We start from the raw sequence: 72089 nt of genomic DNA, 5'->3' as shown, positions 1-72089 counted from the left end.
TGTGCAATAACATACAATTAGTAAGTCAAAATGAATCATTTTATTTAATTTAGCATCGCTAGGATTTTGGAGATACAAATAGTATCAATGTCATTTGTAGATGCAATAAATAATTGGCATCATATTTCTAACATGAAAGATAAGTCTTTTACAAGAATCGATGTGTGATATGTTTATGATAGAATATCACTAGTTACAAGACAAATCGTGTGATTGAATTCTAATGGATGTATGACTCAGAACAAGTTTGCCCATAACATGGACAAAGGGGTAAGGTTCTAATATGTCTATAGACCAAGCAAGTATGATTGCCAATCTCACTAAGGGAAAATGAACATAGCTATAAAGAGGGATGGTAATGTTTAAGTTACATTATGAGAACGAGGAAGAAAATTTTCCGAGTCACATGCATCAATTGTACTATATGAAATGTGCCAGAAAGTCAAGCATAAGATGATTTCAAAGGTTTCAAATTATGGAGAACTGCCACAAGACATTTTTTCTGCGCATGGAAATGGAACAATATCGCGTTATGATGGACAATATCATTCTATGCCTGGGGGGATCTATAAACATGACTTCATGTCGTGTAGTTATTCTAACATGACAAACTTTTTACCTTCTAAATGTGAGTTCCAATAGGATCACAGAAATGTAAAGTGAATTTCAGTCCATTAGTTTGTGTTTTGTTTGTCTTTCCCTCTCTCAATTTAGTATTGTTCATATTCTCCCCATGTTTGTACATTTGGAACGTTATCCTCTGTGAATATTTAACACCACATGTAATAATTATCTCATAGTTTGATTTTGTTCATAACAAAAACTTGACTTTTATCATGAGTGAAAGTGCACCGAGGGTAAGTCGAATGGATTCCAAGGACAAGCATATGCACCATATATTCTCTCGAATTCCACACATTCAAATCCAAGTAGACAAAGTGGAGTTTTATCAAGACCTAATAATGATGAAGTATTTAGTAGATCGAATTTCCATGGGAGAACTTTATGATCAAGTTCATAAAGTACATACAAGTAAATTTTGTATGTGCTCTGAACTCCACGAGGACTTGTCATAAATGTTCTATTATTTCTTTAACTGATTCTCGTATTTGTTTGTTCTCTAGATCTCTTGAAGATCCATATTGCTTGGTGTCTATCTCACCATTCTACAAAATTCCTCAAACTATGTTAATTATAATACGCGCATAAACAATTATAGTGTGGCTTTCGTCGTTTAGCCACAGTGCAATATTTCTATGAATTATCTTCCTCTTAAAAAAAACACTATCTACAAAATTTGTTAATACTCTTTTTTACTTATCACAAATATTCGATCACTTACCTTGGAATCTTTTTCTTGTGTTTGTTATTTAGATTTCTCTTCGATTTCCACCCTACCTTTTTTTATGTTTGTTTAGTGATGGTGGATGGTCAATGCCTATGTTCGATTGACAACCAAACCTTACTAATCTACTTGCCTTGGTGTGTGCATGCATTTCTCTTCCTGTCTCTCTAGCCATTGGCTTGGAGGTTCACACTACGACATCAAAATCATAAACTGAGAGAACCCAAGGTCCATCCTCCTCGTTCCATCCTCGTCATGGGCTAGGCATGATCTCATAAATCGCAATCGGTCTCCCATGGAAGTTAAATATATAACAATTTATCTCTCTCAAACACATACGAATGGAACTTCGTAGATTGGAATTCCTCCACGAGTGTATCAATCACTTTCACAAGTCAATATAATATATAATAAAACACTAATTCTCCTTATATTACATTATTTGCCAAGAAATTCTCTTAGGCTACATATTATGTACACATCACTCTCACAAGACTATATAATATATAACAAAGCACCAATCCTCCTTTATTACTTGGCTAGAATTTCCTAGGTTACATACTATGAAGTACTTAGGAACTATATATATAAAAAGTAGTTACTAACTACATATGTACTAATCCTCCTCAACATCCTAATCATATCTTTAATTCTCCTACAAAGGTGGTCATACATGAATTAGCCCAAGCTAACATTAAATGTCAATAGTTTGCCTTACGCTTGACTCTTGAGCATGGGCACTTAACAAGGAACCTATTCAATGCTTAGAGACTATTGTACTAAATAATGAAGATGGGAAATTCTCTTTGTACCTAGCCTTAAAATTGATGTCCTTGGGAATATATGATTGTGTATGGAGACATGACATATATGTTCCCTTGCATTTACTAATTGTATTAAACGGGGGTTTCCCGGGCTTAAAAGATCGTAAATTCTAGATGATAGTTGCTTCAGGAAGAAAACGAAAGCAAAAGAAGATATTCTAATGAGGAATTGACATTTAACATCACTTGAAATCCATATAGTTCTTAAATTTGAGCTTGGTTTAGAAATAAAACTCTCTCTCTCTTTCTCTCTTCTATTAGGGAAGTGAAATCCACCCACTACCTAAACTTGAGCCTAGTTTAATAATTATGTTATTGGATTGCCAGAGAAAATAAGGTGGACAATATATTCCTTATATGATATTGTTATGGAGACAATATGGGGCACCACTAGTTATGTCAAATATTATATGGAGCTCCATTTGAATGAAGCAAGGATGAATAACCTTATTTGCTATTTACATAGACGCAAGAACTCTCAAATATATCAAAGGGAGAGGAGGATGAAGCTTCGATATATATCCATTTTTCTCAAAATTGATGTTATTGCATTCATTTTTGATGCAAGGAAGGGGCCTCACAATCACTAAGATGCTCTCCACAGCCTTTGCGAAGATAATGAGCCTAGTGAATCTTTGGAAAAACCCAAGTATAGTATGGTATGTTAAACACTTTAGTAGCATGGGCCAAAATGTTTGTGAAATTCTTTCTCTTGGAGAACCATCTATGGATTATGTTCACACTCAACGGGTCACAATTCTCATGGCAATGTCATGACATGGTGTGCCTGAAGGGAGGAAAGCATGGGAAAAATATGTGTACAAAAGCTTTTTGGTTGAAAGTGGAAATCAAAAGAAAAATGTAAAGATATGCTGATGTAAAGGGTTCAAAACTACCTAAAGGTGGTCATGGGGCGGGGGAGAAACAAATGGAGCTACGATGCAAAAGATGATAAGGCCACAAACATTTGTCCCAAAATCATGAGGTTCAAGCTTTGATTGATGAACTAATTATCATGGGGTCACGAATCACAAGAGTGCATGGGAGGCCTACTACAACCAAGATGAAATTGTGATCAATCATGAACTCACCATGTGAAATTTAGGATATCCCCTCTACCTCTTCCTTATCCTAATATCTTCTCATGCTATGTATAAGGGTTCAAATATTATAAATCTTGTGTAATTTTGATTCAATTCCTTGAATACATATTGTAATTCATGAGATTATATAATTAAGGTAAGTATTTAATATAAGTGATCTTTTTTTAATTGACTTGATTCATATAAACTATCTATCTTCTATTCGATGTAGCTTTAAGTGATTCATGGTGAATTTACTTGACTCATGTAACCTATCTCTTTTTTGGCGAAGATTTAAGAGACCAAGGGGCATATTGGAGCCGACATAAGAAATTGTGGAGAATCCCATTTATGAATATCCCCCCCAAAACTCATTCTTATCCGAATATCTTCTCACACTATATAAAAGGGTTCAAATACTCTATAATCTCTTATAAATTGATTCATGTTCCTGAAAACCTATTGAAAATCCGGGAACTTGTAACCACTTGCAAAGAGTTAAAAACAATTCTTTTCAAGAAGAATTGTGAAGTTCAAGTGAGAATTTAAGTGATTGAGGAACCACATTGGTCACACAAGCAAAAACCAACGAAAAAACTCCATTTTTCCCCTTCTAAGGAAAATTTGGAGTTATGATTAAATATCTAGTAGAGGGGAGTTGAACCCATGCTTTGAGTGGTCAACACTTTACCATTAAGCCAGTCCTACAATGGGCTAACTAGGAATTTTAGGCATAAAAACATAGTTGTGAAATGATTTTCCCAATTGTGTAGAAGAAACGTCGAAGTTGAAGGTTTGCCTCCAAAGAAACCAAAGTGGAGTGCTGACAAAAATTGCCACTAACTGGAAGATGGGTTCCGATGTTTCAAAATGTTAAAAAAATTTAGCTTCAGGTCAAAATCCAAAGTTCTTGAAGTCGATTCCAAATTGGGCTTGTAAATGGGCCTAAATCAGCCTTGGGATGTAGGGTTTAGGACAACAATGTCCCTTAGTTTGGACAATAATGATAAATACTTGAGCTTAGCCTTAAGTTCCCCTTGTCCCCCCCTTGAACATCAAATCTAGCCATAGATATCAATCAATATATTATAACACATGCATGCACATGAAACCATTATAGATGTGTACATAATGGCTAGGTAAATGTGGCGGCCCGATAGCTTGCCCACTCTATTATTCACCTAGTGACACTCCGAGACATTGTTTATGGGATTGCCCTCAAGCTCAGAGAGTATGGGACAGGATGACTCGCCTCTTAGCTCCCTGCAAAGTGGAAGGGACAACATCATGGAGTGCAGGGGCTTGGATCGATCTCTCGGTTGATAGTTGGACATACACTTTCAATGGAGACATTTGGTGTTATGAATGCACAAGAGGTAAACTCGTCAAGACCCGATTTGGGAGAGGCTTGAAGATTGTATCCCCTCAGTTTTGGGAGATTTTGATGTTGATCGCTGGCTTCACCCTTTGGTATGTATGGAAAGCACACTACCTAAAGGCCTTCCAAGATCTACTATGCCCCCCGGAGGAATTGATCATGGATATATGGTTCACGATTATCAATTGCATACGAGGGAAATTGGATGAGGTTTGCAACCACTCCAACAATGTGGTCACTACCTGTTTGCGCTTGGCAGAAATGGCAGAATATGTTGATGGTGATGCAAGGAGGAAATGACCCAAGGTGGAACTACCAAGCCCCACACTGGTTGTTTCCTACTCACCTCCCACTCTCCCTTCGTTGTAGGCCACATGATTTGGCTTGTACTAGCCGGTGATGAAGGGCACCGGTTTATAGCGATAACCTATAGGTACCTACTTACATTAAGTAGCCAGTTTGGATATGTACGTAGTCTCATATTCTTGAACTTAGTGGGAGGGTGATTCCCCTCTTTATGTATAAACCACCATGTATAGTCTTTCTATGATAATCTCTCCTAACTAATGGGAAAGTAGCTTCTTTTTGGGAAAAAAATTTTTAGCTACAGAAATATACATGCCCACATTTACAAATCCACACTTGCACACATCCGCACACACATAATCACGAAATAGCTACTTACATTAAGTAGTCAGTTTGAAAGGATATGCACGTAGTCTCATATTCTTGAACTTGGTGGGAGGGTGATTCCCCGCTTTATGTATAAGCCACCTTGTATAGTCTTTCTATGATAATCTCTCCTGACTAATGGTAAAGTAGCTTCTTTTTGGAAAAGAAGAAGTTAGCGACAGAAAGATTAATGCCCACATTTACAAATCCACACTTGCACACATCCGCACACACATAATCACAGAATACCAACACATACAGATACATGTAAATGTGTAGACACACATAAACCGAAACATATACACTTTCGCACACAAGAGTGTGCATGCACACCAAGAGTTAAGACAACTCCACACAAGCGTCCCCTCTTCCACTCATACCTGTTAATGGGTGGGGGGTGAAGCCATAAACGGCTCCACCCCCCTCCCAAGGGGGTTATGTGTGAGGGAGAGAGAGAGAGGGAAAGAGAAACAAAGAATGACACCAAAAGTGAGAGGGAAAAATCTATCTCTCATTACATGCCCCATAAGGGGTTTATATAGTACATCAAATGTAACGGTTACATAATATGACCGTTACAAAAAAGACCATTACACACATACACATAATTGTGCATGTGTTCATACACATATATTTCCTCACTCACATTGATATACATTTCACATATACCACAATCCATTTACCGTGTTTGACCCTTACACCGCCCTGTACACTCCTACGGGCAACAATACCCCTAATATATGTGCCCATTGAAACACATACACCATCAAAGCTACACCCACATTAAAATCATAAATGTATTACCAATATGCATAGAGGTACACACACAATATTTCCCCTACACATGCAACATTTTAACACACATAATATACATTTACTTGTTTAGCCTAGGAAAAACACTAGGTGCATGACCACATGCTAACATACTCACGCGACTCCCACAAACTTTCATAAGCAATGCCACCAAATTCATCTTCCCTAGCTCAAGACCTCAATAGTTTCATTTTCATCTTTCACACCCTTGTGGTAGGATTTCATGGACATGAGATTAATTTCAGAGCCATGGTTGATTAATGTCATCATCAACTCTTTAATATCTTTGATTCACATCAGAGTCTCCATTGATGTCCTCGTCCAAGGTGGCCTCATGTAATGATTATTGACATGTTCTTCATTGGCTTCAAAACCCTTAGGGATGTGATGGGGCTTGTAGAGGCGCTCATGGGTTTAATTCTTTCTATTTTAGTGGAGTATCTCTTCCTTTTAATGAGGTTGCTTTCGAATGGCAGTAATTCTAGCCAGCTATCTAGAATCCTCCTCCATCATATGCTTTATGTCACAACACAACGACATCAAATACATAGTTAGTGAAGATTGAACTTGCAACCTCACATCTACAAGACGTAATGCCAAACCATTTCAATATAAGCATATATTTATATATATTAGTTTAAACACCATTGAAAGAGCTAATATGTCGCAATTTAAAAACAGTCCGTCCAAAAAAGACATAAAGTAGGTCATTTCACAAAAAGGACCACCGCATACGTAAAGGGTTTTGGAAATTGAATCAAAATATATTGATTTATACCATGTCCAAAAATTTAGGGCTTTCAAAAAATGTCCCTAATAATCGACACGTGAAATTTACAAGAGAACATACAAAAATTACAAAATAACCAACATGTATATTTATACATATTTGTGAATCGCCATATTGATGTAACATACAACATTTACATTTCATATATGAGATCCATCACTTCCAAGAGATACGCCTAGACCCACCCGATGAACTAGAAGAGCTTTGTGAGGTCTCATCCTCATCATCACTAGCAACCAATGCATTGTCTTCATCCAATTGCAATCCAACGTCACCGTGATTATGAGACATACTCCTCGTTCATCTCTGTGTTGCGTCAACAAGCACACTTGGGATCTTCTCTTTTATTATCTTGATTGTAGTCTGTCTTAGATGGCTTGTTTTGGTCAAGGAGAAGTCATACATGAGTATGTCGACATTATCAAGTGCTAGAGTATACATGCTTGGTAGATTCTTTCTTCTTTGCTTTCTGCTTGTGCCTTTGACATCCTTAACCATCTCTAAAGAGTACTTCCCAGTAAATGCATCTTTGGAAGAGCTATGGTACCAATGAACCATAATAGACTTTACGTGATTGCCTTCATCATCCTTAATAATTTCAATGATTTTGGCAATCTAGAAGGGATGACCCAACTTATCACCCCCAACTAATGTTGCAACCAACATACCAACTTGTAGCTCATGTAGATCGCCTTGCCACCTTGCCTTTGCAACATGTGATAATCTTGGTCCCACGTAAATATCTCTTTGTCGTGGACGAACTAGATTATTCAATTCAAGATTATCTAGTGGTTGTAAAGGAGTCGTGGTTGCCATTGATGGGCCACCACCCATTCGAATTTATTTTGTAGTCACCAATACCCTGTAAAGTGGTTATCTAATATTGTATGTTGATGATTAAAGAAGACATCCCACCAATCCGCATCATGATCACCAACGTACCTTTTGGTTTGCTCAATATTTTTCTGTTTTTCCTCAAGGTACCGCATCCAATAACCAATCTTATATTATTAAGCGGAGCAAGTGTTAGGAATAGTACTAAGACAGAGAAGTACTGCCAAGAACAATACTAAGACAGAGAAGGAATTAGTACTAAAAGATGAGGATTAGTACTAAGGGAGGTGTAGAACTCTCGAGAGAAGGAAAGAGAGAGAGAGAGAGAGAGAGAGAGAGAGAGAGAGAGAGAGAGAGAGAGAATGATGATAACAAAAGATATATATTATGTGAAGAGAATATACAATAGTAGCTAGGAGGCTTAAGACTAGCGTTGAACCGATTTGGTTTGAAATAATGCCTTGTGCCTCCTTTTATAGTGTTCTCAGGAGTACTCCTGAAGTTTCTAGAATGTTCTAGAGAAATCTGGAATATACATCAATTTTCTATAGTAAAACTTAAATGAAAATAATATTTTTTGTATTACAACATATAGTCTAATGGTCAAGAGCTCCACCCATGTAACATAAGGTCATGGGTTCGAGTCTTGCCATATCGTGACAACAAGAACCCTACATCCAATCCCATCATCATCCAAACAAAAGCTTTTGAAATCATATACTTCATCTAAATGTTGCACATCTGGTTTGGGGGTATAAGGTTCAACAATCTAATTTTTTGGAGAACCTACTAAACATTTGATCTATGTGATCATGTGTATGACCAACTAGCAAGAAGTTGACCTTAATCTTTTTGAAAATACCCTTGTCTACTAACATGCTCAAGTAACCAAACACAGTTGAGTTCTTGTTTTCTCTCGCCGTGTTGTCAAGTTGCACGTATAGTACTGGTGGGAATAAACCTTGCCAACTCTGCAGAACTCTTTGCATGACTGTAATTGTAAGATTAGGGTCGTTGTGGATATTTGCATAAGTTAAGAACACTTGAGGCCTTATTGTCTGACAATACAAAAGACATCCTACTAAGTGCATCTGCACTAGGCATTCATCTCCAATATCCTTGGGCAACCTTCGAAAATGTGGCAAACAAGTTTGCTTTTGATCCATCCCATCTATAATCAAGCACATGTATCTTTCTGGCGATTGAAGCGTTTTTTGACGATGATGCATAGTTTTAGATCTTTCCAACGCTTGGCTTTCTCGATGTCTCGCAATAAAGTATTATATTTTGTTATTTCTTCAAGTGGTGGGCATAACATCACATTGCTTCGAGAAATAAATCTCCATCCATCTAACAACATGTCGCCCAATCAGGCCCTTACATGGAGATTCTGTATTGTTGAAAGGCACCCACCACCCCTTCAGTAATCAATGTTGAATTCTTTGTAGCCTCATGTTCCCGATGTTATAAGAAATTTTAAAAGTAACTCGACAACTCTTCGTAGTAAGTGAAAGGTAATATTCCACCTGCTGAGAACATGACACTACCAGATGGTCCTTAACAAGTTGCATATTGGCAATCAAGAATGTATCTTGTTCGTCGCCATTGAGAGACAAATACTTTTGTCGCAACCCCCGCAAGTTTGCCTTTCCAAATTTTGATAGACAAAGGCTCCCACAACATACCTTGCGTATGTCAATGAAATTTGTCGATCTAAACACAAAAAATTATATCGTTTAACACACACTTTTCGAGGAACTCTTTGAAAATTTAGAGGCTTATTGACACAGTCTTCGTTAGCATTCGATAAACTAGATTCGACATGAGTTGTATCTACTGTAATATATCTTGTTTTACCTAAGTTCAATGACTCTATCGAAAAAATTGTCATCTAGCTTTGTTCTTGACCATCGTTGGTCTTAACATGGCACCTTTTATTATTAACATGGCTATATTCCTCGATTGAGAATAACGAGTTATCAGATAATATAATAGGCTCAATAGAAAACAGAGAATTTTCACTCGACTTTGAGGACATTTTGCTCAAGGCTAAATCACAACAACAATGTCCAAAATAGGCACAAGTTTGGTTCTATAATAAGCACCATGTAGAAGAACTTTTTTTTTTAATAATTAAAAATATTTTTGAAAATAAAAAATAAAAAATAAAAAATATATACAGGGAAGTCATCTTCTAGTTCTCATTATCACATACAAGCAAAAGAAGAGCATAGGAGCACAAGAGCACTTAACAACCAAAATCGTCGAGTTTTCGCCTCCCCGGTGAAGTCAACATCTCTAACATCAACATGAACAAGGGAAATAAAATTGCCAGGTATGTTTTCTAACCCAACATATTAGATTCCAAAAAGATTCCTTAAAGATTCTTTTTTGTTTTATTCAACTTTTGCTTCCATAATCGAGGTTTAACCTCTTTCAACGGGAACTCGCCTCTTTCAACAGGAACTCGATGTAGTGTTCCCATTGAAAAATGGGCTTTTTATGATCAATAGATCAAATTTGGTCAAATTTTTTGTTGTTTTTTGGTCTATTTCTTCAAGTTTTTTATGTAACATTCTATACAAAAACGTATGATTTTCTCTAATTTTTACCTTAGTTTAGAGGCCTATATTGTTTATTATTAAGATTATTTTTATATCCTTGTGTCATGACTTGTTGTTTTCAGTGAGCCATGACAGAAGGTGCCATCCTTCAAACTAAAAATTTCATCACCAACCAAAAGAGCTTCTGACACCATGATGAAAGCTGATTTTTGCAAAACATTTATTGAGTCAGGAGGTGATGACACTTCAAAGTCTTTTGTCGGTAACACGACGAAGACTTTAGACGAAAAGAGTGGGGAGCCTCGCCTGAAGAGCTACCCCCATGTGGAGTGGACACTGATCTACACCGAGGAAGAAGGGGACCTCCTTATTCTTGCAAAGTCTGAAGGTGAAGGCAAGTTGCAGGTGGGAAAGACATTCACCTATGACTACGTACAGAACATGGAATATGAAGACAATGACTCATCAAACCTCTTCTCGATGTTGATAGCTCAGTGGGGGTTCATAGAGTCAAGATCGATGAACGTAATTTCATAACTAACTCCTGCCACCCTAAAGTCCTAAAAAAGGATGTTCAGACAAAAAAACAACTTGATTGTTGCTTTGTGCCCATACATTAACAGAGAGCTGATGGTCACACAAGCAACAACCCCACCAAAGTTTGCCAAGAAGTCCAAACCGGGACATAAGAAGTACAAGAAAAGGCAGCAACCAGAAGAGGACAAGCTGGAGGTCCTCGAGTTCGTAGAAGATGAGGAGGAAGAAGCTGAGCTCGAAGTTATTCCTCCAAGGGGGCACATTTCATCGGGGATACTCACCTTAGAGCAGAACCAGATCAAAGAAAATATTGTAAAGGCGAAGCTTGTCCGTAAAGGACAATTATTTCACTTACCAATCTGCTCTATTCAACAACCACCCATCGATCCGGAGATAGGAAGATGGGCTCTAGAAATAAGAGAGCCACATTTAGTGCATGTGCACAGTTTGGCAGATGACTACACATACTATGTGATTGGAGGATCCCACTCTGTTAAAGCCCGATGTCAACTGGTTAAGGAGTATCCTCTTACCCCTTTCTTCAAGTATGCAGAATGTAAAGTGTATGCAAGCCTTACACATGAAGAAGCCAAGTTGTTAGCTTGGGATCATAACAACGATAATGACTATAGACAAAAGATGTCATGTATCGAGCACATCCGATTCTTCCATCACGAGTACCTTGATGCGCTACAAAAATTTGGTCCTCGACTGCATCCTGGATTGCAACGACAATGTCTGCTTGAAGTGGGGATAGCAGTTGATGAAAGCACCAACTCTGAAGGCTTGAGAAAATATGACTCATGGTTTCAACTTGCATTTAGAACAAGGGAGGTGTGGGACCTCCAAGATCGCATTTTTAGTATGTGGGAGCGTAAAGAAATAAAGGGTCAACGATCAAAGAAGGCTAAGATCGACCCAGAGGTGGAGATGAAATCTAAGTCACGTAAAAGTGACTTAGTAATTGAAGAGTTAGCTGAAGATATGAAGCTACTTTTTTGGCGGTCACTGCAAGGAATTAAGGATGACAGATTATTGATATCCGTATTATCAAGAGTGGCCGCCAAGGAGTTTAGCCTTGACGAAATGGTCACAGAGTTTCAAAAGTGAGTCATCAATGTGCATGTATCATTTTGATTTGATTGCTTTGTTGATTTGTTCTTTATTCTAATTTTAGTTTCTTTTGTTTTTTAGCCATAAGGTATATATGAAGATTCAAGAGCTGATGATGAAAAAATTGTCCCTACCTACCTAGGAAGAAGTGGAGCAATCTTGCCCAAAAACATCATCTTACAAGGCTCTTGAAGAATTCTTTATTGTGTTTAGAGAATGGGTATGTATGTTCTACAAATATTAATTGATTTTTGGATAATGGGTTTCTTCTTACAAAATTTATAATTACAGAAACCACCTCGTTCAAAGAAGAATAGCGACAGCAATGAAGACATACCTAGTGCCTTCATCACCCATTTGGAACGAGCTAAATACGAGAAACGGATGACAAAAGGAAAGGAACTCGGGGTGCTTGAGGACTCAAATCCCGTAAAAAGCTTTTTGCACAAGAGTGATCCTTTCCGACAATTGTATTATAGTGTATATAATGGTGATGTGGGTAATATGCTTGACATATTACCCAAGAGACATTACACATTGCTCGTGGCAGATATACTGTATGGCTTCAGAATATCAGGCTCAACATACGACGATGTGTCATACAAATATCCGCAAATAGAGAAGATGTTTAAGGACTTTGCGGAGCTGACCCTAGCACCATTATGGCATATTATTATATTTCACAGTATGGGTCAGGCATTATCGGTCACGACTGCATTAAAGTCGAGATGCCATGCCACCGAACATATGCATTGGTAAGGATTCTATGTTACTATATATTTAATGTATGGATTCCATGTTGCTTACTACATATTTATTAACTTGTTTTGATTCAATTATAAAATAGGGTTAAAACGAATATAACTCGTACCCCGGGTGATCGAATGGTGAGCGTTGTGGAGCACATGTGCGTGGGCAACTACGACGCAATTTCTAAGAAGAAGGCTCAAGCACATGTTAATGAGCGGAACGTTGTCAACTATATCATGTGCCCACCTGTAGCGAAGAAATTGTGCCACGTGTCTGGCAATAAGAGTTTATTAAACCCTTATCACAAGCCCCAACGATTGATTAATCGATTGGTCGAGTTGTTCTCTAACCCTGATGATTAGGTTCTCGACTTATTTTCTGGAACAAGTAATCTCATAAGTTTCATCAATTTTTTTAGAAAGGAAATATTATTTCTTGTCTTGTTTTCTTACTTTTGTATGTGTGATTGTTTTTTTAGGAATGATGACTGCATGTGCTCTTAAACTACTTAGGAACTGTGTCGCATTAGAAAAGGACCCCGACCAGTCAATTTTATTAAGATGAGGATCCAAGGCATCTAGGATTGTCCCGACTAGAACCAAGAGGTTGGGGCAAAGCATATCAAGGAAACAGAGATGTTTCAGATGGCCTCTAGAAAGCCGATGGAAGCTATAGACGAGGATGGAGGCGACTTTGTCGACCTTGAAGATGTATCGGGTTCTAATCATATACAAGATTTAGCTAAGGAGACAGAACATATTGATGCAGCACCACTGTCAGCTGATCTTAGAGAGCAACCTATTCCAAACCTCCTAATGGAGTGATTGTATATTAGTTTGTATTTGTAACTATAAAATTGTAACACTAAACTTGTTTTGGAATATAATATTATTTTGTTTGAGTACCATTTCTTTACATTATCTGATTGGTTTGCAAATTTTAAGTGTCTATCATATATTTGTATTGGTTGACTCGCAAAGTATGTGGTTGTTAGGTATAATTTTTATTGAATAGATGATGATGAACTTATCGATTGTATGACAAATGTTGGTTATAATTGTTTCTTTATTAATATAATTGAATTTAGCTTTATTGTAGGATTTTTGAGCTCTTTAATCTTGGTTATTTAGTTTCGTGTGTATAGAATAATATTAAGTCAACGTTGTTGCTCACTTGATCTTACATTTAGGTTGTTCATATATGATTGGGATGTAATGTTCGTAGAAGTTTTTGGGCATGTGAGGTATATACATAATGTGATATTCACTTGTGAATATGTGTCTAATTATACCCAAAAATGCAATTTGCTCATTTAATATAACAAGCTTTATAGGAGTTAGAGAGAAATATAGCATTAAAATTGTGTTTCTAAAATTGTTCAATTGGAATCAAATTCAACCTTATGTAAAATGAAGCATATTACAATCATAGTTGAAAGCATTCTCGTAATCCAAGCGAATGTCTGGCTAAATATGTGTATGAATTGAGAAAATATAGGTTAAATTTGAAATCTTGATAATATTAACTGTGTTTTTTATTGATGTTTTTAAAAGTCATGTGCGCATGCGTGATACATTCTTGAAAGTTTGTTAAAAAATTGTAATTCTTGACATCTCATGTATTTAGCAATAAAGGAATGCGACATATTACCTGTTCTAAATGACCCGATGTTTTTAGTATTACAGTTATTCTAGCATATAGTACATTCCAGACTATTCTAGTCTTTAGTATATTCTAGAAATATTCTATATTGTATTTTAGATGGGTATATTCTAGAGATATTTGTCGGGTATTTTCTGAAGATATTTCCTAGGTATATTCTAGAGATATTCAATCTCAAAACTTGTATAAATACGTGTAATCTCCTTGGTCCCTTTCAAGGGATTCAACACCAGTCATTGATACATCAATTTATTATTCTTGTTCTATTCCATCTTGTCTCATTCTTCATCTCTGTCTTCATGCTTTCATGTTGATCAAAACTTCTAGAGTTCCCAACCTCGTTACTTATAGCTCCAAGTTCGCAGCCCGTCGCTTGTAGCCCCATCATCCGTGCTCCGTCCCAGCCATGGTTGGTGTGTCTGTGACAGCTTGAATCCCTTCCAACTAGAAGCATCACTCGTCTTCGTCATCACCCTTGCTTCTAGAGTTACCATCGTCATAGTCCTTGGTTCCAGAGCTACCATCATCAGCATCCTTGGTTTTAGAGTCGCCATCGTCACCATAGTCATAATGATTCCTTGTAGAGAAGCTTCCTTATCATCATCATCTGCATTGCCTCGTCTTTGACATCATCATTTTTCCGCACTTCTTGTTGTCTTCATCAAACGGATTGATTTCGATCACTCACCTTCACAGTTCCGGTGGGGGTTACAACCACTCACTTTCATGGTGGGGATCAAATCATTGCTCGTTTGCACTCCATTTTCATTTTAGTTCAAGTCTCGTGCCACTTTCCTTTGGCGAGGACTGATTTCGATCGCTCACTATCTAGTTCTGGTGGGGTTCACAACTGCTCACTTTCTTGGTGGGGATCGCATCGGTTTCTCGCTAACGCTATCGTTTGTGCCGTGTTTTGGGTCAACCTCGACTATTTACCCTCTTATAATAGAAGAACTCGAGTCGACCACTTCACTTGCACTCCTTCGCCCGTTCGTGTTCTAGTTCCCTATGAGGGCCGTGTGGTCGCTCACTCTGGTTCGTGTTCTAGTTCTCGGTGGACCGCATGGTCGCTGCCCGTTTGTATATTTGGGATTCACCTATTCCTTTCAGGAGTACTTTGTTTTGCTTTTGGAACATTCCACGTAACCGGTTTATTTGGAAACGAAGAACGATATTTGTTTTAAGACCAAAATCACTCTAATCAAAAACCAACCGAGTTAGATATTTAAGAAAAATTTTGCTTTTTGCTTCTTCGTAGTGCAAGCATCCATATCTAACGAATCATTACAATCCACCGATCCGTTTGGTTGATTGGATAGACAAAGTAATCTATTAATTAATGTTTTTTTGTCAAACTTTTATTTGCTTTTATTGAATTGAGCCTTTCTGATATTTTTTTATTAAAAACGGACTGCACATGGTCACTCACGTTCTCATTCCCGGTGGCCACTCACTCCCACTCGTGTACCAGTCCCCGGTGAGGGCCACATGGCCACTCACTCCCGGTCGTATACCAATACCCGTTGAGGGCCTCATGGCTCCTCACTCCCACTCGTGTACCAGTCCCCGGTGAGGGCTGCATGGCCGATCACACCCGTCCATGTTCCAGTTCCCAGTGAGGGCTACATGGCCGATCACACCCGTCCGTGTTCCAATCCCCGGTGAGGGCCGCACGCCCATCTGGTTCCAGTCTCCGGTGAGGGCCGTGCATGGTCACTCAAGCCCGTCGGGGTTCCAGTCTCCGGTGAGGACCGTGTATGGTCGCTCAAGCCTATCGAGGTTCCAGTCTCCGGTGAGGACCGCACATGGTCGCTCAAGCTCGTCGGTGTTCCAATCTCCGATCGCTCAAGTACGTCAGTGTTCGAGTCTCCGGTGAGGACAACATATGATTCCTCACTACTGTCGATGCTCCAATTCCTGTCCACCCCTACACCACGCTTTCGAAAAGGCGGCCTAAAGGGGAGGATAATGTCACGACACAGTGACATCAAATACGTAGTTAGTGAGGATTAAACCCGCAACCTCACATTTACAACACGTAATTCCTAACCATTTTGATATAAGCATATTTTATATATAATAATTTAGTATTATACTTATTCTTTTTTAATACATTCTAGACTACTCTAGTCTTTAGTATATTCTAGAAATATTCTATGGTGTATTCTAGATGGGTATATTCTAGAACTATTTGTCGGGTATATTCTAGAGATATTTCTCAGGTATATTATAGAGATATTCAATCTCAAAACTTGTATAAATACTTGTAACCTTCTTGTCCCTTTCAAGGGATTCAACACCAGTCATTGATACATCAATCTAGTATTCTTGTTCCATTCCATCTTGTCTCGTTCTTCATCTCTGTCTTCATGCTTTCATGTTGATCACAACTTCGAGAGTTCCCAACCTCGTCACTTCTAGCTCCAAGTTCGTAACCCGTTGCTTGTAGACCCATCATCCGTGCTCCGTCCCAGTCCGTGGTTGGTGTGTCCGTGACACTTTAGACCTATGGTTTGTTCTATTTATCAACAAAGATTAAATGTTGACCCTCTTTCTTTTCCTTTTTTGTTCATCATCAACAATATTGTTTGATTCTCTCCTTCTAGCTTCTCCCATATTATGCTTTTTCTTTTTCTCGTTGCTCATTAGTTATTTTCTTTTTCTCTTCACCTAGTACCTCATAATTTTAGTTGAGAACTTTCACAATGTCCAGCTTTTCTTCTATTTAGTGTCACCGTTGAAGAGACCCAAAATAATGATGAATCGGAAAATAAGATGAAGATGAGAAGACAATATTTTATATTATCATAAAGCAAGGATTAGAAGAGAGCAATCAAGAACTGGTGTTGAACCAAAAGGACATGAAACGAACATAAAAGACCATCGATGTTCCATACATAATATATTATTGTATGTTATAACTTGGATGTTGAATAATGGATCCAAAGAGAGCCTAGCGTCACCAATAGAGTCTTGAAAATGTCACCAATAGAATCTTGACCATTTTGAACTTTTAACCTTATAAGGAACATAGAAAACATCAATTTATTTGAGCCAAACCATAGTCAAGTTAAACATTTGTTCAGGGAAGTTCATAACACTAATGTACCTCTTCTCATCCTTCAACTAACATGCATTTCTTGACCCTCTACTCCTAGGGAAGCATATACCAAACCATTGGTGAAAGGCATTAGTGCATAACTTGTTTGAATATGTTACACTAACCTCCACTACAATGGCCTCCATGTAGTAAAAGTTCACCATTTACCATTTGTAAGATGCAATGGGGGCATTAGGGCTTGCATCATGGCATATAGAGCAGTTTATGATGAAGCAACCCATTATCCAATAGGAATGACGCAACCTCTTTGTCCGTCTTGGTCGACATTGAATATCATCACTAACCTTGATGGAGCATTTGCAATAGTGAAATATGTTCTTGCAAAGAAAATGATTATTGGATGTCGCACTAATGTCCCAATATAGAGGCTTTGATTTTACCCACTTTTTGCAATAGATCATGTACATGATAATGTTTGAATGGACAAAGAAAGTCAAGGCCCTACTTATGGAATGACATTAAGAGTGATCTTATTGAGATATATTTGATTCATACTTTCAATATCTTGAGTTCTCCTAGTGCTCATAAGTTTTCTAACTTTTGTCACACATATACATACATACCATTCAACTTTTACATACATACATACATACATACATACATACATACATACATACATAAATACATACGGAGTGGTGAAGTACATTCATCTAAAGTTTTGTATATTTTTTTCAAATCCGGGGTTGATTACATACATACATACATACATATGTGATTACACACACACACACACACACACACACACACACACACATGTGCATACATGCCTAGGTAAACCATCCAAAACAAGCCAAGTGGCCAAGTCAATGACCTAGAGGTTCAAGATGATTATGATAATGAGAACCCTTGGGATGATAATGATCATAATAACTCTAGGTCTTTTTTATATTATTAATATGCCATAGCTTTATTTTGTAAATGATTGTCATTACAACTCTATTTTGTCAATGATGATTATCATGATAAGTGCAAGACACCTTAAACACTTTTTATAATTTAACCAACAATATAAAGTGTACCTACCCAACATGTCTATAGTTGAGAAAGAGAAATATGACCTAATATATGATGTGTGGAGTTGACATCTTCAATTGGTATTACCAAAAGACCATGGGTAGAGAGAGAAACACAAAGAGAGATAGGTAGATCGATAGATTCTATTATCGTCTTTGGAGGTCAAATATGACCTATGAGACCAAAAATATTACATTTTATGTAATACATGTGAAAATGAGTAGCGACTCTTGATGTTCAAGAACTTTGCTGATGACTGTTGCAATCAAGATTGCACATTGTGGTTGAGACATAAATTCGCACAAGGATTGGGTTTGGTCAAAGATGTGTGGAAAACATGGTCAAATATGATCAAAGGCAAAGCACTGTATTAAAATGTGATACTCAAACTCTCGAACTTGTTTAGGGCAAAGTGCACACACACACACACACACACAGAGGAGTAGCTACAAAGAGAGAAAACATTTGAATCAATACACACCTAATTTCAAGCATGTAAGGATCTTCATTGGTTTAAGAATGGAAACATCTTTTGAAACGACAAGTCGATACAAGTAAAGCTCCATGTTATTGGGACATTAACTTCTAAATCTTAGAATAAATTTGAGCATCCTTCTTTACCTCTAAGTTGCGGGTTGAGGAAATTGAGTTAAATTGCTGCTTTTCATACCACTGTAGTAATATTATGCACATTATGGTTATTATGCTTATAGGGTGTGGAGGGGAATGTTGAGTAGTTAGATCGTACTAGGCTTAAACATGACATGTCTCTGTGACTATTCTCTTCGTTATGGTTACAAGGTCCTTGTTGATGATTTATCAATATGATTTGATGGTTTTGTAGTGCCGAATAATTTCCTTGGGTCTTTTTGTTTTCGAAAGCACTCATGTAATTTTCCTCCTACAATAACAAGCATGTACCTACATTATATATTACTGAACATCTTCCTTTTAAAGCTTCGTGACAATAAAGTATGTACCAGTGCACACTAAAAAACTTAATTCCTAACTGTCAAAATTTCACGGCTATGTTTTAAATGTGTTTGTATAATGCATAGAAATGCCTACGTATACATACACACAAATATAAATAAAGATGCACAAATGTACATTTATATATAGAAACACAAATGCGTGCATATGTATTTGTATATAGGTATACACATATTTTCTTCACAATGGGTGATATTATGAAAGAGAAATCTCAAAGTAAAGAATTTATAGTACATGTCGTGCACTCAACGAATATGAGAGCAAGTGTCTACCAATAAAATGGGAGACAAAGAAACATTTATACTTAAGTACCACAGACGATACAAATGTACACACAAACTTACATGTTGCATGATCCATATATACATACACAAAAACACATACCTATACACATACACATATATGTATAGCGAGATATTTGTTTTATGTATAATTTACTTACATTGTTTCCGATTGGTTGGTCTTGCATATTGTTACCCTCAATATTATAGAAACTGGAGTTAACTTCACTAGATGGCGAAGAATTGTGATTTAGGATGTGCATGAGCAATGAATGGTTATTGTTTGCACCACTTCGTAAATTTTCATGGCGATCATAATCCTGTAATGTATTAGTATTATTGGAATGTTTATAATAATGTAAAGTATTTGATGGAAGACGTATCAAGGTTTTGGTTGAATTATAAGAATAACAATTAAGGTTGTGATTCGGGTAATAGTTACGGTGACTAATTAGTGGATCATCTGTGGTGTTAGTATTGAGGTTGTGAATATTATTTGAGGTGAAGATCTTTGCTATGTCATATCGACTCATGTCAAAATTTGTGACCACATTTGCACCTCGGAACTTTATAGCTGCTATATCATATGCCTCTGCGGCCTCCTCTTGTGTCCCTACAAGCCAACACACCATTGAACATGATTGTATGAAAAACAACGTAAAGCTCGAGATATATCAATATTAAGTCCATAAATGCATCCACCATGATCATATTTATAGCTACTCTTAATGACTCCACATCAGCATTGTGCAAAAAGGGACATCATAGACGCTCATTCACTAAAATACCGTGCGAAATGTTAGATTGGCCAAAGGGTAGTGGGCCGTCGCATGATGCAATGTTGTTTTTTCTGTGCATCATTTCAGTTATTTAATGACCTAATGGATCGTGTAATGATTTCAAACATTTAATGAGTTTTATCATCATTCATCAATTTATTACCTGTGATTTATGTCACCTCCTTTGATACAACAACATGATGCTTTTTCATTTATTTAGTTTTGGATTATTGTCGTAGTACAAAGAAAAAAGAGTAGATTCCAAGCTTCAAGGAAAATGTTTTGCAAACTATTACATTACAAAAAAAGTTATACAAAAACTTTTGAAGGAAGTTAGTCAATTAATGTTTGGAGGAAGTTCTCATTGTCTCAGAATGGATTTACTTTTCAAATCATTTTTACTTATAGGCTCAAGTTAATGTATTGAGAATCATGTCTATTCAAATGTTTAAGTGTGTCATTACTAGATCTTGTAGGGTTGTATGACATCTCATTCAATAAATCTAATATATGGTGATGATTAACTGCTTGTTAATCCCCCCTCTCACATGCATTGATGGCCTCCACCTCTTCTCTCTCCTTCTAACCCTTTTAGCTAAGCATGTGAAGGTACTTTTTTTTTAATGTAAATGGTGCAATAATACACCATAATGAGGAAAGGGGTAGGTCATTCATTGTAGAGCCATACATGACTTATAATAGATAGCCTACCTATTAACAAAGGCACAAATAATTAAGACGAAGGAACGGTAAGAAAGGTAAGAAATCTCTCTCTCTCTCTCTCTCTCTCATTGAATTGACTAATGTTACTCGCGATCTTTGTCGACTTTAGATATGAAAATTCCAAGGGAAGAGACAAATTGATTAGTAGTATATAAGGATTGCCAATCTTCATGTCTATTGTTGATAAAAATGTAGTACAATTGTATCTACCAAGATAGCGAAATAAAAGAATGTACACATATAGTTTAAAACCAAAAGTAACATATCTCCTATTATATTAGAATAAGCACTCATTGGATACATGACCAAGCTATGAGGTGTTTACACATAACACACTTGTTGAGCCATCGATGATTGGTTTAATTCAATTATTTGTAATTTATAGTATGGTGTGTGTGTGTGTGTGTGTGTTCTAGGCAAGGTTCTTTGTACGATAAACTATGTTGGTTCTTACTATGTTGTGAGTTCAAAGGTTCGACAATCAACAAACCTATACTTTGTCCATGAAAACTTCCCTAACATCATTTACTAGCCTTTTATTAAGCAATATTATGTGTTGAAATGTTACTTCACTTGAATATGACTTATAATTACCGAAAGTTCCAAGATATAAGTCCTTGTTTCCAGCTACCCTCCCTATTCGAGCTTGCCATCGTCCATGTTGATGATGTCTACAAAAAACTTAAATTATCTTAAGCTGAAAAACAAGATCAAAGAGGGATAGAACAAAAGACATATAATTGAGGCGGTATTGAACACTCGTTTATTCATTATTTGCATGACTTGTGAATTCAAATAAAGATGGACCAATGTTTTTAGTTTTAAGTAATGCTTTAGTCTTTTGGTGGGAAACACCAAGGTGAGGTAGAAACCCACAAAAATACTAATGCATAGTGTTGTTCTCAAAAGCACTCAAGAAAACTTGAAAGTTGTCAAATAACATGGAGTTGAAGAAAACCATGCAATGCATGCCACCAATTGAAGAAGAGGAGTTCATTGATTGCATGTTCATAAAAAAGACCATGTGGTTAACATGATATCCATATAGTCCATAATCCCCACAAATTTATCCAAATGAAAATTTGGATGTACTATGAAGTGACTTTGGGAATGAAACCAAATATCCTAAAGTGCTTTCCAAAATCAAGTCTTGAGAAACAACTAGAGAGTTGTTGCCTTCCCATTTTCAAAATATTGACTTGCTTTCATGGAAATATCAAAACATTTTCCCTACTCCCATCACATTCTCAACTTGATGACAAAATTTATATGCCATTGTCTTCTCATTTTAATTTTCAAAATGGAAGGTTGGCCTTGTTCTTTTAGATATCCCTCTATATATGCGAGTTATAACCCATGACACAAATAAAGCAATTGCAATGTTTGTGTTTGTAACTCCATCAGGTCTAGGTTGTGAATGTTTTTGAATGATCAAACGATTCACATCCAAATTCCCAATTGTAGAAAGTAGTGTATGTGTCCTCATAAATGTAATGTAGGCCATGTTATCCCTACTATAATATGTACAAAATGCATTTGGTTTCTTTTCTATATGTATATTTGGACTAACAAAATGTAATCTAAAAATAATCGAGACAAGAATGAGGAAAGACAACTTATGCATGTCATTGACTATTAGATTGATGTTTGCTAACCTTGTGACACCACGATAAACTGATGCTCCCCTAGAGAATCCACTACTTTTCCTTAAAAAACAAAGCCATTCTGTGTCGTTAGCTTATGTAAGAGAATATAATAAATGTGTAACAAATATATCCACCTATAATGAGTCGTCAACTTACCTTCGTAATGAAGCAACAAACTCTTGTCTAGTCACGTTCTTCATTTCTTCAAGTTCTTTTTCATAATCTTCAAGCTAGTAGAACATCAAAATCAACTTATCATCAATGAAATCATAGTCACCAAACCATGTAGCTAGGTAGGAAAAACTAATTACTAATGTTTAACATATATGTCGAGGGTGCATGAGGCCCCTCAAAAGCAAATCACTAAGCATGTCATATGTATATTAGAGATTGATGGTTTGGAATGTAATTGAACACCGCAATCCATCACCTAAGTATCATTTGACCCCTAGTTTTGTGAGGAGGGCCGAAATTGTTTCTCAAACATTAAGTTGACAATATATATTCAAAATACCCTTTTTCATTTAAATCTAGCTCTTTCTACAAATGTAGTGGAACCTAAAGAACAATGAGCCATGCCACATGCAACAAAATGTCATTTTAGTCCGTTGGCTTTGATACATGAGTTCGGGTTTCTAGTAGCTCTTGATATTTACCATGTGACTTTTCTACCAAAGCATTGTATGAACAAAGTTATGTACATCTAGATTTGTTACTTTACAACTATTACTTTTTGTAAGAGAACCCTAAGACAATGTACTTGAGGATATGTAACTTGATCCATATTTTTGTGGGTAGGGCATGGAATAGACATGTCATAAGTTGTAACTACTTCACATAAAGCGTTTTAAAATAAAATATGATAATGCACAAAATATTAATAAAAGTTACACACACCCACGACCATATTGTATATGGTTATGCTACTCACATAAACAATTCCCAATCAGATTGAGATAAATATTGTAGGATCTCATACAAACATATGCTAGTCTGCACAGATTTTAGTATGATCTCACAAAATCACGCATGCTAGTAAGAGCCATATAAGTACACAATTTTAAGTTGGGGTGTTGACTTTAAAAGATACGCATATTAGTGAGATAGAAAATGACTCTTTACTTTAAAATGTTTGTCTAAACGTCTAAGCGAAGCAACAGTGAGGAATAGCTAAGAATCACCTGAAAGTTGATACTCGTAGTAGGACCCCAATACTTTAATGCTGCAAGGTCGTATGCTCTAGCTGCCCTTTCTTCTTTATCATAGCCACCTAGATTACATGTTTATATTTTGTTCGCATGAATAGCAAAATTAATTATATTAGCATTGGTGTCAAGATTGGCTAAGTACGTTAAATTTGAATTCTCAATATGAAAAAAGTTTCAATAGCCTTATTACTTTAATGGGATAACCCATGTGCATATTTTTGGACCTTCTAAGGCATTCAAACTAAAGTTTATATATCAAACACTTCTATTATTTAAATGAAGTAACACATCGTAGTACCTAGGTACACTGCAGGTCCCACGGTTCCCGTGTTATCATATATTGAATCAACACATGACAAGAATCAACAATGAAAAACAATCAATGTTAGTAAAGGGTAATCAACAACTCGACTTACTTGGAATCATATATTGTCTAGACTCTATGCATGTGCATGTGCTTGTGTATGTGTGTGTGTAAAAATGTGAAATGATGACGCAAACAAGTTATTTCTCCGAAGATGGAGACCACAAATCTTAGCTATGTATGTTGATGAAACTAATTTTGTTCTAGTGATGAGTCAAAAAGATACAAAAGTTCCTACACCAACATTTGATGGTCTTCTAGATGGTTACCAATTCATTTTATGGGATTGAAATTCCCTTTACAAATGTGTGGCCAGTTGAGCAAGTTAAGGACGACGGTGGACAATGAGGGCACATTCTGGGTTTTTTGTTTTTTTCATTTTCCCGCCTACCAACTAGGACTTCTCGTGAATATGCACAGAGTCACATTTTGGATTCCCTTCATATCATGTATCGGGGTCCACACTTGTCGGACATCGCTAATTATATAGGACGGTGATGACACGATTTGTCAATTTATTGAACTATTCCGTTCACAATGTGTCTAATTGTTGGACGAGTCTGTCCACAATGTGTCCAATTGTGGGACGATTATGTCCACAATGTGTATAATTGTTGCGCGATTATGTCCACAATGTGTCTAATTGTTGGACAATTTTGTCATCATGTCTAATAATTATTGCATGTTCATGACACCTCTATGCATCGAACCCATTGGATGATGAAGTGCCTACAAATGTGTCTAATGACACCTCTATGTATGGAAGCATTTCTCTATTTTATTTGTCTGTAAATATTTTGAACAAAGTTTGGCTGTAACATCTTTTGCCCTTGGCAATTAATTCTGTCTCTTCAGTGTAGCTAGATAAATAAGTAAAATTAAATCAATAAATAATTAAAATAAAATAAATAATAGTAATAATAATAATACATAATAGTAAATACATAATAATAATAAGAAGAATTGGTATATGTCACCTTGCCTTCCTTTTCTGGTCTGCCCTTCTCTCCTGGAGCCCACAGATGGGCTTCAAATCTGCCAGTCCATCTATGCCTATAATTTAATTTCAGTTAAATCAAGCTTCATTAATTAATAAACTAAAGATCAAATAATGAATTCTTTAAAACTTAATCAGTTAAAATTTCATGTAAATGTGTTTCTGTCAATGCTTGGCTTCATTTATTTGAGATACATGTAAATAAATTTGAATGTATAAATGCATCTAATTGCATAATATTGGTTACAAGAAGAAGATAAGAAGAAGAAGAAGAAAATTGGCTGCAAATGATTGCTTAAGGTAGTTATAATTTCTTAAAATTAAGCTCCATCTGAACAAAATTTAATTAATCCACATTGAATATAATAGAAATAAATTTCTTTTTCTGATGGCTCACTTTGTGACCCCTCTATACATGGAGGTCCTAATTTGTCCAAATGTTTCAATCGACTTCTGGGGCTTTGATGGCGCACTTGCGCACGGAAGCGTCGTCGAAACTTGTGCGGCATTAGCATTAGGGTTTTGATTAGATTTAATATGAGTATGAACAAAACCGGAAGTGTTGTGATTAGGGCTATGACAATGACAACCTAGAGGATCTTCCATGGTAAAAATAAAATTAATACTGTAGTTGTGATTAGTATGTTTGATTAATATTAGTGTTCTTTATTTACTAGGAGTGCTCTTTTCCATACAAGAAGTGATATATATATATATATATATCATTATATGTATGTATATGTATGAGTATAAGTATATGTATATGTATAATGTATAGGTATACAATATATGTATGTATATTGTATATGTTTGATTAATATTAGTGTTCTTTATTTAGAGGAGTGCTCTTTTACATATAAGAAGGGATATGTATATGTATATGATTGAGTAACCGATTAAAGTTAAAGTCATAAATATGGTAGTGTTGTTGATTGGTTATGCATTTGTGTCACCCTTTGCTCTTTTTTTGGGGGGGGGTGGGGGAGCTTCTACTTATTATGTGTATACACACAGCCTACACACACCCATTCAGTCTCTAATTATTAGCCGCAAATGTGTGGATGGACAATATGTTGGATTTCCCATGACATACATTTCATTGTGAGTGTCCCCACCTTCTAGTAAAGAGAGGGAAGAGATTGAGAGATTGTGATGTGGGTAACTCTCGACACACACCGGATCACGTGGCTTGTAGTTTAGGAGATCTAATAAATTGTATACATAAATGTACATAGGAAAAAATAAATTGAACCCATGACCCTAGAGAGAGAGAGAGAGAGAGAGAGAGAGAGAGAGAGAGAGCGAGAGAGAGCGAGAGAGATTGATTGATTTTACAAGCCTCAAAACTTGATTTCTACGGAAGAAGTTTACATTAAACACCTATTAACCGACAACCTTGATAAATATCTTATCCTCATGATTCATCATGTCGTTTTATATGAAGGTATTGTTCACACCAACACGCAAACCCTCTCAAAATGCACCCGCATCCAAATTAATCGAGCAATACACACTGGAAGATGTAGAGGAAATATGGTAAGGACCAATATGGTTGCTTTATGAGGACATGACTATCACATCATGAAATAAATAAAAAGAACAAGAAGATGCTCCACATGGGCCCATACAAAGAAATCTCGCACCTCCGGTGACTTAACATCAAACTCAGCACATCCTCATCTACATAGTACATGCTTTCTAGAGTAGCGCATGGTCTAATACTACCGAGTTATTTTTTGGAATAAAATAAAATAAAATAAAATACTACCGAGTTATCTAGGCCCTCCTTTTCCTTTTTAAAACCCTTTTGCCTTTCCACCTTACTTATCACACTGATTTTTTGTTATCGACTAGGAATAAAAAGCAAGAAGATCAAATAATGACTCATTAACTCAATAAGTACATGTCCCTTCGACAAGAAAATGCAAAAATTATCTATATTTCTAATCAATAGAAGTATTTTGAATTTGAATGCTTGTATTAAATCTCCGAACTATATGTAACCTAAAAGTTCTTAATAATAAAAATTACATATAGACCTTGATAATAAAAAGTTAACATAAATAAGATAACAGTCTCACTTCCTAGATTGTAAATCAAATGTCAGCGGGAGAAATTTTGAGATGCCTAAAGAACACTACAAGCGCCAAAAATGTATAAAAGACAAAGTCTTGGAAAAGTTGGATGAATGGATATACATATGTTGAGGAAGCCAACCATGGGTTGAAATCCTCATGGACTATGTGATGTGTGCAGACTTAAGACCCTAGAATTATTAGATGATGCTTCTTGCTTGAGAGGCCAAAGGTTCCAAGAAAAAGTTGGGTACTCTTAAAAATTGGTCATAAGGATCATATGATGCGTGTTGTTGATCTATGACTATGAGACTTCTCATAGTCACTTTATGCCACAAAAAAGTCAAGTGATACTAGTTTCCTACATGATCAAAGACATCAAGAAAATATGGGTGAACATTGATTATTTAGTAGGAACGGATCACAGGAGGAAACCTCAACAAACCATGTGATGTGTGTTGTGATCTAGGTTTGCGTGGCTACTTTAGGCCCCCAAAAATTGGTCATGGCTAGAAACCCCAATGGATGGGGTGATGTATATATGCAATTCACGGCCTTGTAGTTGATTGAAGACACTTCATGACCTACAGAAGTTGGCGATAAATGTTCCCTATGAGACTAAAGGCCCCAAGAAAAGTTACCTTAACTTGGGGTGCTTTGAGAAAATAGGCATGGGTAAATACCGCAAAAGGACTAAATGATGTGAATATGCGGAAGAGACTTTGAAAATCGACCACATATTAATAAATAAGGGAACATAAAGAAACTTCAAGGCACAAGAGTTTCATAAAGTGAGGTGGAAAAAGAAGGAAAGTTTCTTCCTTAAGCATTAGAAAATTAAGGGATGTTTGAAGCGCATAATGTGATAAGCGTGGATGGCTCCACACCTATGAATAAATAAAGCATTGTTGCACTTCCCTAAGGGGAATTCATAAGATGGAGACAATCACAATCATTCTCTATAGGTCTAATGTTGTATGGTTTTGTTGAATGCCTAGGTTAGATAATCACCTATAAAATTTATATAAAATTTTGTTGGTAAGGTTGTCTAGCCAAAACCATAAGCTCATTCATTCAACCCTTGCATTCCATAATGGCATATAGTAAATTAAGAAAATATATATGAAGTAATAGAGAGGTGTGAAAGGTGGTTGTAAGGTTGTATGACGAAGATGAGGAGGTCATGTGTTCAACCCTTACATTCCACAATGGAGCTATGAGAGTCGGATGTCGAGCACTAGACCTAAAGCTAGTAGTCTACAATAAAATACAAAAAATAATAATCTCTATAAAGGTGTTATAAACAACCACATCTAAATCAAATTTTACAATAGCCTAGATATCAAAGTGAGGAAATTCCCAAATTCAAGGCACTTGAAGTGGGACCATATTCTTGGAGTGAGAGCACATACTAGAATGGGCTATTATGTGACAAAAATATCAACATGAATTGTCTAGGGTGTTTGACACCCAAACCTTAGTGAGTGCCTTGGGTTACTCGTGGTATGGGCACTTAAGTTAATAATGCATATAAAATATAAAATAAAGGGTTGGCAAACTATCACTACTTCATGAATCAACACTACATTGTTACATATGAGACAATGATTGAGCACCATCAAGGCTAGTGTTTCTTGGCCTTCAATGTGATGAGAACCCTAAACCTAGCCCTCCCCCAAGAGGAGATAATAGACTACTTATTCCTTTAAAACACTAGAGACTCACCTTTTTATTCTTTTCATTTGTATCAATGACCTTTTACAAATGAAAAACATTAAATTAAAGAGGGAAATTTGGTTCTAAAAACAATACAATTGATCCCCTTCTCTCATTTGTACAAAAACGGGGTTGGGTACGTTGTGATGTTGATCATGGCGTACGTGCAAAGGAAAAAAAAAATGCGAATGTGGGAAGTAAGCACCGAGCTTCTTGCCAAAGAAAGAGGAGAAACAAAATAGCTTGTATTGATATTTCCAAGATGATTACAATAGTATTTCTTGCCTATCTAATTACAATAGTATTTAACGTCTATTGTTATTCCCCCCCTTGATACGATTACTCACCCCCCTTTTATACATGAGGAAGGTGTGTGTATGAGTGCCAAGTGTTACCCATGCATGAGGAAGGTGTGTGTATGAGTGCCAAGTGTTACCCATGCATGAGGAAGGTGGATGCATGAGTGTCAAGTGTCACCCATGCATAGGAGGCACCTACATTTGTGGGTAATAGCTTTAATAGCTAAAATACCTATTAGTGATAAAAAAATGTGCTTTGAATAGGTATTTAGCTTTAAAAGTATTTAATAACTTTAATAGCTAATACTAATAATGACAAGTGTGTTGATAATATGTAATTGGCTTTAAAAGTGGGTAATAGCTTTAATAGCTAAAATTGCTGATAGTGACAATAACAAGTGTGTTGATAATAGGTATTTCGCTTTAAAAGTGGGTAATAACTTTAATAGCTAAAATAGCTGATACTAATAATAACAAGTGTGACTTGCCATGGGGAAAAATGGTAGAGTACAATGTTAGTTCAGTAAGAGACTGGGAGGAGTTCAAAAGGAGAAGAAGGGAGGGACTGGTTGGTAGCCCTAGATTTACTGGCAGGCTGGAAAAGATTACCCATGTGATAGATAAGGCTGTTGATGGTCTAGCTAGGATGAATGAAGAAGAGGGGGTCTAGTTTGGGTGGTTTGTGGGTGAGGACAATGCACAAGTTATCCGAGGCAGGTGCCCATCTAATGAGTATTGGTGGTGGGGCAACCTAAGTGCTTTGGCAGACAATGGCTAGTGGTTGGCAGTACGAGTGGCAATGCTAGAAGGTAAGAAGTGGCAAGTAAACCCGGACCTAGGGAAGCTGCAATCTGATTGTAAGCTTTGGATAGTTGACAACAAGCCCATATGTGATCTGGATTGGGATCCACTAGAGGTGTGGTGGCAGAAACCAGGAACGGACAAACTTGAACGGTTTTTCGAGTACACTACCAAGCTAGGAAGGCAAATCATTGGATCTAAATCGATGGGTGTTTCCCTAACTCGCAATAGCTGGATAAATGCATTTCTGATGGCTGGTTGAAGTCGTTTTGGAGGAGGCTATGGGCGTTCGATATGCCAGAAAAAATAAAGCTTTGGTTGTGGCTTCTTAGTCACAAAGCTGTACCAGTGGGGGAGTGGCTTAGGTGTCGTGGTGGTGAGGCTGGATGCAAAATTAGTGGTCACCCTTTGGAATCAATTCCTCATTGTTTTTGGAATTGTAACGAGGCTATTAACATTTGGGGTAGAAGTCTCCGGATAGTGGCAGCATGCGGCGTGAATGGGAGAGTTGTATGGGGGTTTGTACAGGGGCTGAAGTTAACAGGGGAAGGTTGGGCTGAACAGTTAAAACCCTCACGGACATGGATTTATAGTGCAAGGTGGCAAGGTGTTTCAACGGGCTGGAGTTCGACCTGGCACTAACTCAGAACTTTTTGAAGAGATATGGAGGATGGTGGCTTGTTTATCGGTCTGGCACATTTGGACCAACCGTTGTAAGTTTGTTTTTCAACAACAAAAGATCCCTAGTGGTGAGGTATTAATAAATATCTGGTTTGAGTTGGTCTCTTGGCTGCGGGGACGATACGACTCGATTAAGGGGGAATCTGATGCAGCTGAAAGATCTCGATCAAAGTTCTTGCTGAAATGGGGTAATTCTCCTATGGTCGGCAGATCATCATCAGGGCCTCAATGGCACTACCAAGCACCCCGATGGTTGTTTCCCCCAATAGTTTCCAACAACGTCTAGGTGTTGTAAATTTGTATAGTTATGGTACAAATAACTAGGTTATTGGAGTTGTTTGGATACGTTTGTTGAAAATGAGGTGGGGACTATGTCCGCTTTGGTGGGAAGGCCAGAGTGAGGTCTGTTGAGAGGAATTTTGAGAGTTCTATGATGTAATTTTGTTTGCTAACTAATGCGAAGCAATATTTTTTTGGAAAAAAAATAAAAATAATAACAAGTGTGTTGATAATAGGTATTTAGCTTTAAAATATTTTACATGTTTTTCGTAGATTTAACTAGCTATTATCATCCTATGGCGAATGGTTCTTATCGAGTTATTACCTATTGCTTAGCTAAAAAACCATATACAAAGATTTGAATCAATTCATATAATTTGGTAGAGGTTATTTTCTCATCGTGGCACGAAAACATCACGACAACGTATTTGAGGTTGATAACATGTATTATTTGAACTAGACATTTCATTTTAATGCAAAAAGATGCGATCATTTCATGCATGCATCATGTAAGAAACTTTCAACGTTGTCATCCAAATTACTACTTAGATTTAGTAATAAAATTTAATGTGTGCCATAATGGTATAAATTTGTGGTTCTCAACATTGTAGGTTGAGGATTCAAGTTTGGAGTCCATGATTTAATCTATAGCATTGAGATTCACATTTTTAAAGAACACTAATGAAAATGATAACATTATCTCAACCCCGACAATTGTAAAATTTTGTGACACCAAAATATATAATCCCAATACAATATCCTTGAACTATTTCAATAAAATTTCATACATCAAACTTTGGTTAATCATGACGCTATGTAGATGAGAATCCTCATGCAACTTCTTTGTTGTTCACCAATGTGCAACCATAGCAATGGTCATGGAGAATGCCTATCTCGCGATCTTTACTTGGTTAAGTGGACGAAATTTGTAAAGGGAAACCTAATCTGCCTATTTGTATTGGGAGATGTAACCCTTTAATCTATATGAGAAGAATGTCGGATAATCCTAATAGCCTTCCATCTACTCAACAACAGTGGTAGAAAAATGAGATTTGTAAGTCTCCAATATTTAGTCAAGAAATTTAGTTATTGTAAGCTAGAAGTAGGTGTAACAATTGCGAGGGATGTATAAAATTACACACATGCGATCTTTATGATTATTTAGCAAGCTCAATTCAATCGATTGTGGAGTGGCCATGTGAGGTGCCATGTGCGTAGTCCATGCCATTGCTCACGCGGCCGCCATGTGTAACAGTTAAGCGCCATGAGTGCATGTGTAATAGCCCATTTAGGCCTCTATATAAGTGGAGTGTCTACTTGTTAGAGTCATGATCTAAAGTAAGCATATGATAAGGATAAAAGATAGATAGATAGAAAGATAGAGAGATAGAAGTAACCAGAGTTTCAGTTGTAATTGTATTGTCGCCAGAACCTAGAAGTTCTTTTAGACGACTTACATGAAAACTAGATGAATTTTAACGCCATCGGGAAGAGTGAGATGATAGGCTGATGAACCAATGCGTTTGAGGACTTGAAAAGGTCCACAAAACCATGGGGTTAACTTAACGCACTTACCCGTAGACAATGTCTTAGAATTGTGAGGTACACGTAAAAATACCTTCTGTTTAGGGTTGAATACATGAGGTTGCCTATTATGGTCGGCGTAAAAACGTGCTCTATCTTGAGCTATTTTTATATTATCTCATGCAATATGCAACATATCTTGCATATCCCGAAGACAGTTTTGCGTACTTCGCAACTTATCATGATGTATATTAACATCAATCGGGGCTTGTGGCTGAAAGTCATACATCAACATAAAAGGACTATATCCCGTCGACGTATGCTTGGAGCTGTTATAAGCAAACTCCAAAATTGGGAGATAACGTTCCCATTTTGTTGGTCTTGCACCAGATTTACTCGTTCTGTCTGTCCATCGGATTGAGGATGATCCGTGGAGCTGATGCTCAATGTAGTTTCTAACTTCTTAAAACCTTGCGTCCAGAAGTCACTAGTAAACTTTGGATATCGATCACTCACGATATCCATCGGTAACCCATAAAAATGAAATAACTCGTCAACGAATTGGTAAGCCAATTCAAGAGCTGTTACCGTGGTTTTAGTAGCAATAAATAACAAAATTGTGTGAGCTTCCCGAATCAAATAAAAATTGTACGGGAGATCCATTGATATACCCGTTTGCACGTAGTAAATCATTGGGTCCCAATACATAGTGAGGGAAAGAACATAGACAATTACTTAAATGATGTGTATAGACCTCAAGGACATTAGGAATCTGACCTTTATGGTCTGCAACTTTTGCTTTGTTTTCATGCTCTTTCCGTTGGAGCATTCGACATTGTTCTTTTGTATGACCCTTCTTTTTGCAGAATATGCAAAAAGGATGTTGTCGCTTACAATCATGATCCATGAATTCGTTGGGTGGCTTGCGTTTCCCATCGAATTATGACTGTTTAGTGCCGAGCGCATTGTTGGGTTTGTTATAGTCATTCTTCGAAGTGCGTTGCTAGCGAAGAACTATTTCAACGGCCTCTTTGAAGGATTTTGGATCCTTATCGTGCACTATCCAGTGATAGTCTGAATTGGGGATGCCATTGACAAAACAAGCTATTAACAAATTGTCCCCTTCTAGACCCGATTTTTGGATTTGGGTTCTAGCATGGTGGACATAGTCTTGTAGCGAGGAAAACTTCCTGCAAGAGAGGTTCTATAAACCTTGTATTGCCTCGGTTCAAGAGGGAGGTTGCAGAAATTGGCCCTTAAAAACTATGACAAAATTTGTCCAGGTCTCGGGAAATTTCCCCAAAGTTCGGAGCCCACACCACCAGGCGGCGACCTTACCCCCTAGTTCTCGGCTGACATATGCAATCTTCGTACTATCTAGCGTGGGATAGAGCTCAAAATGAGACTCCCATCAGCCCAGCCACGTGTAGATTGCTTCTTCGGTTCTTTCCTTTTTTTTCTCCCGTAAATGGCTTTACGACAAATGATGGTTCACCCTGACGCTCATCGGGTCTATTAGTCTCACGTTGTAAACTAATGACACGTGCCTTGAGAGCACTTTGAGATTGCCGAAGTTCAAACATCTGATGAGCGGTTGAACTAAGGAAATTTTGTATTTGTAAGAAATATGACTCAATGGAGATTGCTCGAAGAGGATTTCCTTGAGTTCCTTCCGCTTGAGCGGATGACATCAGGTCGTTATTCTGAGCCATTAAATGATTATTTTTGGCAAAGAAATAGGATAAGGTCAGAAAAATAGTCATAACATCAAGTCGTGATGTAAACATATCATGGGCCAACATGAATCGATATCATGATCTCACGTGAATACCCCTCTAGACATATGAGATGAGGTTCAAGACAGATCAGGTTACTATGGTAACACAAAGGTGTTTTAAAAACCATGGGGGTAACAAATGAATGTCTTTCCCTAATCTCTATATCAATTTTTTTCGTGGTGGCTCCCCGAGGCTCAACCATGTATGTTCACGTCATGAATAGTTTATACACGAAAAAAAATGTTAACAATAAACTATACACACGTATGTGGTTTCGGCTCTTTAAGTCCTATTATGAGGGCCCCGAAGTGCACTTAGACCTAAAGTCTAAATGTCATGTATTATAGTCATATGTATCAATAATGTTGTATGGTCTTGGTCATATTTGAACTCAAGACCTCGAGAACAAATGCATTAAATGCTTGAGCTAACCAAATAGGTTGCTCGTGTTGAATGTTAAATGTTTTATGCGTATAAGAGATATGCGAGGCATTTGCTCATATATGTTTTTTTAAAAGAAACATATATGTCAAGAGTCCTTATTTCCCCCTCATTTACCACAAACTATGTTGGTACGTTACCTAACCTCAAATCTCATAATTATGATGGCATATGCCAAAGTGTAACCTAATGGTCAAGCCAAATGAGCCCTCTTTTCGTAGTAGGCCCACGTGGCCCATCACATGGTTATATCATTACGAATGCCTTTTGTAAGAATGATCTCATGGTGGCATCCTATCCATGTAATGAGGGAGGGATGTTGGATATGTGTGTCCTAGGAGCGACCTCACATAAAGTGGGTCAAGCCCTACGTTCTCACCATCATTGTGGCTATGATCGTTTCGTTACGTAATGAAATCGAAGTGACCAACGAGGATGTCAACAAAAAAGATTGTTGAAAAAAGGATGATGAATATGCCTCGCACAAAAATGTGAGGATGGACACCAAGATCCTTTCCCCGAAAAGGACAACATTCGATATAGAAATTACGTTATGACTAACATACACATATGTATATTTATCACACATATACGATCAAATACGTATACACGTGACCACATATGCGTATATTAAGAAAAATCACAACATCAAATAGCCAACATATGATGAAATTGAGACACGTAATTGAGGCATATAGCCTTAGCCTCTACACACACGAAACATCCAATAATAAGGGTCAATCGTAATACGCAATTGAGGTATTGACCTCTTACGCATATGACACCAAACACATATCGTTTACATAGAAATTGAGGTATTGACCTCATGCGCATACATAACATATGTATGTGAACGTAATATGCAATTGAGGTATTAACCTCGTACGCGTACGACACAAATCACATATTAAATATATGTCAAATGAGGTATTGACCTCATACACATATGTGAACATTTTATATGTAACCAATTACTTACCACTACAACATCATTGAATCAATGAAAAAAACTTTCATATTGACCATCTACATGATTAGATGGGAGAAGCAAAAATAGAAAAAAAAACAAGAAAGAGTTACCGGAGTTCCTTTGTTGATCGCTATCTGGATCAAGGTCGACCGCATGACGATCGATCACCATCCATCAAGAAGACAAAAACAAACAAAGGAAACATAAGCTCTGATAAAAACTGTTAGAGTCATGATCTGAAGTAAGCATATGATAAGGATTAAAGATAGATAGAAAGGACAGAGAGAAAGAAGGGTGCCGATACACCCGACCACCCTCGAGCGAAGGGATCGAGACGGACTCGATCCTCGATCGGCGTTTTCGGGCCTTTCGGCGTTGGATTGTCGTGTGAGTCGGGTGGGAACCGCTGGGGTTTTGGACTAGGAGAAAGAAGAATATGAGATAAGGTTTGTTACGAATAGATTGCAAGATGAAGATATGAAACTCATGAATCCCACGAGTATAGTGTATTAATTGATACTTAGATTGTAAGAGAGAAATAGATGGCAAAATCGTGAATTCCCACGAATATTTTATATTAATCAACCCTTATAAAAAATCAACAACCGTATACATATTTTCTCTCTTCCTTATATAGTGATGGAAGAGGCTAAGCATAACATCATGCTTTTCCCTAAAGTGTTCATGCACACTAGATGTGCATGAGTAATTGGCTTGCATTTTTCTTCCAAATAAAGTTTTCATACACTCTAAAAGTGCATGATTTACTCTTTTTTTTTTTTGTAAAAATAGGCGTAAATATAACTCTTATACCTATTAAATCTCTATTAATTCACTTATGGTAAGTTAGTACAATGGTAAAGTTTGGGCTTGTTTACATGGAGGTATAGGGTTTGAATCTTGCCCTATGTATGTAACAATATTTTTAATATTTTCTTTTATTTATTTATGCGTACTTAAATCGGATATATTTTGTTACATATTTCACGTAGTGTGCGAATTACACTATGACAACGTCCCATACCGCCGTCGTGGTGTTGAGTCGTACTTGGTGCTGGCACGCTCGCTACAAGAGTTGACCCACCACGAAATAGAGTCTCGACGTAGTCCAGATATCATCAAATGAGGGTAGCTAGGCCTCATATTTATAGCGATACCCAAGGCCCTAGGCAAGTTCACACTTGACCTAATGGGTTGTCTCAATCCCGAGGATTAAAAGTAATCCTCCCCTTCTTTACACTCTCGTTTAACCCTCATAGTTATCCACGTGTATAGAATACTACGGTAAATTCTCACCACGGGATATTATATGGTCATGCCCGTAACACTACCCACCAAAAAAACGGTATGGAATTTTTATTCTTGTGTATACCACACTATGACCTCACATGAAAAGTAATATGCATAACATGCATGCATTGATGCAATACACTATAGTGAAACGGGCCACAAAATGCTCAAGAAAATCACTCCCAAACTTTCTTATGTAAATATCGTGTACTATAGGGAAATGCCAATTGGGGTGGCTTATTGCAGACTGCCCAAGACAAGGTACAAATACGATAAACTTAGTGTTTGGAAGGTGTAGATCTTCCTTAAATTATAGAACTTTTTAAAGGAGGGAGGGAGAAATCTTGCACATTATATCTTATGTACTATTGTGATAGTGTAATTTCCATCTTCGGAATTGTTGATTCAATTCTTTCTAATATGTCAAATTGTATCTTTGCATGATATGCCAAACGTAGTGATTTTTTTTTTTCCAAAACAATATTCTTCATTAGTATAAATTCTACATACATGAGAAAATGATTAGTCTGACAACATCATAAAAGTTGTGGCCATGATAGTCCAATAAAAAACTCAAAGACTCAAAGTAGAAGACTACAAAGAACGGTGGACACACATACACACAAACGTAGTGATTTGGCCACTATTTGCCTCATTTATTGTAGTAATAGGGTAGGATCTTATTAAGTCTTAATAGATTAGCCTAATAGCACAAAGTTCATCTATAACACAACAAAGAGGAAGAACATCGAAAGGCACAACAGAGCTTGGAAGGAACTTGAGCAACAACATACATAAGAGAACTAGAAGACCATTGACAAGAAAGGGAAGAGTTCACCTGTTGGTGGAAGCCAAACCACTCAAAGAATTCCATGTAACCTAGATTATTGGTGCATTGTATATGGGAATCTTTCTAGGAGACTTCACAACTCTAGGAAGTGGGAGCTCAATGCTTAAGACATTTGGTAAAGGAGACATTGTCCTATGGAATAATTGGATCAAGGACATTTTGATTACGAGGAAACAATGGAAGCCACTTGAGGGGAAGAAAACCCATTCACATGACCAAAGAAGACTAGAGGATCTTAATCAACTAGTGATATCAAGGGTCTAACTCCAACTCGTGGATAACATCTATTTTTTAGTGATAGACTACCAAAATTATACACTTATGAAGATGCAAGAAGATGTACGACATTGTACACTTATGAAAAGAATGGTATATCGAATAAATTCTACATGATTCATACGTTGTATGAGATTTTAATGAAGGAAATAGCTTTGGTCACCACCCACATAAACGAGTCTTGATATTCATGTGCATGTTGTAAAGTTCATGGGATACTTTCTACATAATGCTAGACACATGCATCCCAAATGGTAGATTCTCATGTAGGATGTCTATGGAGCACTTCTTGGCAAAGTGATGCACAAGAGGTCGAGGGATGATGCTTAAGGTGGGGAAGAATACAATATGCAAGACCTACGGTGGAAGCTCCTTGAGTGAAGATGTTGCAAGAGGCCGAGATCAGTTGTCGAGGAGAAAGATCCGTTCACTTTAAGATAGGTACTATCTAGCACTAGCTTGAATCTAGGGAGCTAGATCATATTAAATGACAAGTTGGTTGATTGAAAAACTAATATTCTGACTACTATCAACATCTAATGTGACCAAAAGACCAAACACAAAGTTTAAATTTCAACCATATTTCTCTAACACAATTATTCAGACTATTATCTGTATCAACTAGCTTTGTAGTTGATTAATCCAGATCCCATCAAAGCTCTAAGTTATGAGCACACAGAAGGACAATTATTGCACGCTACTCTCATATGTAATTGAAAGTTCATATTGACAAATACATCTTTGTTAGTGTAACTCTATATGCCTATCTAGTTGATTCTTATTATTTCTAACACGAGTCCAACAAGAGTCTGATCTAGTTGAAACATGAGTCCAACAAAGGAGACTATTAGACTAGGAATGCACTGGAGATTAAACATTATAAAGTATTATAATTATTGCTAAGGAAAATTTCATAAAAAATATTACCATTTAGATAAGGATCTTTAGTTGTGGCACATGCTTTAAATCTCTTACTACTTCTAACTCTATGTGTACCAAGTGTGGTACATGCTTAGCCCTTAGTGCACAAGGAACCCTATATAAGGGATCCCTCATTAATTTCATAGAATAGATATATTGTGAAATGCACATAAGAGATCAAAACCAGTCCACTTAGCTTCTTACTTCTTAATCAATTTATAGTTGATACAACGGAACCCATTTGGGTTGTCATGGCTAAAAAGGGTGTGCTAAAAGGGTGGGCCAACTTGGGTACGTGCATCCTAAAAAGGGTGAGCTAAAAGGGTGGCACAAAGGAACACATGCACACCACAATATCTTGCAACAAAAACAATATGGTATCTACACACTAATATCAAGAAATAAGCCTTTAGTATAAATCAAGGTTTAGATTTAGAACACAAAACCAAGAACAAAATACAACAAATGAGAATAACAACCCACCATAATGACTCACTAACCTATCCTACATGCACATGTAACCATTGACTGATATGTAGTGATACATGTATACAATGAGGATTACATATGGGTGCATCACCTTCAATTAATGACAGCTTACAAGGAACATTGTACATAGGTAATTCATAAGGAATGGAAAATTCAGATGATAGATAGTTTATAACTTTAAATTCAAGTTGTTTCCCTGTGATTATGACGGAAATGACATATATTAAGTTTTAACTGATTAATATCAAGAAATTACCTTTGGATATGTAACTATTGAACATGGAAGACAAATGTTGTCCAAGTCAAGTGAATTAATAATGAGCATAAGCAAACTCGATGATTAAGATAAAATGAAATAAGTGCACATAAAGGTAGGTAAACATAGTACTCATTGGGTTACGAATCATGATGGTATGTCATAATTATATATGTAGGAATGAGAGAATGGAATTTGTAAAGTCATATGTTTAACACGAAATTTACAACTACACCATTTAATTGGAAGAGATCGCCATCTAGTTAGAGGTGAGAAACAAAATGTTACCACATCAAAATGAAGGGGAACATATTATTTGAATGTGATCATGGTACTTCGTGACTATGTATGAACCTAAGAGAGATTTGATTTACTTTGTAAAGACTCATCGCAACCCGAAAACAATCATGCAAGCCTTTTAAGCATGTTTTGGAGAACGTTTCATTTCACGTTGTGGAAAGACACATGTGAAGTCGTAAGTAGTGTGGCCTTGCATTAAAGTATCTTATGTGACTTGTAGTTGCTATAACTTGAGTTTGTGCTACAACCAGTGTTGGGCAAAGTTTATAAGCCCACCCAGAAATTTTCCTACTTCTTATGATTCTAACCGGAAATTTAAAAATTTGATCGGCAACTTTCCTACTAGTGATAATGTCAACCGGAAATGCTAATTATTTTTTTTGCACATACCAAATTTTTTTAGCACAAGATGAGATAGCAACATAGACAGAGGCATAGAATGAACCATTCATATCATACGTGCATTCGCATTCGCGAATGATTCAATAATACGTGTATGGTAAATCATCTTAACGTTGGATTGGATACATAAGAATGGTATTGATTGAATCACATGTAATAGGTTTCAATACTTAAGAAATGATTAAAGTACTAAACATTAGAAAGAGAGAGAAAGAGGGAGATAGAGCAAGAGAGTGGCAGGTAGTTTCAATACTTTAGAAATGCTTACAATACTAAACATTAGAAAGAGAGAGAAAGAGGGGGACAGAGCAAGAGAGTGGCAAGTGTTATGAGCTAAAGCTTCAACTTCTATGGCAGTATTCCCAAGACCATTCACTTCCTTTTCTTCATCGTCCTCAGATTCTTCATATTTTTCATATTTTTCTGATCATCGCCATCATCGTGATGACTCTGATTCTGATTTTGTTTTTGAGGATCACCATGGTCCATGACTATGATTCATCTGATTATGAGGATCACCATGACTATGATTCATCTGATTCTCGTCGACATGGTAGATCAAGCTTCTGTTCTTCTTGCTCATCATCACGGTGTTCTTGAGATTAATGTTGGCTCTTAGCATGTCCCTAGCTCTAAGGATCTCCTCCCTCATCCTCCCCACGATCATGAGCCACACCTACTGCCCAGAGCTCCCCATCGCTCCCCATGAATTATACTGAGGAGGCTGAGATGTAGCAGAAACCATGGATCATTGCATCCATGGCCTGGCGGCAGAGTCGTTGTAAAGAAGAACGCCATAGCCATACCCGAAGACACAACAGAATTGTTGGAGAAATCATGGTCACCAAGATATGGCGGATGAGTGGCATTCTGATCATGAGTAGCAGAAGAAGATTCATGAGGAGGAGGAGAGAGAGAGAGAGAGAGAAAGAAGTAAAAAAAAAGTAATAAAAGTAATAAAAAAAAGGAACACGTATTTTTCCCCTTTCCAACGTGTTCGTTTCCAAACGTATTCAAACGTTTGAATGCTACCACGAACATGAATATTACGTTCTATGGATAGAGGATATTATATGAAGCAAATTTACAAGCATAAATGGGCATTTTTCTATGAACACGCCACCATGGATCGACTCACTTAAGGATATGCAACTTTGGCTATCCTTGAACTTTGGCACTGTTCCTCCCCTACCCTTATGTATGATACACCATATGGGCTTTAAGACACTCTATGTACATATGGATATAGAGAGTCCACATCATTATAGTCCTAGATAATATATATCAAAGTATCCACTCCACATGACATCATTTGAGTTCAATGAACAAAACCCTCCCCCCTGTGATGATAGAAGCATTGTTCCATGGGTCTAAAACAATCACCGATACTATTAAACCCATTTAGTGAGTTGTAACATTTTAATCCAAACTTTATTTTAGCATTCACAAATATGAAAAAGGTCAAGGCAAAAGAATGGTACTACAAAGAAAATACAAAGCTACACATGTGGATATTCATAGTTGGATCAATTTAGGAAACTAGCATACATATTATTTTTCATTCATTGCAAAAAGACAACTATACAAGAAAATGACTCCTTATCACCCCCATGATAATAAAAAATATAGAGGCTAACCATGAGACAATCTGTTAAGAATGTCATGATCTTGTGACAATCGAAAGATACATACTTTTCCTTCTCCTTTTAATGAAGAAAACCACCTTACTAAAATGGAAACATGGTGAGAAATTATTTCCATGATCTGGTGTTGGTATGACACATATGCCTTATATCCTTGTAAGCACAGCCTTTGTTGTCATCGACATTCCGCTTCTTTCCCAAGGTGACCCCTCAGCACGTTGTCAATGAAGAAAGCATGTGTGATTGCCATTGCTTCCCACATGATAATGCAAGTTTCCTTTCACTTACTCATCTAGGTCTCAAGCATAAATCGTTGTCGTGAAGATTTTCGGCAATAGTGTGAAAATCCCATAAAACGTACGAAATCGAGAATGAATCACGTAGTACAATAATTGTGAAGATAACATTTTAAGTAGATTTAATATCTAAGTACAAAATGATGGAGGTTTCGAATGCACTTTATTACACGAGAAACAGACAACTAAATGTCAAGATATGAGGGTCTAAAGTTTGTAAAAGGAAAGGAGAAAATTGTGAGATATCCCACATAGGCACGACAAATACAGCTCTCATCATATATAAGGTGGAGCAAAAGATATTATCTTTGTGTCTATGTGTGGAGCATAGAGAGTTCAAGGTAACTTGAACTAAGAGTGGAGGTGGGCTAGCTACTCGTAAAGGGTTTTGGCCAACCAAAACCGGACCGGCGATGGAGTCGATGATCCGACGGCATCCGGCATCCAGTGAACCGGCGATTAGATAAATAAATATATAAATATATATACATATTTACATATACAAGGAGGGCAAGTAAGGATTCGAACCTTGCACCTCCAAGTTAGGTGTCAAATGGCTTACCATTAAGCCATGCTATTTAGTTGAAATTATATTTCTATCATTGTACTTTTACATGTAAATTCTCATACATGAGAGTTAAAATGAGTGACATGGTTATCATGCACCACATGTAATACTTAAGCGCCAAATGGCAAACATGCAATTTATGCATGTCTTGTACCCTCACATGCATCATATGCATGAGAGCATCTATAAAAGAGGGAAGGGGGAGGAGAAAAAACACGGTTTTTTTTATGAAAATTAAGAGGAAGAAATTCGTTTTCAAATCAATCGTGCAATCTCAACTTCTCTCTTTCCCAATCTATCTTAAATACTTTCTCGCCAAAGCTTGTATCGACTCTAAATCCTTCTGGTCCAGAACCCCGGCGGTTCCGCCTCACGATCCGCGCGTAGTGACAAATCTTCGCGACATCAAGTGGTGAACCCGACGTGAAAGAGGCGGTAGGAAGGATCAAGTCGAGATTAATACTTGGAGATGGTGTCCTCAAGCAACCAAGCAGGAGAGCTCGAAAGGATGATGCTAATCGTCGAGCAAATGATGAGATCTCGGGACAACGACGCGAGCGTGGAGAAGGCTGTCGATCGTGTCGTAGAGCTCGAGGGCCAATTCGATGGAAGGAACGTTACGAAGTTCCTTGATGCATATAAGAGGGAGATGAATCAAAGGGACGTGTCCGAGGCACGTCAAATCGCAAGCTTCAAGAGAGTTGTCGCCAACAACATCCGAAGACGCGTCATCGAGCTTCAAGAAGGAAAGACAACATGGTCCGAGTTCGAGAAAACGATACTAGCGGAGTTCGTGACTGAAGACTCAACGAGGATGACTTGACATGCCCTGATGAGGTGGATAGAGAAGAAGAATAAGAAGATGAGCGTCTCGAGGGTGTACGACGAATTCGACCAAATGTTTAGTCGTCTCCCCAATACGGACCAAGTATTGCTTGAAGAGGACAAGACTTTGTACTTCTTGAAGGCCGTGGACATAAAGGATAGACGGGAGTTGGGGACTCTTCTCGAAGATGATACCCAAGCAAATGGGCTCGTAGCGGACTGGATCGCGGTGAAGCGGGCATGCAATAGGCTCGACAAGCGTCGCCAATGGGTTGATGACACCGACTACCACGGAGAAAGCAAGACCGCCGAAAGTAGCTGAGCCGCCAAGACAAAGTAACGTGGAATGACGACATCATTGAAGAGCTAGCGAAGAAGTTCGAGGAGGTCACTCTAGCCAACATGAATTGTCGGGGCCCTAAAGGAAAAGAACCCTTTAGATGCGTGTGGTGCGATAGCATGGACCACATGAGAAGGGATTGTGCGAGCCTTCGAGAGGCGATTCGACAAAATATCGTATACATAGAGGACAACATGATCTGCTCAAGCGAGACTAGAAGACCCCTACGGGTGAATTTCGGAAGAGGAGGAATGAAGAAATCTATGGAGGATGCTGATGCGACTCATGTGGATGCGATGCACTATGCTGCGTCGGCCGGAATAAGAGTCGGGAAAGACAAGACTGAAGCTGCTAGAGCGGGAGCAAAGTTTTGGACTTCCGTTCTCGAATATGAGAAGAAGGGAAAAGTCACATCGAACGAGGTAGAGCTTGCGGACCGAAACGTGCAAAGCATAACCGGGTGGTCGGATCCGGTGGATGACAACACCATACTCGCAGAGGTGATGTGCGACAACCACGAGGTGTTCGTCGAAGAAAAGAGAAAGAGAATAGAAGAGCAAGGCCCATCAAAAAGACATGAAACAAGGAACGCGAAAAAGAAGGACGATGCAGAGACAAGTCGACCTTTACAAACGGAGGAACGAGAATCAAGCCGAAAAGGGGAGTCGAGCATACGAGTTGAAGAAACGGTTCGGCCCATGAAGGTTGGTGTCGAAGACCCCGCTCGGAGGACAAGGACCATACCTACCTATAAGCTAAGGTCGGACATAGAGCAGACGACGGACCTAAAGAAGATTCTCGAAGAACGAGTTCTTGATAGCCACGTAACTTTGTCCTTGAGGGAATTGCTTGGCATTACGAAGAAGGAGTTCCATGACACGATCGTGGACCTTGTAAAGAGAAAGAGACAACAATCGGACGAGGAAGAAGAGAAGCCGCAAAAAGCAAAAACGAATGCCATAACGATGGCAAGAGACGAAATCGATGAAGATATGGTGGACAACCACTACACTCGACCTCATTGGGCACGAGCGACAACGGAGACGCCGGTGAAGATCGGGGAGAAGAAAGAGACCGTCGTAGCCTTGATCGACCACGGCTTAGAGATCAACCTCATGTCAACCGACTTCTATAAAAAGGGAAGATGGCCAATCAATACAAACCACGGATGGAAGATTCGTGCGGCAACAAAGTCTACGGAGGACTTGTACGGAGCTTGTCCCAATGTCAAAGTCACGATCGGGGATGTGGAGATGGATCAACACTTCTTCGTACAAGAATCGGCGTCGCATCCTGTCATCCTAGGGCAACCTTATATCACATCATCTCGGATGGAGACCAAAGTGTTCGATAATGGAGCAGCCTTCGCACGAATAAAGAGTCTTGACAACCAAAGATCGGTCCAATTCCTAACGGTGCGAGCCAATCATGAAAGGAATCGAGATAGTCTTGGAGGCGAATCCTCGGATTTTTAGAGCGGACTATTGAAGCATGGGGCACAAATAGTCTGAGTAATCACAAGACCCCACAAGAAAGAAGAGTGCGTGGATTGCAAGGAGAAGCAACATGTGTCACACCTAGTGGCGCATGTAAACTAGTACTACCCGACAAGAAGCACAAGCGCCGGATACAAGAATTCGATAAGATGCTGAAAGAAGAGAATATAATAGAAGAAGGAGAGTTCGTGACTCATATTATGGAAGAAGCATCATTTAACGACACCATCGTCGAAATCGAGGACGTCGTGGACTTGAGCTATCTTCACAACCAACGCGAGATTTCGGTTAACTTCGTCAACATGTACGCTATCATCGATGAATACCGTCGTGGCATCTCGATGAAGGAAGCTGACATCAACACGAAATATAAAACGGTGGATAAGAAGATCAAGCCAGTTGCGGTTCCGCTACCGGAAGATAGCTGGCAAAAGATGAAGGAAGTCGCTAACGATCCAAGCTTAAGAGATCCGAAGAAGATAGGTAATGACTTCACCAAAGAGACGAAGGGGAAGCTATGAGTTGGAAAGGAGGATTTCCTTCTCCCTAAAGAGGAGCGAATGTTTCACGATATGCTTGAGAGACATGGGAAGGCTTTCGCATTCTTCCCACGAGAAATCGGATGCGCCGACCCAAAGGTTATAGAGCCAATGGTGATCTTCACGGTGCCTCATGTGCCTTGGAATTTGAAACCGATACCGGTTCCGAGAGCACACCTTCCGAAGCTGATCGAGCTCTTAAAGGAGAAGGTGAGTATGGGAATTCTAGAACCGTCGAATGCTCCTTATTCCAATAGGTGGTTCACGGTGCCGAAGAAGAATGGATCATTGCGATTCATCCAAGATCTTCAACCCGTCAACAAGGTGACAATTCGAAATGCCGGAATCGGTCCGAGCGTGGACGAATTTGCCGAAGCGTTTGCGGGCCGGTCCATCTACTCCATTGGCGATCTCTACTCCGGATATGACCAATTCCAATTGGCGATCGACAGTCGGGACATTACAACCATGAGGACTCCGATCGGGCTTGTGCGGATGTGTACCTTACCCCAAGGCGCAACGAACTCGGTGGCTCATATGGTGAATGCCATGAATAAAGTCTTGAAGGATTGCATTCCGGACATCACGATGCCATTCTTGGATGATATTCCGATAAAAGGATGTTCGAATGAGGAGAAAGATGAATCGAAAGATAAGGAAGGTTGTAGAAAGTTCGTTGCGGATCATATGAAAGATTGCGAGAAGGTGCTTCAAAGGCTCGAAGATACGAATTTGACATTTTCGGGAGAAAAATCCGCATTCGGGCAACCGGAGATCTTGGTGGTAGGTCACTTGTGTGGAGCATACGGCCGGAAGCCCTCGCCATCCAAAGTGAATGCAATCCAAGACATGAAAGAAGAATGCGAAAACCAAACGGAGGTTCGAAGGTTCCTTGGAGCGTGCGCGTTTTATCATATATGGATTCCTCACTACGCACATGTCGCCGAACCGTTATATGGACTACTAAAGAAAAGAATAAAGTTCGAATGGCAAGACGAGCACACAGAGGCGATGCGAAGATTAAAGAAACTGCTTCTTGAAGCTCCGGCACTAAGGAAGGCCGACTATGCCGAAGGGAAACCAATTTACGTGACCGTAGATACGAGCCCAACCGGAATCGGGTGGGTCATCAATCAAGAAGGTGAAGATAATGCGCGATATGCCGTCCGGTTCGGAGCAAAGGTTCTCAGCGAACGGCAACAAAGATATGCCCAAGTCAAGCGGGAACTTTGGGGTATTGTGTCGGCAGTGAAGACGGACAAAGATTACCTGATCGGGTCAGAAGTGATAATAGAGACAGATTGTCTCCCAATTCTCGGAATGGTCTCGGGATGTGCGACCCCAGATCTTGCTATGCAAAGGTGGATCGCCTACATCAAGTCTTTAAACCCAGAGATCCGTCACATCGCAGGGAAGAAGAACGCCATGGCTGACATGCTGTCGAGGGCAAGATTTTCAAATGGAAGTAACATGGTTTCGGAAGATGAAGATGTCGCCCTCGACTTCTTCAAGATGGCTCGATTGTCGGCGGAAGACCAGGACACGCAAACCCTCCACGCCTTCAACGAGAATGAGTACGAAGGAGAATGGTTACTCATCGGTAGATTCCTAAGAACATGGACGACAGATGCTTCGTTGACAAAGGAGGAGGCCCTACGAATCCGAAAGAAAGCTTATCGATACTTCTTGAAGGGAGGATTCCTTTGGCGACATCCAAAAAGAAGGACAGGAATACCACGTCGAGTGGTGGTAAAGAAAGAAGAGCAAGAGACGCTGATGACCGAATTCCACGAGAGTGCTTGGGCAAGTCATAGAGGAACATGGGCGACGTTCGAAAAGTTGAAGGAGAAGTACTGGTGGCCAAGCATGTACAAAGATGTACTCCATTTCGTGTCCACATGCGAAACTTGCCAAGTATATTCAAATATACGTCATCGTGATGAGTTAAAGCCGACATACCCACTCACCATACACTTCAAATGGATGGTGGATCTGGTCTCGATGCCAATGGGAGTGGGACAAATGAAGTACTTAGCGCTGGCAAGGGAAGACTTGACAAATCAAGTGGAAGGACGAGCCTTGACAAATAAGACGACTTCAGCCGTTTGCAAATTTCTACTTGAAGATGTTGTTTGCCGATATGGATGTGTAGGGAAGATAGTGGCCGACCGAGGGGAGTTGGACGCGCACGAAGCGACGGAGCTCTTCGAAAGACTAGGCGTGAAGCTCTCCCTCACGACTGCCTACAATCCGGAAGCAAATGGGAAGATCGAGCGAGGGCATGGACCTATCGTTAAAGCCATCGTACGGGCATGCAACGGTCGAGTCGGGAATTGGCCACGACTATTACCCTATGCCTTGTGGGCCGATAGAACGACACATAGCTCGGTGACAGGGTATATGCCGACGGAGCTTATGTATGGACAAAAGTCGATTATGCCCATAGAAAGGACGATCGCCTCATGGGTAGCGATACCGTGGGAGAACGAGATGAGCCGAGAAGAGTTATTAGCGGCGCGAATAAGGCAACTTGAAAGAAGACCTGAAGATTTAGAAAAAGCGCGAAAGATGATGAAGGCAGCCCGAGTAAAGAACAAAGTTCGGTTCGACAACACGCATCGACTTCGTCCCAAGAAGATTGAAGAAGGGGATTGGGTTTTGGTTTACGACAACACCCTTGACAATCAACACAGTACAACAAGGAAGTTCGCAAGAAGATGGTTCGGGCCGTATGTGGTGACAAGTGCCAACGATAATGCCACATACCACCTTGCGGAACTAGACGGATCAAGGTTGGTCGTACCCATTGCGGGAAAAAGAGTAAAGATTTTCAAGAAAAGACAAGACAAGGACAATCAACACCCTTGACAATCAACACAGTACAACAAGGAAGTTCGCAAGAAGATGGTTCGGGCCGTATGTGGTGACAATCAACACAGTACAACAAGGAAGTTCGCAAGAAGATGGTTCGGGCCGTATGTGGGGATTGGGTTTTGGTTTACGACAGCACCCTTGACAATCAACACAGTACAACAAGGAAGTTCGCAAGAAGATGGTTCGGGCCGTATGTGGTGACAAGTGCCAACGATAATGCCACATACCACCTTGCGGAACTAGACGGATCAAGGTTGGTCGTACCCATTGCGGGAAAAAGAGTAAAGATTTTCAAGAAAAGACAAGACAAGGATCCTGACCTCGATTACCTCGACGATGAACATAATAGGCCGGATGAAAATGAAGACATGGAGGAATCTAATTGATCATCGTAGCCGAAATCTCACGTCTTCTCTTCTTGGCACGTACCGGAGGACGTGCGGTTTGGTGGGGGTGGATGTCGTGAAGATTTTCGGCAATAGTGTGAAAATCCCATAAAACGTACGAAATCGAGTATGAATCACGTAGTACAATAATTATGAAGATAACATTTTAAATAGATTTAATATCTAAGTACAAAATGATGGAGGTTTCGAATGCACTTTATTACACGAGAAACGGACAACTAAATGTCAAGATATGAGGGTATAAAGTTTGTAAAGGAAAAGAGAAAATTGTGAGATATCCCACATAGGCACGACAAATACAGCTCTCATCATATATAAGGTGGAGCAAACGATATTATCTTTGTGTCTATGTGTGGAGCATAGAGAGTTCAAGGTAACTTGAACTAAGAGTGGAGGTGGGCTAGCTACTCGTAAAGGGTTTTGGCCAACCAAAACCGGACCGGCGATGGAGTCGATGATCCGGCAGAATCCGACGGCAATCCGGCGACGGTGATCCGACGGCATTCGGCATCCGGCGAGGCCACCAGTAACCGATGGCGGCACCGGCATCCGGCGAACCGGCGTCCGACGACTAGATAAATAAATATATAAATATATATACATATTTACATATACAAGGAGGGCAAGTAAGGATTCAAACCTTGCACCTCCAAGTTAGGAGTCAAATGGCTTACCATTAAGCCATGCTATTTAGTTGAAATTATATTTCTATCATTGTACTTTTACATGTAAATTCTCATACATGAGAGCTAAAATGAGTGACATGGTTATCATGCACCACATGTAATACTTAAGCGCCAAATGGCAAACATGCAATTTATGCATGTCTTGTACCCTCACATGCATCATATGCATGAGAGCATCTATAAAAGAGGGAAGGGGGAGGAGAAAAAACACGGTTTTTTTTATGAAAATTAAGAGGAAGAAATTCGTTTTCAAATCAATCGTGCAATCTCAACTTCTCTCTTTCCCAATCTATCTTAAGTACTTTCTCGCCAAAGCTTGTATCGACTCTAAATCCTTCTGGTCCAGAACCCCGGCGGTTCCGCCTCACGATTCGCGCGTAGTGACGAATCTTCGCGACACCGTTCACATATGATAATTTCCAATTAATCTTATTGTATATCATTGTTGATTTAAGGACTTTCAGATAATATATTAGATAGAAAACAAGAATTGTAGCCCAAACCTAAAATATATCCATCACAACATCTTGAATGTCCAATATAAATCAATCCTCTTGTATGTTTACAATTTTTAACTTGTGAGTTATAACAATCTTGAAACTACCTAATTAATTTCACTCTCAAACTAGTTTTATTTTTAAACATATCATTGGAAGCTTTCAAACAAGGGTAAGAGTTTACCGTAAGAATGATGTCCTCACTATGCCACTATGTCCATTAGTCTACGAATACAATGTCCAAAACATGTCAATCATAACCACCGATTATGTCCAAAACATGTATCAAATTCAAAACGCCATCCAATAATGTTACCGCTATCACATTCACCAAAGATGTCTTTCGAACTTTTTCTAACCCAATCAAGGAAAATTCCATTTCTTGCTTGAAGAAAAAGCTACAATTATGCAATAAAAACCTCTCTCTCTCTTAGCAAATTCTACCATGACAATTAACAGACATCTAGAAAGAGCTTTTGAGAGCAAAATCAAAATCGAGTCTATACCAAAGGCTCATGAAGGGAATTACACCAATAACATAAAAACACGTCAGAAAAAGCCATATCCTAAAGCTCAACAACCTCGGAAGAACTATGGAGGCTAATTACCATTTGATGCACTTAGAGCTCAAACCTATCCAAAAAATTTGTCCAAAACCCAACTTTCCCGGCTTCACTGCTGGTGGCATAGTCATAGCCACTCTGTATAATCGATCCCCTGAGCCAGACACCGAGAAGGCCGCTTGCTGAGTGGAGGAAAGAGACGCTACTTCTCTCTCTCTCTCTCCCCCCATAGTTCCTACATTAACATATTTTGCAAACGATGATATGGATGATACTTTTGGTAAGTGGAGATTAGTAGTAGTAACATTGAGAGAGAGAGAAAGAGAGAGAGACATACCTTAGAGGAGTAGCAAGTTGTAGATGTCATGCAAGATACATGAGTTGTTGATGACAAGAGCAGTGATTGTCTCTTCATCGACCTCACCCTTCTCTTCCTCTTCCTCTTCCTCCACTTCATATTCCTCTTCCTCTGATCCATATGATGCCCACATCAAGCTTCATATTCTTCTTCATGCAGTGTCTGTAAGAGCTTCACAGTGCACATGCAAAGCGGGGGAAAGAGGGAAAAAAGAGGGGGAAACATAATTTTTTGTAAAGAATCAGATATGATTCTTGTGAAGCGGAAGAGATATGAGTTATGTGTGTGTATGAGAGAGAGAGAGAGAGTGAGAGTGAGAGAGACAAGGAATAAGACACAGAGAATACGCAAGGTAAGAGTATATTAACAAAGGAGAAAGACTCAACATTATACAAAGTGGGAGGAGGGTGCTTTATATAGTCACCCTCTCTCTTCATTAACTACAAGACTCATGGAGCATGGGGAATGTGAAAGCTCATAAGTTATGTGTCATAGAATATGATTCAATGACTCATACTAAATGCTAGAATACAAAGTGGTGACATAATGGTGACTCTTGACCTTTGGAGTGTCTATTCACTCTCAAGTTGAGTTCACACACTAGACCAAGTCAGGTCAGTTTCAGACGGTATCTTCGAATGCCAAGCACGCGGTGCTTGCTTGAGGCCGTAGAGTGGCTTCTTGCGTCGGCATACAGCTTTCGGATGGGTGCTCGATTTGAAGCCAGGTGGTTGTATCATGTACACCTCTTCTTCTAATTCGCCTTATAGAAAGGCATTCTTGACGTCCATTTGATGGAGGTGCCACCCTTTCGTCGCGGCAAGCGCAATTACGGTCTGTACTGTCGTCATTTTTGCCACCGGGGCAAAGGTCTCTTCGTAGTCAACTCCGTGCGTTTGGGCGTAGCCTTTCGCTACGAGTCGTGCTTTGTAACGGTTGACGGAACCGTCGGCGTTGTACTTCACTTTGTAAATCCATCTGCATCCGATCGCCTTTTTGTGCGGTGAGGTGGGAACGAGATCCCACATCTCGTTCTTGCGTAGTGCCTGCATCTCCTCGTTCATGGCTTTGATCCATCGCGGATCCTTGGCAGCTTCAGAAAAAGTTTCTGGCTCACGTACTGTTGCCACATTCATCATAAAGGCATAGTGATATGCCATGTAGTCATTGTAGCCGAATCGGGTGACCGGATTCTTTTCACGGGTGGAGCGACGGAGCTTTTCATTTGCAGAGATGAGGGTTTTCTTAGCTCCGGTTGGTACATCGAAGCCGCCGAACTCACTGTCGAGTGAGTGAGTCGACTCATCGTCGTCGAAGCGATCTTCTTCGTATTCCGACATTTTCGCCTTGCCTTTGTCCATCTTCGGGCTAGGCCGTGATGTGCTTTGATCGCTCAAAGGCTCTTGTGGTCCGCTTAGTCGAGTCGTGATCGGACTTTCTTCGATCATGCGCGTAGGGCGATCTTCATCCTCGATCTCTTGTTCGGCGGATTCCTGGTCGAGCAGAGTCGGAGTCGAAGTTTTCTCCGGTGCGTACCAGGATGCAGACTCGTCAAAAACGACATCTCGACTTACTCGAGATTTTCGAGTTGAGGGGTTGTAGCACTTGTACCCCTTTTGCTCCAATGAGTATCCTACGAGGATACATTTCTCCGACTTTAGGTCAAGCTTTTGACACTTCTCGTCAGGGATGTGCACGTACGCTATCGCGCCGAATATCCGGATGTGCGATAAGTCCGACTTCCTTCCGATGTATTTTTCGTGCGGAGTGACCTCGTGCATGCTGGATGTTGTGCACCGGATCATTAGGTAGACGGTCGTATTTGCAGCTTCGGCCCAATAAGACTTGGGCATATGCTTCTCATTCATCATGGCCTGCGCTACTTCGAGGATGTGCCGATTTTTGCGCTCGGCTACTCCGTTTTGTTGCGGAGTGTGTCGGCAAGTGAATTCTCGCCGAATTCCTTCCTTTCGTAGATACGTTGTGAAATCGTCCGAGAAGTACTCATTGCTGCCATCCGATCGAAGGCATCGTACATGTCGGCCGGTGGCTTTCTCGACTTCATTCTTGAATTTTTGGAAGTGTCCGAACACTTCGCTCTTTTGCCGCATCGGGTAGATCCAAGTGTGCCTAGGGAAGTCATCGATGAAGAGCACGTAATATCGGCATCCGTTGAATGTAGCCGACTGTGCCGGTCCCCATACATCGGAATGGACTACGTCGAGTAGACCTTTGCTCACATTCCGCTCTTTCAGGAATGGGTGTCGGTGTTGCTTGCCGAATTGGCACGCTTTGCATACACCTTCAATCTCCTTCTCTTTGAATGTCGAGAGTCCGATGACGACTCCTTTCGATTTCATTGATTTGAGTTTGTTGAGATTGATGTGGACGATTCGCTTGTGCCATAGCTCTATGTCAGAGTCGGCTTTCATGTTGTTTGCGAACATGGCCGATTTCATCTCGTGTGAGTCGAGAATGAACATTCGGCCCTCTTTTCGTCCACCTGCGATGAGTCGGCCTTGTTTTTCGATGAAACAACCGCCTTGATTAAATAGAACTTGCATCCCTTGCTCTACAATTTGGTCGACGGAGACCAAATTCTTCATAATGGTCGGTACATGCAAGACATTTTTAATGTAATTTTGCTTACCTTCTTTTCCGAACGGAACATTGCCGATGTGCTGAATCGAGTGCGTAGTGTCGTCTCCGGTTTCAACATAGCCGGGTCGGTCTGGCTCTCGAAGTTCTCTGAACCATTCTTGATGCGATGTCATGTGGTTCGAGGCACCGGAATCGACGAACCATACGTCTTCCGGACCAGAGGCACTAGTTGAGGTAACGGCCGACATAGAGTTTGCTCTATGTTTCATCATGAACATTCCGCCACGGTCAAAGTAATGTGCATACATTCCGCTACGATCTTCGTAGTCGGAGTTGTGCTCGTACATTCCGCCACGGTCGGAGTTGTGTGCATACATTCCGCCATGATCTTCGTAGTCGGGGTTGTGCCCGTACATTCCGCCACGATCTTCGTAGTCGGAGTTGTGCCCGTACATTCTGCTATACTCTTCGTAGTCGGAATTGTGCGCGTAATTTGTGAGTTGTCGGCTTGTGGAAGCCGATTCACGCATCTTCTTTCGGCACTCTTCGTCGTGGTGGCCGAGCTTTCCGCAATATCCGCATTCGGTTGCATTTTGATGGCTCAGGCCGGAGTGGAAGCTCCCCCTTCTTGTGAAGGTTCCTCTTTGGCTTCCATTTTTTGGCCGAAATTGGGAGTTGTTGTCATAGATTGGCCCTCGTCCGCCTTGTCCTTGGTTGAATTGGCCTCTCGCTCATCCGCGTCCTCTTCCTCCGTTCGAGTGCGTGTAGAGCATGTGGCCTTTCGACTCATTGCTCCTTGTATGCACGTGGTTTTCTTCGACCAATAGCATTGATTGGAGCTCGAAGAAGGAGGGAGATTTCTCCCGTCCTAGAACGGCGGTTCGCATCGCGCCGAACCGTGGTGCGAGGCCGCCGAGGCATATTTGCACCATCTCATCATCATTGATATTTACGCTTATCGAGCTGAGCGAGTCACAAAGCTCCTTGATCTTCAAGGTGTATGTCATGATAGACATGTCCCGTTGTTGGATGTTGTTCAACTCTTGACGAAGTTGAAGCTTCCTCACGGTCGTGTTGGTGGCAAAAATCTTTCATAGATTTTCCCACGCTTCCTTCGGCGTCTCGGCTTCTCGAATGTAACTGAGCATGTGGTCGTGAACACATGTCACCAAGCAATACATTACTCGGCTTGCGACTTGCTCCCATGTCGCGTATCCGGAAGCCGCTTCGACGGGTCGGTCTTCGTGCGCTCCTTTGATGTAGCTCCAATAGCCTTGTCCGACAAGGTATTGGTGCATCTTGTACTCCCAAGATGCGAAGTTGTTTCGATCCAACTTCTCGGTAGGGAGAGCACTCCCCATTTGAGTATTCATTATGTCAATTCTTTTTCTTCTTCTTCTTCTCTCTTCAAATGCGAGCTATATAGCGAAGCTACGATAGCGATGAGCCGGTTCTTGGTCGTCGGCGTGGAGCACAATACACGATCACGATGAGGCGAATGGGCTAGATCGAGCTACCAAATCGCTTTGATACCATATAAAGAATCGGATATGATTCTTGTGAAGCGGAAGAGATATGAGTTATGTGTGTGTATGAGAGAGAGAGAGAGTGAGGGAGACAAGGAATAAGACATAGAGAATACGCAAGGTAAGAGTATATTAACAAAGGAGAAAGACTCAACATTATACAAAGTGGGAGGAGGATGCTTTATATAGTCACCCTCTCTCTTCATTAACTACAAGACTCATGGAGCATGGGGAATGTGAAAGCTCATAAGTTATGTGTCATAGAATATGAATCTATGACTCATACTAAATGCTAGAATACAAAGTGGTGACATAGTGGTGACTCTTGACCGTTGGAGTGTCTATTTACTCTCAAGGTGAGTTCACACACTAGACCAAGTTGAGCTTGATTCTCAACAGAGTTGGTCATGGACAATAAATGGACTAATGATATAAGAAGACTATGGTCTAATGTAAAATGGATGTATCATGATCCCGCTCATAGGCTGGTTGGGAAAATTGAGGAATGTGCATGTTTCTCTCGGAAGAAAGTAACTGAAATTAGAAAGGAGATGAAGGAGAAACTACAGAGAATGCAATTGACACTTGCTTCTATGCAGCGACTAAGAGAACAATACCCGAATAATGTATGGATTGCGGCCCAACTAGAGGAGGCAAAATGCAAACTGGATATGTATCAGAAACTAAGGACTACTAATGCCTATCGTAGTAAAGCAGTAAATTGGATGAGGGTAGGAGACCGTGTTACGAAAGGTTTTTTTGAAGGTATAAAATGCAAAGGCTCCAGGACCCAACCTTCATGTTTGAAAAAGACAGATGGCACAATGACCATGTGCGCGGAGGAAATGCTTGAAATGGCCACGAGCTATTATATGCAACTACTGAATGTATGCAACGAGGAACATATTGAGCAGGATGCCTTTAGAAATATAATAAACAGGATACCGAAGAGAGTTTCAGCTCAGATGATGAACTGTCTAAATACCCCTATTTGTATACAAGAATTGTGGGATGCAATTTCAGATATGAACAAACAAAGTTGTGCAGGCATTGATGTAATCCCTATATATTTTTACATCAAATATTGGGATCTAATTAAGGATGACATGTTGGAAGGGATGCAATACATTATGGCTGAAGGTTTAATGCCTCCGACAATGTGTCGAGGAATGATTTATTTAATTCCCAAGGATGGGAAAGATCTAACTCTGCTTGATAATTGGCGACCTTTGAAGATTCTCACTAATGCCTATAAGATCATGGCTAAAGTTGTAAGTAGTTGATTGAAAACAGTCCTAGGGGACATAATACATACAACGCAAACTGGCTTCCTCGAAAACCGGAGCATTGTTGACAATGTGATAACTTTCTAGGAGTATTCAGCATGGATAGAGGAGCAAGGAGTGGACCTAGCAGTAATGTTACTCGATTTCGAAAAAGCATATGACAGGATCTCATGGGAATTCCTAGAAGCAGTGATGGATGCCCTAGGCTTCGAGCAGCAATGGATTCTTGGATTGGCTGCCTTTTATAGGGATGCTTCCAGCCAGGTTTTAATGGCTGGAAGCTTGGGGAAGAGCTTTAGGATGACACCATTGGTACGCCAAGGATGCCCATTGGCCCCGTACCTATTCATTATTGCAGCGGAAGCATTGCATTATCAGATTAGTGATAGATATTGGCAAATACAAGGTCGTCCCCTACCCGAGGATGCAGGAATGATGCTTGATACAGAATATGTTGATGATACAACAATCTATGTTAAGGGGGATGCAAACAACTTGGACAAACTACAAAGTGCAATAAATGAGTTTTGTAGGGGGTCGGGTGCGAATATAAACTGGAATAAATCAGTGGGCATTTGGATTAGCAATAAGCCTGTGGTAAATTGGGCTCCAGACCCTAATTTCAGATGGTTGAGGAGAGGAGAAGCTACTAGATACTTGGGTTTCAAAATCGGGATGGACATTGATCGCTCAGAACACTACACTCTGCCTGTGGACAAAATAAAAGCGAAGTTAATATGGTGGAATGCAAGAAAACTATCCTTTGCAACCAAGATTGGGATTGCAAATCAGGTTCTAATGGCCACAATATGGCATACTACGGCATGTTGGATAATCACACCCAAGTTGATGAAATTGATAAAAAGGTTGATCAGAAATTTCTTATGGGGGGGCACTGAGGAAAAACATGCTTGTGCAAAGGTTGCATGGACTACACTCATAAAAGATAAAAGTGAAGGTGGGGTGGGACTAATAGATCCTGTGGTGCAAACGAAGGCCTTGTTAGGCAAATTGGTGGTCAGGAGGTTGCAACCACCTGAGGCACCTTGGAAAATTCTCTGGCGACGCAAATGGAAGATGTGGTTGCTAAGACATGGTGGAAGTTGGACAAGTAGCACTTTCTGGGGGTTTGCGCCTAAAATGCGACCCAAATACTGGGGATGTACACAGAGTATATGTGCTATTGGAATTATAAAGGCATGGAATGGAATAAGAAAGGGAATCGTTTGTAGGTGGAGAAATGATGCATATGCTCGAATGTACATGCCTATTGTTTGGAACCCATTAATTAGAGATGTGGATGGGCTGATGATAGGACAAAAAGCAGGCTTCAAATGGGCCAATTTAATCAATACCCAAGGGAATATATTGGCAGATTGGAAGAGATTTCTATGTAATGATGTGGGGACTCAAAAGGCTAGAATATGGAGGATAAACAGGGGTAAATGCATGCTAATGAGGATTACATATGCCTTTGCACGTAGCGGGCAAATCTTGGAAGATGCAGCCATAAGTCCCTCTGAAATGGAATGGACAGGACTTATCGATGCTGAAAATTATCTAATTGGAATTAAGGGAGCGAAAGTCGGTTCTAATGAGGCATGCTACTACAAAATAGAGCATAGAAGGGTAATATGTGAGCAACCAGCCTATCAAACTAAAAGGCCGATTAGGTTGCTTGCAAAAAATGGAAAGGCTATGATAGTTTACCCCAAGCCGAGTGAGCTCAAACCAACGACAATGTGTTAGTCGATAGAAGGGCATTCAAATAAGCTATCATGGGACCCCACGATGTATTTCTGGAAAACTCAAGGTCAAAGTGATGGTGCCAAGTTGGTGCAATTTTTCAGGTACAACACGAAAATCGAGAGGCAAATTATCCTAAAACAAGAACACCAAGATATTGTAGCTCGTAAATTTTGGATACAAGAGGGCATTAGTGAAAGGAGATTAGCTAAATTCTAGAAAATGATATGGCATGACAGCAGTGACCGCAAGATAATGATGTGCTTATGGCTTATTGTGCATAGAGCCTTGCCAGTAGGGGTGTGGGCTAAAGGCCCCAATGTAGACCCAAGATGTAGCGCATGTGGACAACTAGAAAGCATTTCCCATTGTCTCTGGGAATGTCATGAGGCTACGGTTGTATGGAGAAGGGCATTACGATTGCTTTGCCATGCCCCTAGCTCATTTACCCTCAATTGGGGACATGTTTGTTGGAATTTTCTTGATGACGACGTAGAGAAATTTGATAGCACATGTACAACTATGTACAGAGGGGAGAATGGAACTATTCGATTGATCGCTAGTAACAGTGCACCTAGAAGTAATGCCCAGAAGCAGAAAATTGAAGATCTATGGATGTTGCTAGCACCCATTATCATATGGAACATTTGGACCGCAAGATGTACTAGGGTATTTTCAGCAAACAAACGGCCTCCAGTAGAATTTATTAAGCTAATATGGCACATGTTAATAACTACATTGAGGGCCCAATATGAGCGGATTGATGGAACATATGATGCTTCAGATATAATGAGGCTGAATTTAAGAAAACGATGGTGTACTACACCGATGGCTACAAAAATTGGAGTGGATATACGATGGCAGTACGTAGTACTGAGATGGTTGTTCCCCCCTCCCATTAGATGATAGAGGGGCGTGAATGACACGACAAACATGTGGGCTATTTAGTGTAAGATAAATAAGTGATGTAGCCCATATGGAAGTAGGTAATGTCTAAAGTTGTGTATTGTATGTCATTTTAACTAATGGAGTATATTCTTCTTTGGAAAAAAAGAAGAAAAGGAAAGTATGACATGTTTCTAGTGGTTTTTGTTCAAAGATAGTAAGTTTATTGTAACAACGAGAAGGATGAGACAAGTTTAAGACAAATATTTAAACGTTATGAACATAATAAAAAAAGTTGATATAAAACTCAAGACTTGCAAAACACTTCGTTGAATTGATATAGCAGTGAGAATATTGCTTTTTTTAACATTTTCATCATTATATGTTGAACTTATTACTTTGGAAATGGTTTGTAATCGGAACGGGATCAACACATACAACCCTATATAGAAACATATTAGGATAATGCAAGTCGAATTTCAATGCCATTTGGAAACATTGGAGCTCATATAGGACATTGTGGTTTCCTCAACAATTTATAGGTAGCTCCAATTGACTTATAAATGGTACATAGTGGAAATTTAATTTCATAAGCATATATCTATGACTTGTTTTAGCCTTAAAAAAAACAAAAGGTTTATGTGGGAATGTGTATAGAATTTAAAGTTTGAAACCTTTAGATAACAAATTTGATGTAGCACATACAAAGGTGGAATTTCATTGAATCCTCATACCTATGGAAAACCACCACTTTTCTTGAAGGATAATGCACAATAGTGGTGAATCATGTTGTTGATGCAAGGTTTAGTCTTTCATTTGTTCAACTCGAATAAGTTTTCTTTACATATTGTCATGACAAATTGGCACATCTTGGATGGAGGACATTGTCAAAATCTAGAAGAATATATTAATAAGTTTTGGGAGGTTTGTATCCCATTAGAGACGTCTAGTCAGTTTCATTAATATGTCTCTTCGGAAGTGGGACTAGATTTGAAAGCATCAAACTCCATATTATGAATCTTTGTCTTATTCTTTATTCATCTTTCCCATTAAGACGTTCTAACTCTAGAAGCTTCTACTACAACGTTGGTTCTCACATAAGCATGGTGCCATTAAAAATAACTAGTAGCATCAAAGTTTGTATCTTTGGCTACCATGATTTGAGGACATACTCAATAATTTCAAGGAATATCAAGGAAATTCTTTTGTCGGAGGTAACCATACTCAATAGAGGTTAAAGACTGACTAATAAACCATCACATGAATTATGGTTAAAGTAGACCTTTAGGGGTTAGCAAGAGTTTTTGCACAACACAAAAATTTGAGCAAAGATCTACAATGATAAGCAGATTGTGTGCAATCTAGAGAGAAGAGCAACAAGAAAAGACGAAGCTTATACTAATGATAAGCAATAAATTAGATTAAGAAAATAATGATTTAACTTTTAAGTATGCTCAAACCACACCGGCCACCCCCAAATTGTGAAGATTAGCGTGCGGAAGCGATATGAAATCGAACACACAAAATACACAGGTTTAATGGAGAGCTCGTATATGCAAAGTACACAGGAGAGAGAGAGAGAGAGAGAGAGAGAGAGAGAGAACACACAGAGAAAACCTCGATTCAAAATAATACTCAATCTGTACATAGGACGTGCTCAGTGAGCACTTTTATACAAGTCCATACGGACTGACAAAAGTACTGACACGTACTTCAATGCTCATAACTGAGCTCTACGCTAACTCCCAAAATATATTCCTACGCAGAATATCTTTCCAACGGCCTCGCGGTTTACGCACCGCCGGTTTGCATACTGGTTTACGCACCCGTTTTATGCACCAGTCCAACCTAACTGATCGGCCCCAATCGATCCGGTTCTCGGCTTGCATAACCGATCCAACCAATGTTGAGCTTGTATCTCAACACTCCACCTCAAGCTCAACTTGTGGTTGCATCTGCTCTTTGGTTCCTTCTAGCTTCACGCCTCGCTCGCGCTCCTCGACCCGTTCGATTCCGCGCACCTCGACCATTTCGGTCGGCATGTCTGCTCACACAGCCTTTCTCAGCTTCCTTGTTGTTGCGGTGTTGGCGCCTCTTCTGCTGCCTTCTCTTCTGCTTGGCCCTTGGTTGATTCAACGTATCCGAATCAAACATCCGAACCGACTCGGCTTCCTCCGATTGGTTTTCGCTCTCGTCTGAGTTGGTTGTCTCCAACCCGTCCTCGGTCTTCTCGCCCTTGGTTGGTTTTGGCTCTTTCTTTCGACTGCTCCCCTTATGTCCGCTTTCGGAATCTTCCGCGGGTCCGCCCTCGGCTTCTTCAGCCGGTCCGAATTCGAATTCGTCATCCGATTCGACGTCGCGGTCTTCGTCTTCCGGAACGTCTCTCCCCCTCAAGTTCGACACGTCGAGGTGACGCAACCCAAGCGCACCCAAGAATTGCCGCAACTTGTCCAGACCAATAGGTTTAGTGAAGATGTCGGCGTTTTGTCGATCCGTTGGAACTTACTGAAGTTCGACTTCACCAGAGAGGACACGCTCACAGAAGAAATGGTAGTGCACCTCAATGTGCTAAGTCTGGGTGTGGAAGACAAGGTTCTTAGCTAGCTGGATGCTGCTGAGGTTGTCGCAGTAGATTGACATTGGATCGGGTACCTCCACCTGCAGATCCTTAAGTAGCCACTTCAACCATATGGCTTCGCATGTCGCGACAGCTACTCCTCTATACTCGGCTTCGATGCTCAACAACGCAATTGTCGGTTGCTTCTTGCTACTCCACGCGATCGCGGCACTCCTGAAAGAGAACGCGAAAGCGGACGTCGATCGGCAATCGCCGGCGTTTCCGGCCCAATCAGCATCGGTGTAACCGGCCAACTGCGCGGCAGTATCGGCCCGATATAGTAGCCCCCGGTCCTTAGTGCCACTGACGTACCGGAGTACGTGTTGTGCGTACTGAAGGTGCTCCTCAGTCGGTCGCGCCATGAATTGACTAATCGCCCCGACCGAGTAGTTGAGATCTGGTCGGGTGATGGTCAAGTATATAAGGCTTCCGACTATCTATCGGAACCTCGTCGGGTCGCATACCTTTCCAGAATCGGGGCGAAGCTTGAGGTTCTATCCAGAGGAGTCGAGACGGACTTACAGTCGGCCATCCCGAATTTGAAGAGCATATTCAGCGCGTAATGACATTGGCTGATCAAGATGCCTTCGGGGGTACGGATCACTTCGATCTTGAGGAAGTAATGAAGGTCCCCCAGATCCTTCATGTCGAATGATGCCGCGAGCTAGAGCTTCACGCGGTCTATCTCACCTAGGTCAGCGTCAGTGATGACCAAGTCATCAACATAAAGTAAAATACTAACCGGCCCGAGTCGACCTTTACGGATGAACAGTGAGGAGTCTGATTTGACGTCACAAAGCCCATCCGATGCAATCGTTGCGTGATCTTCGCGTTCTAGGCACGTGGGGCTTGCTTTAGTCCGTAAAGGGACTTCTTCAATCGGCACACTGCCGAAGTGTTTGTTCCGGAGTGAAATCCGGGGGGTTGTACCATGTACACTTGCTCCTCAAGCTCACCTTGCAGGAATGCATTCCTTACATCCATCTAATGTAAATGCCACCCCTTTGCCGCAGCGACTGCGAGCAAAACACGGATGGTCGTCATCTTCGCGACCGGCGCAAACGTCTCATCGTAGTCGATTCTGTGTTTCTGTGCGTAGCCTTTCGCTACTAACCGGGCCTTGTATCGGTTGGCTAAGTCGTCTGTGTTGTACTTGATCTTGTACACCCACCTACATCCGATCGGCTTCACACCTTTTGGTGCATCAACCAGGTCCCAGGTTTCATTTTCCGCCAATGCGCGCATCTCTTCCTCCATTGCGGCACGCCAATTCGCATCCTTCACCGCTTCGGCGTAGCTCTCCGGCTCACACACTTCCGCTACACGTGTCATGTACGCATAGTGATGCGCCATGTACTCGTTGTAACCAAACCGCACAACAGGGTTCTTCTGCCGGGTTGATCGGCGCAATTGCTCATTAGCCAAAGTTGACGCTTTCTTGGCCGACGCGGACTTCGGTCTCGAAGACCTGCCGTCACTTCTCTCAGAGTCGAACTTGTGTCGATCCGACTCATTCCTATCCGTGCCGTAATCCGACACCTTCGTCTTCCCTTTTTCTTTGCACGTAAACCGTCTCCTCGGCTCCCTGCGCAGGGAGTGTACGGCCGAGTCTCCACTACTCGCTGGCTCTTCATCGGACTTGTCGAACCGACTCAGTCGTACATCTGGTCCGCTTAACCGAAACGAAATCGGACTCTCTTCGCGGGTCTAGATTTCAGGCTCATCCGGAGGCACCTCAGCCTCACTGACCTCATCATCAGAACTTGGATTTGAGGTGAGGTTCAGAGTCGGAGGCAAGTACCAGGACACGGACTCATCAAACATAACGTCACGGCTCACGCGTGCTTGTTTGGTGTGAGGGTTATAACACTTATAACCCTTCTGCTTGTCCAAGTAGCCGACCAACATACACTTCTTGGCTTTTGCGTCCAACTTCCTCCGTTTCTCCTTCGGTACATGCACATACGCAATGCTACCGAAAACTCTCAAGTGTCGTAGATTCGGCTTCCTTCTGAAATACTGCTCATGCGCTGACACTTTGTCTCCAATCCGATTCTGGATGTATACTACAGTTCGTACCGCCTCGGCCCAATAGAAATTGGGCAAGCTCTTCTCCTCCAACATTGCCCGTGCCACTTCTACAATGGACCGGTTCTTCCTCTCGGCCACGCCGTTTTGCTCCGGCGTGTATCTACAACTGAATTCGCGCTGAATTCCCATCTGTTGTAGATAGCCATTGAATTAACCGGAAAAGTATTCTTTTCCGCCATCCGACCGCAAGCACTTGATCTGCCTTCCTGTTTCCGTTTCCACAAACCCTTTGAGGTCCAGGAAACAATTGAAGACTTCACTCTTCTTCTCGATGAGATAGATCCATGTGTGCCGCGTATAGTCGTCGATGAAGGAGACAAAATATCGACTCCCGCCAAGACTAACATTCTGTGTCGGCCCCCATACATCGGAATGTATCAAGTCGAGCTTGTTCCGGCTCCGGTTATGCTCGTTAGGGAAAGGAAGTCGTTCTTGCTTCCCGAGTTGGCAGGCTTCACAAATTCGTGCCTTTCGGCCACTAAATTTGGGCAATCTGAACACCACTTGTTTCGATTGCAGGTCCTGAAGCCATTGATAGTTGACGTGGCCTATCTGCTTGTGCCATAAGTCGATATCTGACTCGACTTTTTATCCTTTCGTGAACATTGTGGTGCCACCGTCACTAGAGTCAAGGATAAACATCATCCCGTCTCTGCGCCCTTGTGCAATAACTTGGCCTTCTTCTTCGATGAAGCACCCGAGATGCGTGAACTAGACTTGCATCCCCTGGTCGACGATCTGCCTGACCGACACCAGATTCTTCGTGAGTGTCGGGACGTGTAACACATTCATAGGTTTCCCTTTCTGCCCGACATGGCTCAGGGGAACCTCACCAACATTCGCGATCGGATGCAGAGTGTCGTCTCCGGTTGCAACTACTCCCAGTTGCATCGGTTTTTCTAGGTACGAGAACCACTCCTTGTGGCACGTCATGTGGTTTGATGTGCCGGAGTCGACGTACCACACCTCGTTAGACTTCGGGGTGATCTTCTTCATCAAGTTTGCTTCGTGTCTCGTCACGAAGACTGACCCTTTTCCGGATCCTTTGGCGTAGTGCGATCGCTGCCGATTTCCTTTGTCGGTCTGTCCGGAACTTGATCTGGACCCGGTTCTCTCCGAATTGGCGCGCTTTTTCCATCACTCGCTCTCCTTGTGGCCTTTCTTGCCACAGTACCAGCATTCCGTAGCGGATTTCCCATGCTGATTCCGGAATTGATGTGGCATCACTTCAGTGCCTTCTTCCTTGATCCCGTCGGCCGCCCCGATCACCTCGTCCGCCACGACCACGGGGCCTATCTCCCTCCGTGTATAGCATCTTGTTGTCGGCATGCGTGCTCGTCGACGCACCCGCATGGTTCTCCTCTATAAGGAGCATCGACTGTAAGTCGAAAAACGACGACATATTCTCCCGCGTACACACAACAGTTCGGAACGCTCAGAACTTCGACGCCAGTCCCCCGAGACAGATCTGCACGATCTCCCCTTCCTCGACGTTCACATCGATGGAGGCTAAGGAGTCGCATATATCTTTGATCTTCGAGGTGTAATCAGCCACCGACAAATCATGGTGTCGTAGGTTGCTCAACTCATGTCAGAGTTGAAGCTTTCTGGCTGTAGTGCTTGCGGCGAAAATCTTCTTCAGATTTCCCCAAGCATCTTTCGGTGTTTTTGCATCCCGAATGTAGCTTAGAAGTTGTTCGCCCACACAAGACGTGAAGCAGTACAGTACTCTGCTCGCCGACTGTTCCCACGCCGGTAAATCTCTGTGTGTCAATTCGGGTGCTGTGTCATTTGCTCCGTCAACATAGCTCCAGTAATCGTGCCCGAGCAGGTACCGATGCATCTTGTAGGACCAAAACGCATAGTTGTTTCTGTCGAGCTTCTCAGTAGGAAGCGAGCTAGCCATGCCTCTATCCATCGGTTTTACCTGTTCTTCTTGGTTAGTTTCCCTTTCAAGCTATGTCGGCTACAAAGGTTCTCAACCCTCGCGCTCTGATACCATGTGAAGAATAGCGTGCGGAAGCGATAGGAAATCGAACACAGAAAATACGCAGGTTTAATGGAGAGCTCGTATATGCAAAGTACGCGGGAGAGAGAGAGAGAGAACACACAGAAAAAACCTCGATTCAAAATAATACTCAATCTGTACATAGGACGTGCTCAGTGAGCACTTTTATACAAGTCCATACGGACTGACAAAAGTACTGACGCGTACTTCAATGCTCATAACTGAGCTCTACGCTAACTCCCAAAATATACTCCTATGCGGAATATCTTTCCAACAGCCTCGCGGTTTACGCACCGCTATGGCTTCTCGTTACGCACCGGTTTGTATACTGGTTTACGCACCCATTTTACACACCGGTCCGGCCTAACCGATCCGGTTCTCGGCTTGCACAGCTGATCCGGCCAACGTTGAGCTTGTATCTCAACACAAATGAACACAAAAGAAAAACATAAGATGCCATAGTTGTCCCATACCACCATATTACCTTATATTATACCTTAGAGGCTATGATGAACAAATGTGGAAGAAGAAGATTGGCCTTACCAATAGAATCTCAAGATGATGTAGTGAAGGAGGTATCTAGTTCCCTTCATATAGGCCAAACTCTTTAGACTACTTGACCACCATGTGTTCTGTTGAGACTCAAACTCAACTTCCCGTGTGTGGGAACACACTCTAGGATACTCAAGTGTGTGACCATCCCACCTCCTTGTATAGTAACTAGTGTGTAATAGAAGTTAAAGTTCTATGACACATATTCATTAATTAGTTAAGACTCGACCTCTTTCCCAAGAGGCGCCTCTAGTAAGAGAATCTAGAGAGAAGGTGACTACATAAGCACATTTTCCTTCTCTTTGTAACTCTTGGTCATTCTTGTTTCCTTGTAATACAATTTTTCTGTAATCTTGAGTTCTCTCTCTCTCTCTCTCTCTCTCTCTCTCTCTCTCCATACACACACATAGTTCTTCCATTGCACAAAATCATCTCCGATTCTTTACATGGTATCAGAGCGCATGGTTTCTTGATCAAAGTCCATCGCCTCTACGTGTGTTGTGACCAATCCCGAGTTCGGAAAGAACCGGATGATCAGTGCAGCAACAACCTGCACAATTCGTATGTAAGAGAAGAAGATGAAGACGCTCGACATGAACACTCGGATGGGAAATGCTCTTCCTACCGAGAAGCTACAGAAACAACTTTGCATATTGGGAGTACAAGATGCACCAATACCTTGTCGGCCAAGGCTATTGGAGTTATGTCGAAGGAGCAAACGAAAATCAACCCAACCCAACACATGCCGACTACCCAGCTTGGGAGCAAGCATCGAGTCGTGTGTTGTACTGCCTTGCATCATGCGTCCATGATCCCATGTTCAGCTACATCTGAGAGGCCAAAGTGCCGGAGGAGGCATAGGGGAACCTCAAGAAGATCTTCGCGGCCAACACGACTACAAGAAAGCTTCAACTCCATCAAGAGTTGAACGGTATACAACATAGGGACATGTCAATCAGCATCTACACCTTGAAAATCAAGGAACTATGTGATGCCCTCAGGTCGATCAATATTAGCATTGACGACGATGAAATGGTACAGATTTGCCTTAGAGTCTTAGCACCTTGGTTCGGAGCCATTCGGTCGGCAGTCATTGTGAGGGAAAATCCTCCCTCCTTCGATCTCCAGTTAATGCTACTGGTCGAGGAGAATCATGTTCGAACAAGAAGCAATGCACAAAAGGACAAATGCTCTCTTCGCACTTCGATGGAGGAAGAGGACAAGGTCATGGAAAAAGAGGCTGACACAACCAAGAGCAACCCCGAGAACATAACTTCCACTACCGACAAGACGTTTCAAACGCGCGAGGCGGAGCGTCCAGAAGAAGGGGGAGCAACCATGCCGGACCCAGCCAACAAAACAATCCCGCCCAGTGTGGATACTGTGGTAAACTCGGTCACTATGAGGCAAAGTTTCAGAAAAAGAAGAGTGAGTCGGCCTCCACAAGCTGACAACTCACAAACTACGCCAAATCCAACTACGACAATCATGGCAGAATGTTTGTGATGAGGCACAAAGAGAACTCGATGACAACCTCCAAACCAAAAGATGTATGGTTTGTCGACTCGGGTGCACCCAACCACATGACTATCATGATATAGCATGGTATGGCTTTAAAACGATTTGAACCCTGTGTCACATGGGTTGAAGCCCTACCATTAAGCTATACATTATAATACAAAGAATAATGTTTTCATTTAATATTTCACGATAGAAAATTGATGTATATTCTAGATTTCTCTGGAACATTCTAGAAACTTTAGGAGTACTCCTGATAGCACTATAAAAAGAGGCACATGGCCTTATTTCGAACCAATTCGGTTCAACGCCAGTCTTAAGCCTCCTAGCTATTTTGTATATTCTCTTCATATAATATATCATTTGTTATCATCATTCTCTCTCTCTCTCTCTCTCTCTCTCTCTCTCTCTCTCTCTCTCTCTCTCTCTTTCCTTCTCTCGAGAGTTCTACACCCTCCTTCCCTCTTAGTAGTAATCATCATGTCTAATACTAATTCCCTCTTTGTCTTAGTACTATTCTTGACAGCTTGAACTGAATTTCTCGATCTTCTTACTCCTCCCTTCCTTCATACTAATCCTCTTATCCCTCCTTTTTCCAATATGATGGAAACTGTTAATGATCAAGAATATCAATCCGTTTTCTCGGAGTTGCAATGCTTGAAAGAAAAGTTTCTCACATTGGAACAAGAAAATCAACAGCTATTGGGGGATCTTCAACAAATCTCTTTAGAAAAGCAACAAATGCAACAACAACATGGGGAGCTAGCGTTACACGTGCAACAACTTGAAGCAACCATTGTAGTGTTGCAACAACAAGGACCAAGTACCCAAGGGATTCATAAAGAACCCATGATCGGCCTTCCTATGAAATTCGATGGAACATGATCACAGTTTAGAGGATTCTTTAATCAGGTACGATTAGTCATTCAAATTCACCCTTCCCGATATCCCACCGATGCATCACATGTGGGTTTAGTAGGCACGTTGCTAAGCGGCTCAGCTTTGGCATGGTTCGCTCCACTGTTAGAAAAGGAATCTCCATTACTAAATAATTTTGAAGAGTTTATAAGCAAGTTTAAAGCCTGTTTTGGAGATACTGATAGCATAAGGATGGCCATCAACAAAATCTGACGGTTACGTCAAGGTGATCGTCCAGCCTCCGCTTACGCTCCAGATTTCCGTCTACTCGCCTTCGATATTGTGAAAGTGTTTTTAGAATTCAAGGTATTGAACACTACAAGAATATAAGGTATGGCGCATTCACATCCGAAGGGCAAGAATACGAACCAAGGTCTTGAGGATAAGTCAAACTAAAAACAAGAAATGTGGAGAAAAGTAAAAGAAGAAAAAAGCGGGCAACCAAAATACAGTCTGAAACGAACGCCCATAACTCATTCTTTTGGAATCCAAATATCCTGTTCAAATATAGATTGGAAAGCTTGTAAATCTCTAAATTTGGAGCTCGGATGAGGGAGATATGACGATTAGAAGATCGTTGTGTCATAACTAAAAATAGAAGATAAAAAACTTCTAAAAAAGTGTGAAAAAGAGAAGAAGAAGATTATAAGAAGTGAGAAGGGGAGTATAGAGGGGGAGATAGAAGAAGTGATACCTTTGTAATAAGGGAAGAAGAGTAAGGTGGTGGGAGGATATTCCATGTGGTGTTTTCTTGCCAATTTATGTAGTGTGGTTTAGTTGTTATCAATATAGCTTTGTATATTTGGATTTATGTATCTTCTTTCTCTCTTCCTTCTATCATGATCATTCATTATCAATAGATCTTTGTAGTTTTAGGTTTATATATCTTCTTTATATTTTCTTTCTATCATCATCCTTTCATATATCCCCTAGGATGATCAAGCATTAATGGAGAAATTTCAATACGACCTACGAAATGATGTCAAAGACTTACTCCTGACTTTCACTGAAGAACCAAAATTACTCACAAAGGCCATCAGTCGAGCAATACGATGTGATAACTAGCTTTTCGAATGACGTTCGGAATGCCACTTACAAATGCCAAGGACTAGGTCGTAGCCCACATACGCCTCGATCGCATTAAAACCATTTGGAAGGGAGTTATACAATGCATCTCTGGCAAATACTCTAACATTGATGGAAATCGACACCACACATTGTCATGTGATTCTTCACACAATATATAAAATAAAATAAAATAATAAAATAATTATTTTAGATTAGCTTAATAGCTTGGTATAAAAAGATGGATGTCTTCAAGAGCTTCTGAATGCATTTTACTACATATGAAACGGACAACTAAGTATCACGTTATGTGAGTATGAAGTTTGAGAAGATGAGGAAAACAGAACTGTGAGATATCCCACATAGATAGGACAACATCGGATCCAACAGTATATAAGCAGACCCATAACTTTTTGCTTTACATGTGTGTGTTTGGAGCACACGATGGTTAGGGTGATTTGGCCAAACTGTTTGGATAGATGGATGCGGTCGAATTGTTTAGATGGATGGATGTAGATGAATTGCTCGAAATGATTTTGGAACAGTTCGGAACGTCTGGGTCGGATTGGACGGAACAGTCGGGACGCGCGGATCGGGCAAGACGATTGTACAAATCATGCACAGGTCAAACTATACGGATGGATGCAACTAAAGTAAGGTCATGCATGAACATTATTATTAGAAGAAAAAGCATGAAGTCTATATTAGAAAAAGCATGGATTGTTATGTGCTAAGTCTCCTATCACTATGTAAGGGTGGAAAACACAATGTAATAGGGGGGGTAATTTGTTTCCTTAAGGGATTGGAGCTATCACTCGCATGAACCCTATTTTAACTTACGGAAGCCATATCTCCCAAAAACCCTAATTTTTCTTATCTATTAATCTCTTTAAACCTAAATTTCTGTGATCCCAATCTTGGGTTAGATTGTAATTTTTCTTTTTCTTTGCCAAAGAAATTTATCAAACTTTCTCATTTCTGTTAATTCTTAAAGTATAACCACACGAATTTGGTACCCTCTAGTCGAAGGCCCCGGGGTCCTACCTCAAGTTCATGTGTCTCTGTCATATTTTTGCGACAACATCGTCATGGACCATTGTCAGAAGAAGAAAAGCAACAATACCAAGCAAATCAATTATGTCTTTATTGCGGAGGACTAGGGCATATCGCAGTAAACTGTCCACATAGGCCAAGAAGACATGTAAATCAAATAGTAGCTTGTACTAAACCCGAGGCTATTGCATTAGGAGTTTCCGATAGTACTAATAGCCCAAGTCTATCAACCAAATTTGAAGTCCTTAGTCAATTAGAAGAAGAGTTAAACGACTAAGTCCAGCCAAAATAGG

At 40.1% G+C, this 72089-nt stretch overlaps 1 protein-coding gene across 1 annotated transcript; it reads right to left on the bottom strand.

The window, feature by feature from the left end:
- Positions 1 to 19084: 19084 nt before the first annotated feature.
- On the bottom strand, positions 19085 to 24555 carry LOC147862273 (AP2-like ethylene-responsive transcription factor TOE3). The gene is made up of 7 exons (XM_087323087.1): positions 24546 to 24555; positions 24103 to 24191; positions 23078 to 23151; positions 22931 to 22981; positions 21870 to 21946; positions 19935 to 20386; positions 19085 to 19171 (listed from the first exon to the last, which is right to left on the bottom strand). The coding sequence occupies exons 1-7, from the start codon at positions 24553 to 24555 to the stop codon at positions 19085 to 19087; spliced, it is 840 nt and encodes a 279-aa protein (XP_087179213.1).
- Between the last annotated feature and the right edge of the window lie 47534 nt (positions 24556 to 72089).

This window comes from Azolla caroliniana, unplaced genomic scaffold (assembly GCF_043228905.1).
Source record: "Azolla caroliniana isolate FFs.n. ecotype wild unplaced genomic scaffold, voAzoCaro1.0.p SCAF_7, whole genome shotgun sequence".
Lineage (NCBI taxonomy): Eukaryota > Viridiplantae > Streptophyta > Polypodiopsida > Salviniales > Salviniaceae > Azolla > Azolla caroliniana.
The sequence above is the reverse complement of the archived record's forward strand: the minus strand, read 5'-3'. Positions and strand labels throughout refer to the sequence as shown.

Bases quoted from the DNA above. Each gene is read 5' to 3' on its own strand.
- LOC147862273 (XM_087323087.1), bottom strand. The intron at 23,152-24,102 runs GTGATTCTTAGC...ATGTTCTACTAG, and splicing joins CTACGAGTATCAACTTTCAG to CTTGAAGATTATGAAAAAGA. The intron at 20,387-21,869 runs GTAATTATAAGT...GTTGGCTTGTAG, and splicing joins CTTATATCTTGGAACTTTCG to GGACACAAGAGGAGGCCGCA.